Here is a 71,632-nt window from a genome sequence, read left to right as displayed (position 1 = left end):
CTCCCTGGAAAACCCTCCAACGTTCACTTATTTGATGATAAAGCTGACATACTGAGGTCTTTGGTAGCCGGGGTCAGCTAGCTAACTTCTCAGGGACGTAATCCTCAGAGATGGGGGGCTAACCGTTAGCTAGCTAACAAACTAACCAACGTCACCATTGTAACTTTAATTATGTTAAAGTTAGTCCGCTAAAAGGCTGGACCGGATAAAATGAATAGTTAGATCGATTACAACACATTTACAACCACACGGGTTTGTTTTCCGCTTTTTTTTTTAAAGTGAGTTCAGGTGTGGTTTGATATAAGAGGGATGCATTCACAGGCTGCTCGGATACTTCATTACCAGTGATAAGTTTTTCTTAACTTAGGAGCTCTGCTTTAATCCGTAAAGTATTAAAATGTGTCCTGTTTTAATTGTTGAAACAAATGAAGTAAACTCCACATAGACAGCTATACTTATAGGTGTATTTCCAAAGGAGAAAGTAGCTGAATTGTATATTTTTCTGCATTTCAGTTCACAAAACGCAGGTTTCATAAATCTAGAAATATTACTGTATTGTTAAAAAAACGTTTCAAGCCTTTTTTGGTAAGGATTAACTCTAAGCAATGCCATCTGCTGATTATTTCATGATAAACCCACTTTAACCCTGTATTTATTTTAGACACACCTGTAGCTACAACGAAATCTCAGATTAGAAACTTCAAATGAGCCAAAATGTATGACAACGCATTTTTCCATAATGCACGTGAATGCAACAGCAGAGCCACTGTATTAGTTCTGGATTCCTGTAGAGTCTACAGGATCTGTTTTTCAGATGCTTTCCACACATTCCCAGATTTTAACCTGATAAAAAAAATAATTAGAAATTGTCTTTATTTGTTCTTGAACATCTGCATTAAGTTCTGGGGTTAATCCCACTTTAATGGCTCCGCCTTTATCTGACAGAACCAGCAGCATCGTCTGCAAATTAGTCATCAGGCACCACTCTGACCATGTTCTTTGTTAACTCAGGGCTGATCGCCATGGCTGAATCGGTTGGCGTGAAGCTTCTGCCGCCAAGGAAGAAAATCACCGTGATGCTGATGGGAAACCACTCAGCTGGGAAAAGCTCCTTCATCAACTGGTAAATATTAGAAAGTCAGAACTTTCAGTGGAGATTTTTTTTCATGTTTGACCTGAACAAGTCCGTGCCACTCATCATCAAAACAACAAGAAAAACTACTCCCCTATCCCTCTCTCAATGACGACATCATTCCTGACTGACTGAAGACCCCTGACAACACTCAACCAGAACATCTGCTCTAAAATTGATCCAGTATTTTCTGCAGAAACGGGACCTTCAGGAGATTTACAGATATCATTTTTGGTTAGAATAAAAACTACCTCCTGTTCAAAAACAAGGCTGGCATTTTAAACTGATCTGGTCCTACTGATCCCAAATAATTGGGAGAAACTAAAAAAGTCTTTCTTACTCAACCCTGCTCAACCAAAGAGCAAAATAGTTGAAAATACCTTTGCAAGAGCCACAATGTAAGAGGTGAAAAGTGGCAAAAAAAAGCTTGAAGTTGCAATAAGAATAAATTAAAGTTGGCAAAAATGGTCAGAAAGTAGCAAAAATGGGTGAGAAGTGACAAAAAAACATGAGTTAAAGGTGACAAATAATGGTCAAGAAGTGGCAACAAAGTGGCAAAAAAATGCATGTATAGTGACTAAAATGGGCAAAAAGCATTCAAGATTGGCAAAAAAATAGGAAAGAAGTGGTATGGAATGGAAAAAGGAAGCTTAAATGGGCAAAATGTGACAGAAAATGGTGAAAATAGAACAAAAAGTGGCAAAAATTTGGGGAAAGGGAAACAAGTGGTATTTAGCTTAGTTGGACGAAAAGTGTCAAAAAGAAATTACAAAATGGCCAAAAAAATAGGAAAAATGTGTGTCTATTGGCAAAACATTGCTGAAATGGGTGGAAAGTGGCAAAAATGGTGAAATGGGCAAAAAGTTTCTCCTTTTTAAGGTTTTCTTGGGGAATATTATTTCAAATTAAGACATAAAAAGAGCCACAAATAGTCCCAAAAGAGCCACATGTGGCTTCACAGTATCACTGTCCCAAGCTAAAGATCAGGAATAAGGTTATTCATCTGAACACAGCGAGATCGTGACATTAAATCTGATAAAGGACTAAAGCCAGTCAGTGCAGAAATAGTATTTATGTTTTTGGTTTGGGTCTAACAAAAAAGTATTACAAAGTCTTTAGTGTAAAAAATGTGCAGGTACCCCGTTCTTTTTCCACCCCCTGATCCTTTTTTGTATTTATTTTTTCCAGGTATGTTGAAGAGCACATCCAGCGAACAGGAGTAGCCATCGAGACCCAGGGCTTCAGCTTTGTTACAAGCGGGCGCAAGAGAGAATCTCTAACAGTGAGTCTGCACAAATAAATACAAATAAACATTTGACATCAGTATATAAAATAACATGATGAACATATCTGATAAATAGTGGAGATCCCGTTTGTTGAACTGATTTTGTTCTGATTGTTTTCTCAGGGAAACGCCACCCTTCATCTGTATCCACACTTCAAACCTCTGCAAGAATTCAAAGGTGAGATTTCAGCTGGTAACACAATCCTCCCTTTTCTCCTCTGAGGAGCCACAATGGCGCTCTTTGTCTCTCTGTGATCCCAACATCTGAATGTTTTGATTTAGAAAGAAATGGCTCTTTTGCCTAGTAGAAAAATACTGAGGTGGTATATCTGTTTAGGATGCAAAAACATCACATATTTATCAGTCAGCATCACATTTTCTGCCTTTTTGGAAACCCTGGGTACAGTCAGACGCTCCTGTATCACTTCTCTTATGAAACAGAAACAAAAATGTTTGTTGCGTTTTACTAAAAGCAGCAAACGGCTTAGAAATATTATCCAGCAGTACTGAGAAAGAGGAGGCTTGTTTCCAAGCACAGCAACTATGTGTTAAAATAAATCTGCCCTGCTGTTATTTTATCATAATAAACAATCTTGCACGTTTCCAGGTGTTTCAGAGTACCTGAGCACAGAGATCTGCACGTCGAGGCAGAAGCGGTTCAGCCTGGTGACGTTTGTTGATTCTCCGGGGTTGGTGGACGGAGATATGAAGTATCCGTTTGATGTGGACGAGGTGATCCTGTGGCTTGGTGAGTTTTCCCTCAGTGGCCTCTTGTGTTCTGTAGTTATGGAGGATCTGCGAGGGGATTTAAGGCTCCTCTGTAACACTAACTATTATAAGGAACCAGACTAGACTTTTCTTTCACTCATGTAAACACGCAATCATCTTTATCTAGACCAGCTTTTCCCAGACTGAAAGATCCCACAGCTCCATTTAAACCAGGTCTTTCTGTGGCCCACCAACACCTCAAAAAAACCATTACAGGATTCTCTGAGTGTTTACCTCCATATCTTTATTTTAGTGTAGTTTTAGAGAAATGAACGCTGCTATGAAAGTGAAGTCACAGCATAATTAATGAGCCACCACCGTTTATTTTTCCTTACCTCCAGTGCCCACCAGGTGGACATGGTCCACACTTTGGGAACCACTGATTTAACCTTTACTTCAAAAGTTTTACCAGGCATTTTCTGCCACAGTATTTCTGAACAGTTATTTTACTTTTCCAGTTTTTTCCCAAATCCCCCACTTCCATAGAAAATCCACTTTAAGGCGTGGGTTTTTCTCAGTTGGTGGAGCGTGCGTCTGTGGACTAGGACTGTGGTCCTCGGCTCACTGGTGGCAGGGTTGATTCCCAGTCTCTGTGTGTTTGCTGCTTGTCTTCCCCCACAGACTCTTTTCAGATGGCCTATCAGTTAAAGGCAAAACGCCCGTTAATATCTGAAAAAAGAATACCAAATTTAGTTTCAGAAGTAAATAAATCCCAGCTTTATTTTGTAAACTTAAATTGTATGTTGTTGCTTTAAAGACGTCATGTTGAACACACATGTTGACCTCAATGACTTTGTCTGTTAAATAGAAATCCTCATGGATGATTGTACTGCCCTCCTCCAGGTGATCTCTGTGACCTGATCTTGGTTTTCTTCGACCCCATGGGTCAGGCTCTGTGTAAACGAACGCTCAACATCGTGGAGAGTCTGAACGAGAAACACGGTGACCGTCTAAAATTTTACCTGAGCAAAGCTGACGAGGCCGGAGGAGAGTGTGACAGACAGGTATGAGCAGAATCAGCCACAGATAAATCTGTTTTCCCTGAACATTCTGGATATAAACATCTCTGAAGAAGGGACAAAAGGTCTCGGCAGCTTGATAAATAAAAGCACTTTCATGCAGTGTTATTTAACCCTGCTCAGCCAAAGAGCCAAACTGATGAAAAATACCTTTGCAAGAGCCACGATCTAAGAGGTGAAAAGTGGCAAAAACAGCTTGAAGTAGCAATAAAAATTAGTTAAAGGTGGCAAAAAATGATCAAAATGCAGCAAAAAGGGGTGAAAATGTGGAGAAAAAGTGGGAAAAAAAGTCAGAAAGTAGCAAAAATGGGTGAGAAGTGTCAGAAAAATGAGTTATGGTGGCAAAATGGTCCAGTGGAAAGTGGAAAAACATGGCAAAAAAATGAAGGAAAAGTGAATTTAATGGGCAAAAAGCAGTCAAGACTGGCAAAAATGGGCAAAAAATAGGAAACAAGTGGTATGTAATGGCAAAAGGTAGCTTAAATGGGCAAAATGTGGCAAAAATGGTGAGAAAGGGAAAAAATAGGCAAAAATTTGGGAAAAAAGTGGTATTTAATGGCAAAAGGTGGAAAAAATGGGGAATTAGTGGCAAAAGAAGTTGCAAAATGGGCAAAAATAGGACAAAGGGGGTGTTTAATGGCAAAAGACAGCTTAAATGGGTGAAAAGTGCCAAGAATGGTGAAAATGGCAAAAATTTTCCCCTTTTAAAGATTATTTGGGGGAATAATATTTAAAATTAAGACATAACAGAGCCACAAATAATGAGTATTACTGCTTTAATGCAACTGTTTATGCTGCAGAGTCTCTTTGCTTGTGCACTGTTTAAGGACACACTGGTTAAAACTTTAAATCCCACTGAGAGTCAGTCATTTTGAAATTTGACAATAGCAGAATGTGCTGGGGTCTCTTTTCCTCTGACTTTCTATCTTTGTACCGTTTGTCTCAGAGAGTGATGATGCAGATTGTTCAGGAGCTCTGCAAACGACCAGGACTCAACAAATGTGGCTTTGACATGCCGACTATCTACATTCCTAACCCAAATAAGGTGACAGTTTACTTTGATATCATTCTGTTTTCTGATCTTACACTTTCTAATATTTCTGTTCTGTTAAAAATCTCTCCCCACCTTCAGCCGAGCCGCTGTGTGAACCAGATCGAGGAGGTTTGCCGTACCGTCGAGAAAACGATCAACCAGACGGTTCAGAACACGCTGAACTCTCTGGAGAAAGACTGTGAACTCATCAGTGAGGCCATCACCGACACGCTCCTAAACGACAGGTAACAAACACCTGGGCTGATGTAGACGGTCTGTGGAACGGTTCTAACATTCAGGGCTCATAAATGCTGCTTTAGTGTGCTGAGAATATGTGATTACATTTTGAACTTGTTAACTTGATTATAATCCAGAGCAGAAGTTGCCGATGAGTTGATGATTTCCTCTGAGTGTAACTTTTGTTTTTCTCCCGTAGACAGACGAGTGCCGCTAACCGGCGTGCTCGCTGTAAAACGTGCTTCCTGACTCTGCTCGGCTTCAGCGTTCCTCTCGCTCTCATGGTCTTGCTGGTGCTTGGCTCGCTGTCTAAAGAGCTGCTGGAGATGGCCGTGGGCCGTAACGGCACCGAGGTGCTCTCTATGTACCTGGTGAGCTTTCAGACGGTCGCTGCTGTGTTGACTACTGCACACATGACGCAGTAAAGTCTGATCTCAGCTGCTGTTTTAACCCACAGACTCCTGCAGTGAGAGTGTTTGACTCGTTCTCCATGGAGCAGCAGCTGTACGGCGTCGGTGGACTCGTCCTCCTCTCCTTCCTCCTGCTCATCATCGCACGATTCTCCTTCAGGTACGAGCAGAAGATCCGTTTCCTCTGAGGTCGCGCTCAGGATGTGACTTTCTTTCTTTTTTTAAAATGTGACTTCTTTTTACTCTGATTCTGCCTCAACACTCCAGCTGTGAACTTTTGTTTGTGTAATTTTGAAATAATGATAATGTAAACTACAACTCCTTTTCCTTTCATTCCTGCAGAACTCAGCCGACTCTGTCGGGTAAACAGAAGCGACAGCTGCAGGAGAAGCTGGAGTATGTTCAGGAGGTGGTCAAAACCAAAAAGGTATCCTGTTTTCATGAAACAGGCACAAAAAAATAAGTATTGGGCTTCGTGTTTAACCCTTAAAATCACGATAGGCAAGAAAGACATGGTCTAACTTCAACAATGAAGGCTGTAGGTTTGGATAAATATTTTAGATGATCATCTTTAATGACCTTGGTTGTGTTTCTGTCTTTTTTAGAAGAAGCTGTATGAAGAGTATCTGCGTCAGAGCGTCAGTGATCAGGACATGGACCTGTGAATAAAGACGTAGCACTTCACTGTAAGATCAGAAATATGCACACGGTACACTCTGGTGCTTCTGACACTGTAAACATGTTACCTGCTAGATCATGTGACCTCTGAGAACTCTAAAAACACACTTTTGTTACTGAGATCCTTCTGATGTGAGCGTTTCTAGTCGTCCTCTGTGCCTCTGCTCCACTCAAAGAAACGTAGGCGTATACCACTTATGAATATTTAAAACTTTACAAACTATTTATATTTCTTTATCAGAGAAACTGTATTTTGGTTAAACGGCGTACAGCACTGTTACATGAGTCACTTTGAACCAGTTTCACCAGCATTTTATACCCACTTTCAGCTGCTCTGTATCATGAAGTTACACTTTTGGTATTTATCCAGATCCATACGGTGAATGTCTATGTGTTAGCCAGTACGTAGAATATTCTAGTATCTGCAGAAGTCCTTTAATGAAGGAATCAAATGTTTTATCTGTGCAAACTTTTGTACTTCCTACAATGTGACCATGTTTTTATTTACAATGAACTCTAATAAAAGTGTTTAATACCTGAACTCTGGAGAAGAAAATATATGACCATGTGGAAGTGTCGATTAAGACGACATATCTCACCCAAACATCTATTCTTGAGATTTGCACGCTGAGATTTTGAGGATGACTTGTGTTTTATTGGGAAAACTGCCTCAAGCTTCTCTTGCATGCTCGTCTGGAGTCTTTCCTCCTCGCCACACCTCGTCTGACTGCAAACCAAGACTGAAGAGGATTTTTTTTTGAATATCAGATTTCTGGATCAAATCGATCTGGTGCATGTAAGAGAATAAGGCTGGATCTCTGTGTCTATTTATAAGGATAGAAACAATCACACTCCTGTAAGCTTAGATAAATGTCTCAAGGTTAAAAATGTGCTGAATCATCATTTTTAAGTTTAGGTGAGCAGCCTCCAGATCCTGTTTTTTTTAATTGAAAACAAAGGAAACTTTAACTCTTGAGTAAAGGAAGCAGGTGTTAAAAGACTTCTTTTTTTTATCAGCAGCAGCTTTGAACTTCAGTTTCCTGGTTTAAAGAAAGGCTGGGCAATTAATCAAAAATTAGATTTAATCACAATATGGACTGCTGCAATTTTCAAATCACAGAAGGTGCAATATTTCTTTAACCTGAAATTTGTAACAAAAAAACAGGTTTATTTGCAGCAGAAATGGTATGCATTTCATACCATGCAGTCATTCTAGTGGCATATTTTTGGAATAGTGTACAAAAAAAAAATTTTTCATCACTTTTGTTTGTTTTTTTCTTTTTAAATATGAGAATTGTATTAAAATGATCATTCCCTTTAGTACAACAGTTCATATCCATTTTGCAAAATGAGTCAAAATCATCACAATTAGATTTTTTTAGGTTGTCCAGCCCTAGTTTAGTCTAATCTTGTGTTGGTTATAGTATAAAATTAATTATTGTTTGTTTTTGTTGAAAAATACATGAGCTCAAGAACTTAAGATATAATTGCATATTTAATTGCAATATTGGGTTAAAAAAAAATTGGAATTAGATTATTTTCCCAATTGTCGAGTCCTGGTTTAAAGACAAAAACTGAGCTTAATATCTTTGTGATATACTGCACTAGTTAATGCATTAAAATTAATAAATAGCACTACTTTTTCTGGAGAAGAGCAGTATTTAACGGTCCCTTTACGGTTTATTTACTTTGAATATGTTAAAGTGTTACTTCTGAACATGCATTACTACCTTGCTTTTTTAAATAAATGTAAAACTTCACCTCAAAGTGACGTGCTGAAATGAGCCAGAAACTGCTGATAAAAGGTGACTGGAGATGGAAATAACACAAATGTGCAGAATACTCCTAAATGCTGCAAGTTAAAAATGAAATGCAAACCTTCCCAACGAATTCAAGCATGCTGCTAATTCAACAACACTGCTGCAGAAGGGTGAAACGACTCTGAACACAATGCAAACAGAAATGATGGCCAAGAGAATAGGCTGCTCCACATCAGGTCGAGCCTGCAGCTCCTTCCTGCTCTCATCCCTGATTTTGACTCCAACTGTCCTCCTCTATCAATAAGTAAATAAAAAGCTCCAAAATAAATGTTTAAAAAAGCAACTGCATTAGGGAACGCTCCAAATCCAGCAGTCCTCCAGGTTTTAGGGGTGCTGTGAGGAACAGGAGAGCAGGGACTGATGGTTTGTATATAAACTCGTCTCAGAATCCAGGATGAACACGTTTAGATCGACCTTGTTTTCAGATGAACATGAAACTGAAACTTTTTCATCTAATCATTGACTTTAAAATTTGAAGCATTTCTGTGTGTTTTTGTCAGTGCGTGTTGTTTCAGTTAATGTCAACTGTCCGCCAGTGTCGGCCTCTGCTGCAACCGAATAAATAAAAACAGCAAATACGTATTTATGCACTCAGGGCTTTTAAAACACCAACTGTTTTTGAATTAATCTCTACTAGAAGGAAGTAGTCTTAGTAAAAAAGGGTATTAAAAGTTTTTTGATCCCCTCCTTATCACCTTAATTGTGGATTATACTCACTTTTCATTGAATTCTTGTATATAATGACATAGATATTTATTTTTCTCTGTTTTACTGCCATAGTTCACATGGTTCTTTATATCTGACAGTAAAATAAAAGCATGCTAACCTCAGAGTTTCTGCTGAGTTTGAGGGATGACCAGGAGGAGCAGAGGACCCCAGTGATCCACATGGGTCCAGGGGTGTAAAAGGTAAGATTAATGAGAGGAATCAACACTTTTAAGTAACTAAAGCATTTCATACAATTCTGAAATTAAGTGAAAATTAACAAGCAAACTTTGGTTTGTTGTTTTAAATATTATTTTTAGAAACTACATTTTTATTTAAGGGAGAGAGTTTTTGAGTTGGGAAAATTAGTAGTTTTTACATGTTATTTGTCACTATTACAGGGATTATTGTAGAAACTTTTTGGTATTATTAGATATACACCTATTACCAGAGATGGAAAAGTACAGGACTATTTTACTCCAGTAAAAGTACATTTACTGTGGTTGAATTTAGCTTAAGTAGAAGTAAAAGCACTGGTGTATAAATCTACTAGAGTAACGCATAAAGCATCTGATTCCAACTTATTCAGAGTACTGAGGAGCTACTGAGGAGTCGTGCAGTAAAAATGGTCTTTCCTTACTGACCATAACGAGAGTAGATCTCAGCTAGAGTCACACCTTTATAATAAATACGCAGCAAAATCACAGAGTTAACTAGAATCATACAGAGTTAAATTTAGCACTTTAAATTGTCAATATTGATCCACACTTAAATGCATTTAAACAATACTTTTGAAAGAAATACCGTTAGTCAGAGGTGCAGTAACTTTGGAAAACCCGTGGCAAGGTGGGTCACCTCTAGGACGGCAATGCACACTGATGAAGAATACACACTGTTCTTTTGGATCACCTAAAACCACAGGTGGAAACGACATCTATGTGGATAACTTCAGTCATGGTGCAAATACGTCTCACAAAGCACCAAAAAAACACAAAACAAATCCACTAGAAATTTGAGCCAAAGAACCTCAGCTGTTCTGGGGCTGTGATGTGGAATCAGTCTCTCTCTTTGAGCTAGAAAAAAACAACAGTATTGTTGTCAAGTAAAAGTACACTAACTCTGGTTAAAACTCACTTCAGTAGAAGTGAAAGTACAGACTCAAAATGTAATCAGTTACTTTTCCAGAACAAGGTTTGTCATTATGACTTTTTAGAGTTAGTTTTATTCACGCTGGCACATTTGGGCTTCCATACCACAACCTCAATCTATTGAAAAAAAATCTTTATATTTGATTTAATGGTGGATTAAAATGAAATGTCGGTAAGTTCCTACTTTTGTCCACTTTTCTTGTGGTTTTCCAACAAAAACACGATAATGAAAGTGCGGCTTGAAGTCCGCACAGCAGAGAAAGGCATGTGTGAACAGGAAGGGCATTGACGTCATTTCCGCAGGCTTACACCGGGGAAAGTTGTTTCCTGAGGCTGACACTGAACTGATAATTTGTGCACTAAAGGACACACCTGGAGCTTTTATAAAACATGGATCTGATTTTACGTTTCTGGAACTTTCGATAGACGTTTCTGCGGTCGGAGGGCGTTTTAGCTGGACTGTGACAGCCTTAAGAGAAGATGAGTGAAGACTCAGGTAAAAAATAACCCTCAGAGTTCAACTTTAATCTTTTTAACAGCATGTAAACTCTAAAACTGTCAGGATTGGTCGGTATCTGACTCTTTTCTGTGTTAGACTCAGACTCTAATAAACATTAGCGGACACTTGTTGCTCTTCTTCACTGGGGCTAATGCGGCATTCACATGTCCCTCTGATGCTCGGAATTCCCGAGACATTCCAAGACTCTCCAGCTTCATTGGTTTCACGAGCTCTAAGTTATGATGCAGACGTAACAAACTGTCTAAATAAGGTCGTTTCTTACTTGTCGTTTCAGGGCTGTTTTATATCACACAGTAACAGAAGTTATATTTGTTCGACTTTCACTTTTGTTTCGTCTCTTTGGTGCCAGACTGTGATTCACTCCTGGCTGAAACTATTCTTTCCGAGTATTTCTACACGACGTGAATGCTGGGTAACTAACGGAACGGGTGTGTGTTAGCTCAGACCGGAGTTTAAGTCAACATTTATGATGACTTATTGACTGTTGTAGTTTTATTTCTCTCTCTGAAGGAATCATACTGATGTAAAAGCGGAAATAAAGCGCGCATACCGACCTGTTAGCTTCGTTCATCATAGAAATGAACGAGCTCTGCTAGCCGCTAGCTAACTGTACTTGTCCCAAACAGACTTGAACATTTTACAGTTCTGTAGTTTACTGAAGGATTTAGAGTCAACGAAGTTACTTTGGCATTTTATGTGTTTACTCAACTTCAGCATTTAAAAAGTTTTGAGTGTCAAAGATGTTAAAAGTGCGTTTTTATGACTAAAGTTTGTTTTCTTAGTAATTTTACTGACTGTTGACGCCTGTCTTTATTTATCATGATTTTCATCCTGTTTTTTCCACATTAATGAAAATTAAATTAACTTAATAATAAGTATAATATTTGATTTCTGAATTTTGACAACAAAAACTGCAAAATCCCCTTTTTCTTATTTTTCCTTATAAAGGTTTGTAAAATATTTTGAGCTCATATTGTTAACATATTCTCTCCTTTGTATGATTTGTCTGCTTTGGTTTTCAAAGAAAATTAAAACTGTAGTATCTAATAGGCCCCATTGTTTACTGTGATTAATGATATAAATTCACCTGTAGTAAATTAAACTGGACATGTTTGGAAAGGCACACACCTCTATAGAAGGCCTCACAGCTGACAATGATATCAGAGCAAAAACCAAGCCATGAGGTCAAAGGTCAGAGGAGCTGCAGAGCTCAGAGACATTTCTGCTGCTCTGAAAGTTCCCAGGAGAACAGCGGCCTCCAGAATCCTCACATGAAGAAGTCTGGACCAACCAGGACTCTTCTAGACCTGGTCTCCATCGGGGGAGAAGGACCTTAGTGAGAGAGGAGACCAAGAACCTGATGGTCAGTCTGACTGAGCTCCAGAGATCCTGGAGGAGATGGGACAAAGATCCAGAAGGAGAACCATCACTGCAGCCCTCCTCTGATCTGGGCTTTATGGAGGAGAGGAGAGATGAAGACTCTCCTCAGTGAAGAACCCTGGCTGGCAGCCATACTTAAAAAAAAAAAAATCCCTGGCAACCAAGGATCTACACATTATATAAAACGTGTTAAAATCTGTATTTTTGTCCTCATTTGTTTTAGTTTTTCATTCAATGTGAGGTTTAGTTGCATCCCTTATTTTTCACAAGCAGAAATTAAATCCAGACAGTAGTAATCCTAACATAATTTTATTTACATTTTTACTCTAATGCATAGATACTCAGCGTGTGTCTCTTTTGTGATGATTTGTGGCTCTTTTATGTCTTAATCTGAAGTATTATTCCCCCAGAAAACCTTTTATAAAGGGAACTTTGACCTCAGAAATTAGTCACATTAATCGGTTTCTTTCCCAGACTTCTACAGGAGGCTTTAATTGTCAAACTTAATTGTCCCATTTATCCTTTTTTTTTTTGCCATTTTTCACAATTTTTTTGCCACTTTTCACCCAATTAAGCTATCTTTGCCATTGAATACCACTTTTTTTCCTACTTTTTTTGCCCATTTTGCCATTTCGATATGACACTTATTCCCAATTTTTGCCCCTTTTCACCACTCTTTTGCCATGTTTCTCCCATTTAAGCTGTCTTTTACTATTAAGTACTCCATTTTTCCTATATTTTTTTGACTCATTTTGACACTTCTTTCCCATTTTTGCTCTTTTTCACAATTTTGCCCATTTAAGCTACCATTTTTTAAATTTAACACCACTTGTTTCCTATTTTTTGCCCTATTTTGCCACTCTTGACTGCTTTTTGCCCATTTTTCTCAAATGTTTTGCATGTTTTTGCCACTTTTGGACCATTTTTGCCACCTTTAACTAATTTTAATCACTATTTTTTGCTGCTTTTCTCCACTTAGACTGTGGCTCTTGCAAAGGTATTTTTCAACAGTTTGGCCCTTTGGTTGAGTAACACTGCTCACATGAATAATTGTAATTTTTCATTTCCAGCCCTTATTAACCCTCCAGCGTACTGGAAAATATAAACCGTAGTTTAAATACACAGTCAAACAGCATGAAGGCCTCGTCTTTGCTCATAGAGGTGTTTGTAAAATTAAAGCGTTTCATTATGTCAGACGTTCTAAAGGATTCATGCTCACCAAACAGCTCTGAGTTTAAACAGGAAAACAAACACAAATGCCTGAAGGCTTTAAAAAGCTGAATGTGCTGACAGGCAGGCTGCAGAGTTCTTAACACCTATCAGATAAATGTTCTTATCTTATTTTAAAGCTCTGCTCGGATCGATTACAGCAGATTCCCTCTAACGTGTCTCCTCCTTGTTTCCCATGTTTATGTGATTCTGCGTCCACTGGTTCAAAAGTTCATGGACAATAATAAAGGCAAAACATCAGAAACCTGTTTCTCCTTTCCAGAGACGAGTCTCCAGGCCCAGCTAGCCGAGTGCCGAGCTCAGGTGGAGCACTGGCAGGGTGTGGCGACGATCTGTGAGCTGAGCAAACAGGAGGAACTGGCAGAGCTGCAAAAACAATGTGATCAAGAGATCCAGTCCCTCCAGGAGGCTCTCCGAGGTACGTCCGTGTGTTTTTGTCAGAGTTTGAACAGGCTCTTATTGAACTTACTAAGGCTTTAATGTTTGGTCTTCATAGGAGAAAGAAAACTGCCTGAGTCCTAACACTGTCACTGTAGCCTTTAAGACAGGGAAGAGGAAAGACCGGCAGGTAGAGAGGAGAGACATGACCGGCAACGAGAGAGAAATGTCTTAGACTGCACAGGAATAAAGCCACAACTAAAAATGTATCTACAGTGACAATTTTAAAAGGTTTATTCTGCTTTTATCAGCGTTGACAGCTGCTCATACCACCTAAAAGCTTAACTGTACTTCAATCTTGTCTGATAAGTGCAGAGACGTCAGACTTTTTAACGCTCTAAATAAAAGCAGGAATCTGCATCATTTAGGAGTCTGGGGTTGTTTAGTATTTTTGGAGCATATTGAGTGTAAAACAGATGTTACTCTGCTCTAATATTACAGTAAATACAGCAGTAACTTAATAAAACACTGTCTGCTGGTCTGTGCAGCGTCTTAATAAGTGTAATATTTAGGAGGTGTCAATATAATTTAACTTCTACTACGTCTAGTATAAGAGTTTAAATTCTCATTGTGACCGAGGCCTATTAGTTAACTAAAAGTAATGAAAAATTAAAATGCTGAACTCATTCTCATTAACACTGAAAGAAAAAGGAGACTTTAGCAGGAAAGAGAACTGAAACTGTGGGGTGTGTTTTCTGAAGTGAATTAAATAAAATCAGAGATATAATATAGTCTGTGTCTTAGTTTTTGAAGCAAACATACATCACACGTCTTCATCTCTAGTTTTAAAATTGCAGCGTGCCATAGTGCTATTTAATCTAATATCTGGTTAACTGCCCAGCCCTAAACGGGTGTCACCACTTAATTTATCACCAATTAAACCATGACACCGGTTCAAACAGCAGGCCAAATAAATGATTAAAGGTGATGTTTGAGTTATATTTCCTGGCTGTTCTTTTCTTACTTCTGAGACATTAAAGAAATATGTAAAAAAATAAATAAATAAATTCTGGGAACTAAAAATGTTTTTATTTAAAATTATAGTTATGGTTTGAGTTATTGTAAATGACCTTTGACTGACCCACACTTTGTGAAGAACTAAACTAGTAAACACAAACACACCGAGCAGGGAGGAAGTTAGAAGTCTGAACGTGCAATAATCTCGTCTAAATACGCTTCATGATCCCGATCCTGTTCACAGAAACCGCCGCTCAGTATGAAGCTCGGATTTCTGTCCTTCAGTCTCAGCCGGTGGAGTGGAGGAGAGCGAGCGGACACATCATGGTCAGTGTTTTATTTCTTATTTTTTACATGCTACTGTGATGAGTGACGAGGCCTGTGATTGGCTGTGAGGCAGGATCTTCGTTTGGTGGCTTCTTCGTGTTTTCAGGAATATGTTTATAACTCTTGTACCAGAAAAGTCAGAGCAGAGTTCCCAGAGACAGACAAAGTGTTTTATGTTTTCTGGATGAGTTTTAAATCACAGATATTATTGTGGAGCAGTACAGTGGAGCAGTGGTTAGTGCTGTCACCTCACAGCAAAAAGGTTCCTGGTTTGAGTTTCAGTGCATTTGTGGGTTCTCTTTGAGAACTTCTGCTTCTTCCTGCAGTTCAAAGATCCTCATTAGGTTCTTTGGTGACTCTAAATTGCCCATAGATGTGTGTGCTCCCTTTCCTACATCACTCTCTTGCTCACGGCTCATATAGTGCATGCACCGCTAACAGAGCTGAACTACTGTAGCATGTAAACATGGTGTAGAGATGTGTGAGAAATGAATCAGCACTCGAGTGTCTGTGCACACTAACAACTGTACAGACCCTTAGCAGCTGCTCTCATATTGTTAGACATCATAGTGAGACATCTGTGCAACTTATAAATGTAGGCTTTTGTGCATTTATCATCTCATGTTAGGATTTTTTGCTTAATTTCTTCTTTGTGAGTTCTTTTGTCATCTCCTCTCCTGCATTCTGCATCTGCAGCTCTTTGACTTTAAGACTTAAATGTGTTTAACTTTGTGTTTTTCTGATTTTTAGTTCTCTAAATGATTGCTAATCAAATCATTCTGCTGAGAACGGATCATCTCATGTTTGTGAGGATCTAATCCTGCAGCAGCTTGACCTTTGACTCTTTAGTATGAAGTCTTTCACAAGCATTAGAGAGGCAGGATAACCCTGGTTCTGTTGGATGTTCACATTTCCGTTCCTTCTGTTAGATGAGTGGAAGAAAGAGCAGAGTGGACATAGACGCCATCAGCAATGACTCTCAGACATCAAACAGCCTGATGGAGGCCGAGGCGCCGTCTTCAGACAGGAAGCAGAACCAGCAGGCTGAACTGGAGGCAACGGACGGAGAAGCAGCACCGCTGACGTCAGACGGTTATTTTTCACTGAGGAACTGCGACTCGGCGTCTCTGTCGTCCTTCTCCATGGACACGCCCTCTCTGCCCAGAAAACCGCACGCTCAGGACGACACCGACTCACTGGTCTCCACGGGAACTCTGGTACCTGAGGCGATTTACCTGCCTCCGCCCGGACACCGCCTGGTCACACATGGGGACTGGGACGCTATTAACGCCCAGGTAGACTTTTGGTTTGGTTTTTCTGAAACATGGTGCCTTTATTTCTTACAAATCCTCCTTAACACACCTGCTTTTGACTGTACTTTTAAAATATGGAAGCACAGTTGGATGATAAATGTGGATAATGAATCATGAGAGCTAAGTTTAAACTCTTCTGAATCACCTGCAAGCTACCCACAAAGGATTCTGGGATCACTTGCAGCAGGAACCAACTACAGTCTACTATTTATCTTTGTCTTTATCGCTTTATAGCACATGATATTGAAACAGATGTAAAGTTTTGAAAACCTTAACTTCTAGCGTGATTCAGTAACCCTATAAATGAAGGATTGGTTAAATCAAGAGTGTCTGGTTTGATGCTCAGGTGTCAGAGCTGAGAGAGGAGGTGAGCCGTCTGCAGGCGGAGAAAGAAGAGCTGGAGAAAGAGCTGGACACTCAGACTAACCACACGCACAAACAGGTCAGAGACTCTCTCATATATAACAGTAGACATGACGTGTGCAGACTAACATGCTAATCTGGTTTGTTTTTATTTTCAGGTATCGATGCTTCAGTCTCAGGTTCAGTCCTCTGAGGCTCTCCTGCAGGATCTGCAGAAATCTTTCAGCCAATCACAGAGCGCCATGCAGAGTCGGCTGGTGAGAGACGATGATTGTCCAACACTTATAAAAACTTCAAACCATGGGAAATAGCCTGTTAGGGACCATGAAATCCATGCATCTTATGATCAGACGTGAAATTACAGCTGGTTTGAAAAAGAGCTAAAAACAGAAACGATTCTCTCTGCTCTGTTAGAGAAGCAGCATCTCTGATGGGTTAACATGTTAAATTGAATCTTTTTCTCAGCCTCGAACAGTACAGATATTAAAACAGCATTACTCAAAGATTGAACATTTTTATATTTGTCAAATTTGAACAGTTTTCTTTAGAAAATGTTATGATAGAATGAGGTATTTGCCACTCATAAATAAAGGTTTAACCCAAATGAATTCCCGTCCAGGCCGAGCTGTCCCTGTCCCAGAGGAGGATGTGCAGCGATCTGTCCAGGCTGAAGGGAGAGGAGGTGGAGGAGGAAGGAGCCGACAGCAGCTCAGCGTTAACCGCATCACTGCAGGTATGAGCACTGATCAGGGTTTTAATGAGAGATGGATGTTTGTTGATATCTGTTATGGCAATATTAATGCCAGTATTTACAGGTGATAAAAGCCAATATTTACAGCTGATATAGGCCAATGTATACAGCTGATATATGCCAGTATTTTACAGCCGATATAGGCCAATATTTACAGCTGATATAGCAGCTGACATCAGTAAGTATTAACAGCTTGTATAGGACAAATTTACTGCCAATATAGGCTGATAAAAGCCAATATTTATAAGCAATATGGGCCAAAACTAAGCCACAATCAGCTGATGAAAGCAAATATTTACAGGTGATATAGGCTAACATTCACAGCCAATATTGGTCAATATTTACAGGTAATAAAGGCTGAAATTTATAGGCAATATAGGACAAATTTACTGCCAGTATAGGCTGATTAGAGCCAATATTTACAGCTGATATAGGCCAATATTTAGAGCCAATGCATCACCTGTAATTATCTCTAGATATTTTCATATTCCCTAGCATCCCCAGTTTTAATCACGGTAATTCAGCTCCATGTCAACTGCAGCAAAAAACTGAAGCCCCATTGGCACATGCACAAAAATTACACATAATATTCAGGATGAGCTGTTTGTATAAACACATGTGGCATTATTTTTGATCCAGACTTTTTGACATGCCAGACATCTAGTAAATGATGGTGTGAAGTTGGGGTGAGCTGATGTGTGAACACAGAATTACCCCAGAAAATTTACCATGAGAGTGGGAGGAGATGAGGGTTTATATCATGTGATCTTTGATCCTTGTGCACCATGAAGCTGCTTCATACTCTTCACTTCCCACCAGTATGTCCTCTCCTCTCTTTAATGGATCCTATGATTATGTGAAATTATATGTTTCACTGAATAACAGTATAAACCCTGCCCTAATAGTAGTGGACTCCATCACTTCTGAGCGTCTTGTCGTGTCTCTTTTCATCATTAGGGAGTTTTAAAGAAACTCAGGAAGATCTCAGCAGCAGACTGTCTTTAGACATGTTCTACGTGTGAGATGTTTGTTTTTGGTTCTTCATTTTTGTAGAGCAGCTTCTGTTTGTTCCAGAATGACGCTGAAATTACTGCTCTCATTTTAACACTCAGGTCTGGGCGGACTTTGACCTGCTGTTTTTAGTTTAAAATGTTTATTTACAGTTTTACAGTTTAATTTATCAGCAGATGATAAGATGATATTTTTAGGTCTGAGTCTGTGGTCTGACAGCTGAGCTCTGACCTGCAGGGGGCGCACTGTGAAGAACGTCTCCGCATCGAGATCGTCCAGCTTAGGGAGGAACTGGACACCCGGGCCGAGGAGAACGGTCTGTGGATCCTTAACTCTCTTTCCTCCTCTCTTATTTCCTCATTCTTCTTCTTTTCCTTGTTCTTCGTCTTCCTCTTCTCCTCTTCACATTTCTGTTCACCCTTTCCCCAAATCAATCTTAGAATTTTTTCACTGATATTTTTCTCACTGATGATTTTCTATTTCTTTTATTCCTGATCAATCCTGGACGTTCTGTCTCCAGAAGTCTTAGAAGGTAAGTGGATGTCTCCTGATCTGTTTTCTGATAGGCCAGTTAAAGTTCTTTATCTTCTGAGGTGAAATCACCATTATTATAATAAAAATATAAAAAAGATAAAATGAGAGCAAGCTTGTGATCCGTTAAAACCACGGTCATGTTGATGTCTCCCCGTGTCTCTTTGTTCACGTTCTAGTCCAGTTATCCAGTCTGAAGACGGAGACCGAGAGGATCCAGACTCAGAAGGACCAGCTGCAGGCTGAGCTGCTCTCCTGTCACACTGAGCTGGACGCCCTGCGGGTGGCGCTGTCTCACGTTCAGGGAACTAACAAATCTCTGAGCAATGACAAGGTAAAACAGACGGCTACGTGCTCTGGAATTAGAAATTCTCATCCTGTAAGCCTGACTCATGATAATAGTTCTCCTTAAGGTCAGACTTTTTCCACTGTTGTCACTTTTAGAAGAACCCTCTTTGACCTTTAAAGTAGAAACTACTTATAAACTATGTATAAACACTACTGTTGTCTGAGAAGAAGCTCAGAGGAGACTAGATATGACGCTCAGCTCTGCCAACCCTCAGAGCTCTGATCATGAAAAAGTGTCTCCATAAGGTGTTTTTACTCATCAGTATTCAGTGGTTTTGGTTTCATGGATGAATTCCTGAATGTTTAACAGTAAAATAACACTAAAGAGCAGTCTGCAGTAGATTCAGATTCATGTGAACTTATTATGAACGCTGTTTTGTCTTCAGTTTAAATACAGCTCATGTTGTCGGTTTCAGGCGTCTCTGCAGCAGCAGGTTCTGGAGCTGCGCAGTCAGGTGATCAGTCTACGCTCGCAAGTCGACACGAGTCAGACGGTCCAGAGAGACTTCGTCCAGCTGTCACAGTCGCTACAGGTGAGAGACGACCACACCTGTACGAGTTAACTCCATCAGAAGAGTGATAGACTCATGAGCCTTTCTATGACGTGAATCTTCTCTTTTTATTTGACTGTTTTAGCGTGATATGTTTTATCAGTCTTATTTGGCTAATGATGTCTGGAAAACAACACTGTTGGTTCTGTAACGTGGGAATTTTTAGAAAAAAGATGTAATCTCATAAAGTAAATCATCACGAACATTTCTGCTGATATTTAGAGCTGATATATCAGAAATAAAGATGAGAATATGAGTGTTCCACCGTAAGCCAAAGCACTGTGTTAGTAGAGGTTGAAACTAGGGCTGGGCAATCACAAATTAGATTAAATCATAATATGACCTGTTGCAATTTTCAAATAGCAGACGGTGCTATACTTCTTTAACCTGTAATGTGTTAAACTACAAGTTTGATAGATATTTTTTTGCAGCAGAGATTATATACACAACACATTTTGCTGTTGCTAGTTTCTTTTTTTTCTTAACAAAAATCCTACTTTTCTTTTTCATATATATATTTTTTTCTTATTCAAAACAAGCATAAAGAAATGATCGTCCTCTTCAATAAAGCAAATTATATCACATTTGCTATGTGAGCCAAAATTGCAATTCAATTCTTTTTTAATTGTTTATCCCTATTCTGCTAGTTATAATAAAGAATAATTAATGGCTTGTATTTGTTGAAAAACATATTTAACAATGAACCTAAAAATAATCATGTATAAAATCACAATACTGGGGAAAAAAATAGCAATTAGATTATTTCTGTAAATTGCCCAAATTTAAACAGAACCAGTGAAGTTTGTTTTTATCCTCATTCCTTCATCTTTAAACTTTCCCTAGTTCTGAAGTCTAAGCTCAGTTTTTGGTTTTAGCTCTTGAAAAGAAGAATGAAGCATGTTTTCACAATCTCAGTTTTCAGTACTACATGTCTGTTTAAAAAAGAATGTCATATTATTTATGATGGAATCAAATCCAGTTTTGTGTCTGTTTAAACTGAAATATAATTTCACAGTAAGTGTAACAGGTCACTTTAAGTAAAGCCGGGGGTACACTGTGTGATTTCAAGCCGACCATACGACAGTCGTGGTGGAATGTCATCTCATACTGTACGATTGAATCGCTTACGACGCACGACCTGAGTGCTCACACTCTACGACTGAAGTCGGGACAGACTGTGACAGAAACCTGCGGAGTTTCCTTTTTAAAAAGTCTCAGGGTCTGAGGGTGAAGTGTTCCCCGTCATATTCTCTCTCTCTTCTCCCTCTGTCTCTCCCGCTCTCTCTCTCTCCCACACACACAACCATCATCCCCTCTGCATCAGCTGCAGGTCCACAGGTAGGAATGTTTCCTGCTCGTTTATTTCCTTTATCATAGCGGGGGTGCATTAGAAAGTGATTCCAGCTGTTGTCATGGTAATTTAGGACGTTGTCTGACCGTTTACAAAGGAAAACAATCCCCCAAAGTTGTTTATTCTGCTCGTGTTTCTCCTCTCACTGTGAAGTGTCCGTAGTTGTACGACCAAAACATCAAATAGGGGTGAGTATTGGCAAGAACCTCACGATACGATACGCATCACGATACTTGGGTCACGATACGATAGTATCACGATATATCAGGATATCATGATATTGTGATACATTGCGATATTCTACACAGTTAACTGAGAAAAATATAGAGATGATGTATATGTAAATCACAATACGTTGGTGGTGTTCCCGCTATATTTCATGGCAGCAAGACAGAGCTTGCAAACGGCATTTCCTTTCTCTAACTCGCTGTTTGTGCTCCCTGTTTTAACTTTGTAGCCAAAATGCTTCCAAACGTCTGCTTTGAATTGCGCAGGTGTTATTTTGTCAGCCATGTTCGCTCCTTTCACCTATGCACTCTGACTGCTTCTACAGGAAATGCCACAGCGACATACAGCAGAGTAGCTCTTCAGCGCCATTTACTGCAGGGGAGATGTGGAAGTCATATTTTACTAACAACTCGGCTAAAATATGAATTCTTATTTTTTACAAAAAAATCGATATTAAGAGTCGAAGTATTGATATTGTATCGGATGTCAAAGTATCACGATATATTGCTGTATCGATATTTTTTCACAGCTCTAATATCAAACATGCCAGAAATCCTTCTGACCAGTTGGGAGCAGGTCGGGCGGTCGTAGTCGGCCGTTGTACCCCCCTGCACGACAAACGACGCCCGATCCGACTGAGAGTCGCCCCGACTTCAAAGTGAGTCGTGCAAAAATTGGTGTCTGGGTCGCAGGAAAATGGCAGTGTACACCCGGCTTAAAGGAGAAAAATAAGCTGAGATCTTAAGAAAGCAACAGAAATGTCATGGTACCATGAAGTTAACCTAAATATGTAGATGTATGTTAACTTAGGGCTTCTGTACCAGTCACAGGTTTTTATTCTAATTACTCATGTATGCGTTCACACATGACCTTCATTCATGTTGTGCATGAGTCCTTTTCAGGTTTAGGTTACACGGGACGTCCTATAAAGAATGTATTTATGCTGTGGTTCTCTGAAACTGGATCAAAAACCAGTATCAGCTCCTCCTGGAGAATCTGTGAAGATGAGGGACGTTTACTGCTGATGTAGACGCTGAAGAATCATTCCATATGCACAGCCAAGCTCGTGTTATTTTTAAAACAAGAATAAATGTGTAAATATGGTATTAAGCAAAGGCCCTAAGTCAGTTTCATTTACTTAATATTGAATTATAGTCAAACTGTACAGCAGAGACATGGTTTTTACCCAGTGCATTCAGAACCTCCTGATTGTTTTTCTACTCATCGTAGTGTGGTTGAAACTGTCTGGCTGTAGCTTGATCTATCATTAATATGAAACATAAATTGTGATGTTCCCCCTCCGTTCTGCAGGTGAAGCTGGAGTTGGTGCGTCAGGCTGAGAGTCTCGATCAGGTCAGAGAAATCCTGGAAGAAGGAGTCAGTGAAGCCGGGTCAACGCCCGCAGACGCCTCGTGAGTTTGACGGAGAGTCGAACATTTGAACCAAAGAGCAGAGACAGAAACCAGTAACTTAAACTGGGACCAATAAAGAGAACATTAGCGGATGCCACAGGTGTGGAGGAGCAGGTAACACTGGACAGACAACACATGAAGAAACAGGAAGTTTAGGTTTGGTGTCAGAATAAATCTGCTCCTCAGAGACCAAAGGGGATTCTAATGAACTGAAATTAAAGTTTCACTCCTTTACTAACATCCAGAAACATGAAGATTCTGAACTAACACACGTCCATACATGCTGTCTTTTATAAAACTGACTCCACTACAGGAAACACTCCACAGTCCAAGACTTCAACTCATCAGACAACAGCGTTTTATATGCAAGCTTTCTGTTTTAGAGCAGAAAGCCTCTTCAAAATGTTTTCCAGTGCAATAATGAAAAATGAAGAGACATGTTCCTACTCTAACTTCATTCCTGAAACAGTTTGATAACCTAAATTTGTCTTTTTACATTCCCATCACTGTTGTTACTACAGACGTCACAGCTTTTAGACTTTAACATAATTTATGATTTAACGTTCAGAAAAAATCTGTGAAAATGTGAAAGTGTAACACTGTTTTCTGTTAAAACATTTAAAAAGTAAAACTTTTCTTCATCCGATGGCACTGTGGTTACGTTTTTCTACGCTATTAGAGGAACTTAAACGCAGCATGTGTGATGCTCGCTGTGAGGTTGACGAGTTGTCTGCACGCCTACGTCGCGCCGGTCATCAGCTCGGGTCACTGGATGATTGAAACGATAGCTAGCAGTAGTAAAAGGAGATGTTTTCATTCCAGGGAAGCATCAGTTTAATGTTCATATCTGCTCCAATGACGGACATCTGCCATCGGCAAATAACGTGGCATTAAAAGAGATCAGTCGCCAGTTTTTCTCTGTGGTGTTCACTAACTTACCCAGAATCCTGGTGTTTTACTGCTGAATCAAACTAATTGGTGTTTACTCTGCAGAAGGAGCCTCGGTCCCAAGTTTTCCCCCTGCCCTATGACTTCACGTGTCCTCTAGCCCCACAAAACGGAGTTACTGGGAGTAATGGTAAAATCTTCCCCCACTAATCAGGACGTCCCTTTAAATTCCCGATACGTCATCAGTAGTTGATGGCCAAACATTTCTACTTGTAGTGATTTTCCTAAAAAGCTCATGCTGAGCTGAAACTATTCTGATCCAGTCTCCAGACTAGTCAGCGAGACCTTCGGCTCTGCTCGGCAGCATAGACGCTGTTACAGGGGCAGCAGTGAGACTTCTGAAATCCCCTTTATATTTGATTCAAAGGGAAAGAAGACTAAAATGAATCATTTTACCTGTATATATTGCTGCCATTCTAGCCATCTGACTGTGTAGGCTGTCTTAGCTCAGTTATCTCATGACTAAAGTACCAAAACAAACTTCATGTGCTTCATAAAACATGCAGAAGAGAGATAAATCCATCAGGAAACACAGGGAAATTTCTGCAGCCTGTCAGTATACCTGCAATTTAGACACCGATCTCTCTCTTCATGGCAGAAGATCTCGAGTTTTTAGCTTAAAGTCTTTTTACTTTAATGCCAAACAACCAAGATGGATCCTTTCTAAACATGCCAGACCAGAAAATGTCAGCAACTTAAAACTAGTTTCCAGGAGATTTTAACAAATAAGTTTGACTGTTGTGTGAAGATTTACACATCCAGGAAGCTTTTTGTTGAGGAAATCATTGCCGATAATTAAATGACATAAATGTATTTCATATTTGACTTCAGTCCTCATTGCGACAGTCAAAATATCAGACACTTCGGTCAATAATAAAGCAATACAATCGGTTAGTCTAATAATTAATATTGAGAGGTAATTAAACTTAAAAAAAAGTTTTTGTTTTTTTTTTTGTCAGACAGGAGTGAGAAGGAAGAATACATTTCCCTAAAACTGCAGGCAAACTCACTCACGCAGTCTTATTAGCTTAAAACATTTTTTTACATGCTGCAGAAATTTTCTACTGCTGATCACTGAAAATGTGAACATTTCTGATACTTGGTGTCTGCAGCTTCTCTTCAATAGTTGGTGTGAGAGTAGCATCAGTCTGAGAACCGGTTAAACTGTTAAAATATTTGCATGTCTTTGTTTTCAGCCACGCCTCGTTAAATGATGGTTAATTATTCTGTCCTCCACTGAACACTGAACGTTCTTGAACACACCATATAAGACGCCGTCGGTCAGTTTGTTTGTAACATCTCTTTATTCTTTAAGAACAGAATCAACACATATAGCTTTAATAACTCTCACCTATATATTAACTTCAGTACATACACAGAAAAATAGTTTGCAGCTCTTTGTGGTTTATTTTCAGATGGTTTTAATGTGTTTGTTTTCACGCCACGGCGTGTTTAAAATCACGTCTGCGGCTTTTGGCAGCTTTCTGCAGCGCGAGCGCTCAGATTGCTCCTCCGAGTCTCTCCGCTCTCTCTCTGCTTCACGCGCTCTCCGCTATAACGTCACCTTTAGACTTTACCTGCGGAGGAAACACGGCAGAGTCAGCGGGAGTGAGACGGCCAATCGTTGGTTAGAATCAGGAGTTTGAGAAATAATGCAGAACGGATCTAAAGTTTGTTAGGAAGCATGCAGCTAAGAAGGTCTCAGCATGCTGTCACACGTACTGGTAAAACTTTAATTCTTAACTGGTTGAAACAAAAACAGTAAACGTTTTAGGGGCGGTTACTATGGGAAAAATTCACATATGAAAGGAGTTACTTTCTGGTTGTTATGATGCAAATGAATGCAGCAAAACTTCCAAGCAGCCCTTTTAACATTAAAGTTAGTGTAAAATGTATGAAAGCACACGTGTATGATGCCAGGACAGCATGAGATTTAATCCTCCCACAGTCAGGGGTGTCAAACTCTATCACAGCAGGGGATTTAAGTCTAACCTGAGGGCCTAAAAGGGTCAACATTTAACCATCAACGGTCAACCTCATTTTCACCAGAAATAAAATATTAAAAACAGCACTGATGATAAATCATTTGGAAATTCAAAAAAATAAAAATGATAAGTTTAAAGACTCAAAATCTGAGATAAAAATACCAATTTATTAGTTCAAAACGTCTAAACATGATATTAAAATAGAAAAATAATGTTTTCAAAGAGCAAATATATGAGGAGAAGTTTAAAAGGTCAAAATATGAGATCAAATTTAAAATCATGAGTTTGAAAGTCAAAATGTTACTTAAAATTTTAAATTGTGAGCCTGATAGTTCAAAATATTAGACTAAAAAGCCAAAATTAGGAGTTGAAAATGTCAAAATATGAGCTACAATTCAAAATAGTGACTTTAAAAGTTAAAAATATGACTTAAATTTAAAAGTGGGAGTCTAAAAGGTCAAAATATGATATAAAAAGTAAAAAATATTAATTTAAATTGTCAAAATATGAGAAAAAATTGAAATCATGAGTTTTAAAGTCAAAATATAGGATTAGGAAGCCAAAATAAGGAGTTGAAAGGGTCAAAATATGAAATGAAAAGTCAAAATCATAAGTTTGAGTCGTAATCTTGAGATGAAAAATATGAAATATAAACAAATTAATTTCTTTGCTCACATTCTTGACTTTTTATGAAATCTTTCTTGCTCTTTACTTTTTTAGATTTTTATGGCTTAACAACTAATACTGGAGGAAATCTGCAGACCTCATACTGGTGGGCCAGTTAGAATACAAACATGATATGATCTTCCGGGCCGGATATAATCGTTCTGCGGGCCGGATTTGGTCCCCAGGCCTTGAGTTTGACACCCCTGCTCTAACTGTGCAGGTGCTGTTGGGTGAAATATGCTTTTCAGGACGGAGCTACTCTAACTCTTTGCAGCATAGATTCAGATTTAATAAAAAGCAAAATTATACCCTTTACAAGTATTCAATTACAGACAGAACATCAGGTGAAATATGTCATAAATACTGTCTACGGAGCAGAGACAGAAAAGAACCACAAACCGAGCTCTGTTAGATTTTAGTAAAGCAAAGCAGGAGCCATGATTACTGTTGTTTCTTTGAGAAAATCTGACGTATAAATCTGCAAACTTAGATCATGTTTTAAGGTTCAGGTTGGAAACACAGACCGTGTTAATACTACTGAAATAAAAGATTAATAACAGAAAACACTCGGGATCCATCAGCCACAGAGATTCACCAAACATTCACAAAGAATGGCACCGATTCCTCTCTAACAGAGGGTTTTAAACTCCTACCACATAAAGAATAAAAGAGATGTACGATGCAGAGAGTTTAAACCGTGGTCATGAGTCAGGAGGATACCTTTGTTTGTTACGGGGAGTGAAGGAGGGAAACTGGTTTAGACTTGAAGGTCAGAGGGTTTAAAATCATCCAGGGAGAGAAAAATTAGAGAAATTTGATCAGAGAAAAACAAAGATTAGAGGGAGGAGGAAGGGAGAGACTTCAGACTGTGAGAGGGAAAGAAAAGACATTAAAGTGACAGTTTAAAGACATTTAATAGAGGAAAAATAAACTATTACTAATAATTAATTGATTACAAGTGTTGGTCTTAGAGAGGAAATAGGAGGAATGTTAAAATAGCAGGATGAAGGGTAAAACATTAAATATTACTGTATTAAAATAATCAGGGATCTAGTAAGACACCAAAATAATCAGATATGTATACACAAATGAGCTGATTATTGATAAATGTAGCTTATCATGGTGACTGTATTGTGTTTAAATAGATCCATCTCTGTAATGTTGTTGCAGACATAAAGGCTTACCACAGCCTGACCAATCAGACGTGGAGTTGGCTTCATCCTGTCATGTCTCACTGTGATTGATAGACGAGGCCAAATCTTAAAGACACTTTACCGCCTCCTCATCAATGGCGTGTTTGATTTCCTATCATGTGTTCTGTGACATCAGAGACGCTGGCCAATGAGAGCACGGAGCTTTACACGTACAAATGTAAACAAACCAAAGTGAGAGAGGAGTGATGAAGGTGGTGCTGTGAGATAAAACTATGAGACAGAAGAAGAGGAACTTCTCTGCCTTTATGACACGTCGTTGAGACCTCCTAATCTGGCACACTGACCTTTAAGGACCTAAACATCGTGTAGTCTGACCTCAGCGTTGGAATAATAATAATTACTTCATTAACAATAACAACCTGAGTGTGTCAGTGTCGCGTCTACTCCAAGTTAAAGTGTAATCAGAAACATACAGGTGAGGTTAAAAATGAAATAGTTCTGCAAATATCTCCCTAAAGAATAAAGGCAGCGTGTGGAGAACACGTCACATATTCGGCTTACCCTCCAGATATGTACGAGCCACAAACTTGAGCAGCTCGTCGATGAGGATGACGGGGAAGGAGAGCTTCAGCACCATCATCCACTGCTCAGTGTTCAGGTGAGTCAGCTTAAAGATCATCTGTGGACCAGAGAACATAAGGTTAATGATGATAGGAGGAAACAGACGTACTTCATTTATCACTGAGGAGAATCTTCTCTCTGTTGTTGAGATTATTACACTAAATATTAATAACAGAACATTTACATGAGAATTTCAACAGCAGTGGTTCTTTTTAGTTACAACCTGAAGAATAAATGTCTGTTTCTCTAAATTATTAACCCTGAACTATCAGTGATGGGTTTGACCTGCATTTATAGTCATCAGTTTCCACCCGTTAAGTTAAATCATCAGTACTCTAAATAATTGTTCTATATATTTTAAACCTGCTAAACCATTCCTAAAGAGAGACAGTGCCTCCTAGTGGACTATGACAGTAGTGCATGTGGCCATTCACAATAACGAAAGATCAGTTCCATGAGAGGAGTCGGTGTTTATTCTAGCACCAGTTCTTTGTTTTTCTGGAACCAAAGGCCCTGAAACAGGAAAACTAGCTCCACAGTGACAACTGTTAGCATTCTTACATTTTGGGCTGGGGTGGAATTGGAAATGTACAGATAACTGGGAAAATTGTGATTTATAAACAACAGAGCTTCAAACGGAACAACAAGACAGCAGTGGACCAGCATAGGTTGGACTTCAAGGAAGGTTTGAAAAGCCAGCAACCCTTGTAGAACGATCCACCATCTATGTTGTGCCTGAATTTGTCTCTAGTGTTGCAAGGAAGACTGAGACACATGACGACGGTTCCTGTGATGTGACTCACTGGCCAAAGCAAACCTCTCAAACCTTGTTCTCTTGGTGGGTCTTAGATCGAACCTACCGAGAACCAGCTCCAGTTCTAGCCCAGAACTAAACCCGGAACAGGCTCGGTGTTAAAGGGGAATAAGTCTTTTTGTCATTTGTTTTTGGTTGCACCTACAGTTTGGTGCACCTTTTAGAGCACAGCTTCGCTCATCAGTGTCCCTTTCCTTTTGATCGTCGCTCTGATGAGAGCAGACGGAGACTGGTCTGTGTTTGAGCTGTGGTGCAGTGGTTTAGACTTACGGGCAGCGGGTCGACGTAGATGATCATGAAGTGGAGGGACATGGAGAGAGACATGGCGGCCACCAGCCAGCCGTTACTCCAGGGAGGCATACGCACCAGAGACTGGTTCTCTGACAAGCTGAGGAGAGAGGAGGGTGTCAATGCAAAGGGAATTTATTTATCGTTTAAAGTTCTGTCATTAGAGATAAATTTGTATTTCAACATCAACAACAATCACAGGAGATCACTGAAGAACCATTATCATTTATAAGCCTGTTTTTAACTAACAAATGTGAACCCATGTGGCATTATGGGTAGTTTAACTTCTGTAATGACCCACTTTTCAGCATTCTTACTGAAAAACAGAGTAGTATGTTAAGACAGTGGCAGTCAGACCTGTTGAGAGCATTGCACATCTCGATGGTGACGAGCACAGACAGAGCCATCGTCATTGGAGGAGCGGCCTCAAACACCTCACAGTGGATCCCCGCAAAGTCCTCGTTCTCCTCGCTGCACTGCATGAAGTGAGACTGACGGGGAGAAAAACATAATTCTCTTAATTGCTGAAATCTCAACATATTTGCTATGGAAAATGTTTTATAACAAGTATGGAGGTCTATATAATCTTGGCAGTCTTCAGGCTGATTTATGCTCTGTGATAGAAACAGACACAGATACAGATGTAGCTTCAGACCGTACTCTTCACTCATTTCAAACTTACTTCATTCGGTCTCTTAAAAATTACAGATAAGGATCAAACATGACAATCCTGCCAGAGCAAGTAAAGAAGCCAGAGCAGTAAAACATGATGAAGAATATGTTGAAAATACCTTAACTTGAACTTTCTGATGATCTACTGCTGCATCTTTTATACAAACATATCTAAGATGTTAGCGCAGGACGAACAGAGCAGAAATCACAGAGTTGAGGAGGTTCATGTGAGACTTTTTAAATATTTTTAACGCTCTCCTCAACAAAACAGACACATTTAAGGATAATAGCGGTGATGATGTAACGTTTACAATGATGGATCTATTTTCGTCTTAAGTGTGGAGCAAAAATGAGTCTTTACGCTGTTTTCATGTCATGAGCACAATTGTTCCAATCCATGCCTGGGCGAAACGGTCCCCCCCTCCTCTGGTCTACCTTCCTGTTGGTAACTCTCCTCCATGCGTGGGCACACCTGCAGTATGTTCACAGTCTGATACAGCAGGTGGCAGTATGCATTAGCTGGTAGTTGTTTTTGCTGTGTGCAGACAGTGCAGCCCATCCTGCTACGATGGATGATATAATAATTTTTAAGACGCCATATATGAATCTCCTTCTTCTTCTACATCTACAGGACAGCTCAGAGGATGCACGCTGCATGGACGCAGTAGCTGATGAATACACAGCTGCAGTCACAGCTCTCACTTAACATACTTAAGTCCACATGAGACCACCTCTACAGCAGATTTGGGCCCAGCATCAGAGTAAAATAAGCTTTTACCCTAAAGATTATTATTATTTTTCACCTTTGTTGATCAGGACAACTAAAGAGAGCGGAGGAAGACCTGCACCAATGAACGGCAGGATTAGGAATCAATCCTGAGACAGTTTGTCTCAGGACAGTTTTGACCAAATGGAACCAGACTTGGTGGTCAAGTGTACTTAGATTTTAGGCCAGGCCCTGTGAAACCACCCTTAAAAGGAACATTTGTAGCAGAAAACTAACCAGCTGGTGGAAGGTGACCATTGGGCCGTCATCACTGTACAGGAACCACCAGGCTGCTGCTGCTACAGTCGCTGCACCGACGTAACCTGGAAGACGGAGGGATTATATCGTCATGTAGAGGTGACAGCGGTGCACACTAACCTCGCTCTAAGACATTTCTATGACAGCTGTTTGCGGTAAAAGCTAATCTAAGCTAACCTTAAACTGGAGGCTGTTAAAGTGATCTTTTGCTAACTTCAAATCAAAGAACAGAGTCGATATAACAAACGCTGACTTTGCACCAGTTTCTAAATCAGCTGGATGTAAACATGACTTCTTGGATCTCCTCTCACTGAATGAAGAATTTGAATTTTTTTCTGTTTCTAAAAATAAAGTAAAAACTGTTCTTGGTGTTAGGAAAGTGGAACAAAGTACAAAATAAAAATGATCTACTCCTAAATTCTTTAAAGCTATAGCATTAAGTCTGTTTTTTGTACCTCCGATGGCCAAGTATCTGAAGAAGAGCCAGCCTGAGATGAGTGGCTCTTTGGGGGAGCGTGGAGCTTTTCCCATGATGTCCAGGTCAGGGGGGTTGAAGCCCAGAGCGGTGGCGGGCAGACCGTCAGTCACCAGGTTGACCCAGAGCAGCTGGACGGGGATCAGAGCCTCGGGGAGACCGAGGGCAGCTGTGAGGAAGATGCTGAGGATGGGAGAGGAGGAGGTTAATCTTTTAGAATCATAACACTGATTCTTTTCTCTTAGTTTGAATTATGAGGGTAATAGCAGCATGTTCATGTCTGGATGCCTGCCTAAATGGTGAAACGTTCTCAACCTCTCTACTCGGCTCCAGAAATTGTCGGTTAACTGAAATAAAAATATTTTTTGCACCTCCTTCTTTTGTTTTCCTGCATATCCCTGCTCCATCTTTTTTCTGATTCCTGTTATAAATTGGCAAAAAGCAAATAAAGAATAACTGATAGAAATGTTTTAGATGATGCAGGTTAAATGTTGCACTCGAACAGCAAAACAGTCATTTTCCACAGATGGCGCTGTAACTGTAGTTTGTCTACAGCTCTCGTCTTTGGGTTGGAGGCACTCACCAGACGACCTCGCCCACGTTGGAGGAGATGAGGTAGCGGATGAACTGCTTCATGTTGTTGTAAATGGCTCGGCCCTCCTCTACAGCGGACACAATGGAAGCAAAGTTGTCGTCAGCCAGGACCATCTCAGAGGCAGACTTGGCAACGGCAGTGCCAGAGCCCATGGCGATGCCAATCTCCGCCTTCTTTAAGGCGGGGGCATCGTTCACTCCGTCACCGGTCTGAAAAAGGAGGAAAATGGAAAAGAATTGTGTTTGTTTTTAAAGTCTGCACAGTGGGTCCATTTCTGTCTGATACTGCTGCACGTTAAAAAAGAAAAATGATGCTTGTTCACCTTTTCTATTTTTATTCATAAAGTCCCAAATTTACAGGCCTGATTCTGGGTAGAGCTGAACGATTTTGGAAAATAATCTAATTGCGTTTTTTTTCCCCAAATATTGCAACTGTGATTTGATATGTGATTATTCCTTAACTTTCTTTTACCCCTTAACAAGGACTGAACGATTCTTTAAAAAATCTAATTCTGATCATTTAGACTTGTATTGAAAATTGGATAGGAATTCTTGCATTGAAGGGTTTTTGTCATTCTTATATTTAATAAGAAGAAAGTACAAAAATGAAGAGGATAGGATTTTTTGCAGACTACTCTAAAAAATGGCACCAGGATGATTGAATATGTCATTCATAACATCTTTGCTGCAAAAAAAAGGTTAAAACTGGTATTTTGACTCAAAATTCAGGACAAAGAAATATTGCACCTTCTGAGATTTGAAAATCTCAGCAGGCTATATTGCAATTTAATCTAATTTCTGATGAACTGCCCAGCCCCAATTCTGGGTTTCCCTTATTTCTTACTCTTGAGCTGACAGTAGTGTAGCTTAAACTCTGATCTTTCTCATGGCTGTGGTAGATTAAATATGAACAATGAGGGAAAAAAGGTTAAAGATGCAAAATAAAAAGCAACACAGGTGTTAATAGTCTCCTTTCTCCTGAGCAAGATAAAATAAATATTAAGTACTGATGAAAAAAAGTGTATTTTAGAGCCTTTTTAAGGAATCACATTTGTGTTTTATGTAGTGTGCGGTGATGCCGTCACATAGATGTTAGCAAACATGTTAAGGCTACATATGGTTGTAAGGAGGTAGAGAACAGTGTGCATTACTTGTGCAAAATTCTGACTCGTGTTCATCAGTGAAGGACCACAGAAACGTACCAGAGCCTGAACACACAATTCTGTACTTCTGCATATCCCTGTGAGACCTTTGACATGTTTGAGAGCCACTAATGTCCTTGACTCTCTGCTTTTACATGCAGAGGATTTTTAGAAAGCTTGTAGAGAAGGTGGTGAGAGGAAGAAACCAACAGGTCTCCTCTGTTACTTGTCTCTTCTTTGTGTGTTTTCTTATGCCTGTTTCTTCCTCTTCTTCGTTGGTCTTTTACAAGCGATCAGCAAACAGCTACGAGTATTAATGCCACCTAAATTAGTGGGTAATACCGTCATCTGTGATTTTCGTTTTTCTCCATTCAGATCACTGACGGTAGACAGAATCCATCATGTGCCTATGTGCACCAGTTCAGGACAAGTATAAATGCTTTCACACTGCTACTTCACATCCATCCAAGTCATCTAAATGGGTGATTGAGTGTTCAGAGCTGTGACTGCAGCTCCCTCTCTCACTCTTTTTTTATAATCAACAGCGGCCTTTCCTTCGTCTTCTTTGGACCTCTTAACAACACTCCATATGACACAGTGATGGTTTAATCTGATCATTTTGTTTTCATGCTTGTGGGAAGCTAAAAAAGTAGGAGTTGAAACTGAAACTGGATTAATTTTTCTTCCTCTCACCATGGCGGTAATCTCATCAAAGCCCTGCAGGAACTCAACGATCTTCGACTTGTGGGAGGGTTCCACTCTGGCGAAGCAGCACGCCTTCCTAACAGCGCTCTTCTGATCGTAAGGAGAGAGGTCATCAAACTCACGGCCAGTGAAGGCCTTTCCGGTGACATCCTCGTCCTCGCTGAAGATGCCAATACGACGGCAGATAGCCACGGCTGTGCCTTTGTTGTCACCTGAAGAGGGAGGAGATAAATCACTTTCTTGACTTCCAACACAATGATACTAAAAAAGGAGATGATACAGTGTGCACTGACCAGTGATCATGATGACTCTGATGCCTGCAGCTCTGCACAGCTCAATGGAGCTCATGACCTCCTTGCGAGGAGGGTCAAGCATGCCAACACAGCCCACGAAGGTGAGGTCAGTCTGCAGGGGGAGGAGAAAAGTCATTCAGGACTCTGAGAGAACAAGTTCATTCTGTCTGGATGTTTTATTTCCCGTCGCCCACCTCGTAGTCTGCAAACTTGGTGGAGTCCTCCAGGTTCATCTCCTCCTTCCTCAGAGGGGTGTCTCGGGTGGCCAGAGCCAGACAACGGAGGGTGTCTCTCCCAGTGCCCCACTCCTTGATGACCGACATGATGTGGTCTTTGACGGGGGTTGTGAGGGGGACACGGGTGGTGCCCACACGGACATACGCACAGCGGTCAATGACGCCTTCAGGAGCGCCCTGATGACACAGATGTTCAGGTACAACATCATCCCTTCTGTTTTGTAAATGAAGCACCAAACAGCAAACTTAAGTATGGTTAAACACAAAGATAAGAAGGAAAATATAAGGTGAACATTTAGCTTAAAGAGCAACTCACAGATAACAACCCTGTCTGATAACGGCTGTTGAATTTACTGTTCTTGTTGATATTTTATATCATACAGTCACTAAAGAGACTCATGTTCTTGGGCTGAGCAGAGGTTCTCCTGAATTTGGGCCAAACATACATGTCTCCACGACTGACTGCAGTTTATTAAATCTTACATGTTTTTGAACGTTATGCTCCTATAAACTGATTAAATGGCGTTTCCAACCACTCAGTTGCTCTTTAAAGCCCTGCAATGCTAAAGTAAATCCTCACAGAGGAGTCAGCGTGGCAGTAAACCCAGTCCTGTTTGTTTCATGCTTGTTTTCTATTCAGTATTTGTGTCACACACTGACTTTGACAAACATCTTGTTTCCCACGGGGGCTTTGGCAGACTTGGCAGGAGAGCAGTACACAGACATGGACTTTCTGTCTCTGGAGAACTCGAGGGTGAACTCCTTCTTCATCAGCTGCTTGATCACCTGAAACATGAACACAAGAAGGTGAACTGGGGGAAAGCATCACTTTTGTCATTCACTGCTTGATCTTTGTTCAGAGTAAACCTCCAATAAATGAGGGCAAGGAAACCTGATTTATTGACATGAAAACAAAATATGTCAGACTGAAGTTTCAGACAACCTAAAGAACAAATTTGACCTTGTCAGGGCTCATTTTCATACTTTATTTTAGATTTTTGCTTTTATAATACACATGTCCAACAGTAGAGAGTCAGAATCTACTGAATGACCAAAGAGCATATCTCATCTGCATCTTCTATGAACTTACCGAGCAGCAAGCGTTTGCTCTCTCCACCTTGGACAGGCCGCGGACTTCAGAGTTGAACACGTTCATCTTCTCCACCAGACAGCTCAGAGCTGTCTCAGTGGCCTCGCCCACCTTCTCATAAATACCTTTGGACTACAGAAGCAGAGCTTGCCTTATAATGGTGTCTTAGATGTAAACATAAATATAAAGAATGATCTGGATGCTCTGCAGACCTCGTTGTAGTCCAGAGAGGAGTCGTTGCAGAGAGCGCAGATGGTCGCCAGCTCAACCAGCCCGTCAAACTGTCCACACTTCACAGAGGAGCCGTTCCTTGTCCTGGAGATAATAAAAAATATAATGCATGAGTTTACTAGATGTTTTTTCATGAGTAAGATCTTATAAAAGTACCTTATTATTCTTTTAATACTCACACTTCTCCCTCAGGAGTGTACTTGGAACCTGAGATGTCAAACTGGCCGAGTGAAACGGCATCACCGTCGACTTTATCGATGATAAACATCTAAGCACAAACATAACAGAAAGGTCAGCAGGATGTACATTATTAATGAATGTGCATTTGTGCAGGTTTGACCTCGCACCTTTGTGACGCACATCTGGTTGGTGGTGAGGGTGCCGGTCTTGTCAGAGCAGATGACTGAGGTGCAGCCGAGCGTCTCCACAGAGGGCAGACTTCTGACGATGGCGTTCTTCTTGGCCATACGGCGAGTTCCCAGAGCAAGGCAGGTGGTGATGACAGCAGGAAGACCTACGATAGATTGAGAGGATGATTAAATAAATCTAATAAGAAACTGAATCTAAACTTCCAAGAAAAACACCTCCATTTAAACCATGTGATGCTAAGGTCCATGTCATCTCTGCAGCGCTTTATATCACTCAGCTCAATTACACCCAACATAACTGGTGTATTTTTCAATATGAGTAGAAAGGACAAATATTGCTCCACTAAATGAAGAACTGAATGTAAAGCTGTCAGAGAAATAATAACTAAAGCCCTGACACCTTTGGACTCTCCTACAGTTCAGTACTGAGGTACATGTGCTTTGTTTCTGTCCCTGTGCGGAGGTGACACAATCAGACAATGTGTTGTCTGTCTGAACCAGCTGCTCTTCAGGGACCTGATGCCACTGGGCATGCTGACAAAAATGGTGTCCCCCTGACAGTCCTTCACATATCAGTTGGATCATACCCAGACTCCGGTGTTCTCGGAGGTATTCCTACTGGAGGCCATTCGGACGGATCTGTGTTCAGATTCTTGGCAGAAAAAACGCTCTGACGAAGGTGTGGAGGTCCTGGATTTGGTCCAGTTTGGTGACATTATGGAGGAGTCTATCTTTGCAGATGATGTTGTTTATTTGGCATTGTCAGACTGATGTCTCTGACGGTGGCCAAGCAGCAACGGATGCTGAGAAATCACTGCAAACTGCCATTCCTCAAGTGTCCACTAGAGTCTGGTTTCAAAAGTAAATCAATCTCGGCGCGCCGGTAGTCGAGTGGTTAAGGCGCATGCCATATACGCAGGCGACCCGGGTTCGAATCCGGCCCGTGGCACTATTTCCTGCATGTCTCTCCCTGCTCTCTCCCCTGTTTCCGACTCTATCCACTGTCCTATCAAAAAAAGGCCAAAAATAAATCTTTAAAAAAAAAAAAAAAAAAGTAAATCAATCTCCATAGAGTCTCATGTAAACATGTGTGACTTTACACCAGAAATAAAAATGCTTGCAGCCTGCTGCAGGAACAGTTTTGATCTCTACAGCTTGTTTCTCTCTTTATGAAGGCAGGGTTAATTTTGGCAGCTATTTTCAATTTTAGTCTTAGTTTTAGTCTTTAAATGAAATGCATTTTAGTTTTGCTCACATTTTAGTCATTTCTATCCTTTTTAGTCTTATTCTAGTTTTAGTCGACGAAAATTCAAAATATTTTAGTCTTTTCTTTTAGTCCAAGCATTTATTCTCCAGCCTAAATCTGGGGCCAAATCATGGTAGTGTGTTCTCTGCACTCTGCCAAACCTGGGGTCCCTGCTTTCTACATCTGAGAGGCAGAATAGATACAGACGCATTGTTTTTGACAGATTTACCCACAGTGGAGAAATATCACAGATTTTGAATGTCTGACAAAAACTTAATTACATTTTAGTCTAGTTTTAGTCATCTTGACAAAACTACACTTTGTTTTTGTCAGTTTTAGTCATCACAGATCTATTTTTGTTAGTCTTAGTCTAGTTTATGTCATGGACAAAAAGGCTGTCAAACATTTTTAGTCACAGTTTTAGTCAACGAAATTAACACTGCATGAAGGCCAAACTCTTAAACAATTCAGTCGTCTACATTATGTTAATATGATACAGAATTAGGTGCATGTCCTTTCAGCATGCACACCAATAAGTGACCAGATCAGCTTAAAGGTCACATATCTGACCCCTTTAAGACAAGTTTATATCGCTCTCAGAGGTCCTCAAAACATGCCTGTGAAGTTTGTTGCTGTAAAAACACTCCAGCATTGGATTTTTACATGTCTAAAAACTCCTGTTTCAGCCCTGCTCAGAACGAGCTGTTTCTGTGTCTGTGGCTTTAAATGTTAATGAGCTCTCTGACTCCACCCCTCTCAGGAAATGGATGTGGCTTAATGGATGTAGCTCTCCTCATCCTCCTCTCACTTAGCAGCTGGGAGGAGGATCAGGAGAGGAGGGCAGAACTTTCTTCCAAGTGGGGAGGGGTAACCGAAGCCAGGGGCGGGGCTAACTCCCCAGATGACATCATGAGGGGAAATCTGAGAACAGCTTGTTTCAACACACATTTTCTGAAAGGTGGGAAAAGAGAGGGGAGAGGGAATGGACTTTTCTGACTTGGGGGGGTTGTGGACAGGCCAGGGGCAAATGTTTTTGCTAGAAAAGCCTGGAAAAGTGTATTTTTCATAATATGGGACCTTTAATTACACTGCTTGAACACAATGGGCCATCAGCAAGGTGCTAGGAGTGTCTTAGAGAAATATAATGTTTATTTCAAGCTATTTTAAGCTAATGTGGAGACAAGGATACTTGTGTTAACATGCAGGCAGAAATATTCTCATTGCCCCTAAGACTAAGCTATACAAAGTCCCACATTTCCATATCTATGACTCTAAAAAAAGAGGCACCAATGACATACTGTTAGGTGAAAACTGGTAATGACATAGATACAATTTGATGAATGCAGTGCCTCTGATACTGGGCAATACAAAGCGATATCTGATACTCTGAGTTAGGACAAAAAGTCTCAAAGAGATGTAGAATTAAGGGCCTGACCTCCTTAAGTGATGGCTGGGAGCTTCTAACTGTTTTCTAAATGTCAAATCCCCCTTTTTTTATTTTTGGGTCACTTACATATCAGAGAATAATCTGTCTTACTATTTGCTTTATTGAAGTAATAGACTGTCCAACAGCTCTGAGCTCAAGTTCCATTCAATGAGTAAAATTCTACCAAACTTCCCAGGAAAAGAGCAGAAACAAAAGTGGATTTACCAACCTTCAGGGAAAACAGACATATATATTAGTGAGTTTAGACCTTACTTTTTATCTCCCACACAGGCAGTAGAGAATATTTGTGGTTTCCTCTTAATAAAGAAGTGTTAAGTGATATTTTTTCAAGTAAAAAATATAACCCAAAGGTGGATTTTTTCATGTGTTTGAGCTGAAGTGTCGTATACTATAGATTACCTATAATATTAGTTGTGATAATCTCACTGGACCAACAAATGAAAGTTGATCCTGGGGTTTACCTTCAGGGATGGCAGCCACAGCCAGAGCTACAGCGATCTTAAAATAGTAGATGGCACCGCGGATCCAGGAGCCTCCGTGCACGGGGTCGTTGAAATGTCCGATGTTGATGATCCACACGGCCACACAGATGAGGGAGATGACCTGGAAGACAGGCAGCCACAGAGGTGTGTGAGACAACAGAGGGAGCCCTTGCATGTTAAACCATATCCTTGGTCATAAAGGCAATTTTAGGTGTCTTATTTCAACAACATTAATAAACATAGAGCCTAATAACAGCTTCCCAAACCTTGGAGAGCTGCTCTCCAAACTCGTCCAGTTTCTGCTGCAGAGGCGTTTTCTCCTGCTCGGTGGCGGCCATCTGGTCACGGATCTTTCCGATCTCAGTGGAGACTCCTGTAGCAACGGCAATACCGGTGGCTTTTCCAGCAGCGATGTTAGTACCCTGAAGAGAGTCAAAAACACAGGAGAAAAACAGATGAAGCCAGATATGTCTGTGAATAAAATCTTAGCAAATTTTTACGAAGCTGATACATATTAAGACAGAAAGCCATGGTTCTTCTGGATCATTTTCACTTTTTTGTGAAATCAGGTAGACATCCATGTGCTCCTACAGATAATCTCTAAGAACTGGAGGAAACTGTGATTTATCCAATGTTTCCAAAAGCAACATAATTAGACTAAAACTCTGGATTATGGAGAAATAACAAATCCTAATGATGTTCCCTGCAGCTTTTCTGTAGCATGTTGCTAAATGTTGAAGCTAGGTAAGGCTGATGGGCATTATGAAGGCTGCAGCAGCTAATTTGTGCTTAATGCATGTCAGCAGAGTCGAGGATTTAAGACTCGATAACGGTCCATGTATGACATAAACTGAAATATGTTGTTTAAAAGAGGAATAAGATAAAATCATTTAAGGGTAATTTATTTGTGTATGGTTTACAAAGAACAGGAACAGAACATGTGACATTTCTGTGGTGAAATATATATATATATATATATATATATTTAACTCCTTTTAAAAATTGTGTGATGACTAAAAAAAGCTTGCTGCAGAAAGAAACTCACAGAGAACAGCATGTTCTTCTTATCCTGGTTGACGGCTCGGGGGTCGGGGACGGCGTCGGTGTGTTTGATCACACTAACAGACTCACCTGTAGGAAGAGGCACCAGTTATTTCTAAGGAAGCAAAGAATTAAATACATCCATGTTTTCCCCTCCCTTGTTGTCTACAACCTACCGGTGAGAATGGACTGGTCGACACGCAGGGTGGTGGATTTGATGGAGATGATCCTGATGTCAGCTGGCACTTTGTCACCAACTAGTGTCAAAAATGTCAAAGGAACACAGAAAGAAAATGTGATTTAACAGCTTTGCATTTTTATCGTAAAATCTAGACTACTTATGTCTATCAGAGGGAAAGAGGTTCATATGATCTTCCTTTGTGATGATTTCCATTGTGTTCAATGACAAACTCTGCAATTTCCCATGTCTCAGCAGTTTTGTAGCTCTTAAGCACCATCTGTATTAGCCATTGAGTTTGCACTCCTAATACCTACAATACGGTAACAGAGCCCCTTCGCTTTCATAACAGTAAATACAAACATACAGCTGACCCCCCCGGTCACTTCTTGTCTTTGACTGAGCTGAATCAAACCAACACTTAACAGTACGCTTGAGTTTTCCTCACATGCAGGATTATGGAATAATGAGGAAGAAAAGATGATTAAAAAGTGGCATGGCCAGCTTGTATTATGTAATAGTATGTCCTGGTATTCAACATACTGCCAATTTAGGCTGAACGAGTTTGAGAAACAATCTTATTGAGATTATTTTGACTTCTATTGCAAATTCAGAATAGACTGTTGTGTGGGAATTATATATATTTTACGTCATTCTCATTTTGATGAAGAAAAACACACAAGGGTCCTTTAAATGTTTGCATGATGTGCAGACTAGAGCTGGGCAATTATTCGAAAAACAATCTAAACAAACATTTAGAGCCTCTAACAATGTAAACCTACCATGTCAATTATTTCAATATTTTCCCCTTTTCTTGGAAAAATTTGACTTTTTACAACAACATTTTCATTTCAGCTGATGTGTGCTTTGATTTCAAACATTTCAATAGATAACCATAATGCATTTGTTCATGTTAGGTTTATTTTATGTACAGGCATAAAGAATCAGAGGATATATGTAGGATATGAATCACGAACACGCGCATTTCCACCTCTAACCAAAATGTGACCACAAATATGCTCATTACGCGATATATATTTACTGCATGTTTGAGATATGATATATTCTCTCCTATTGATCGAAAGGACCTGTGCATCCTCATGCATGTCCATCCACTTGCTATGAAGTGAGGGCAAAGTTGAAAATGTCCAAATGTCACTCTTTCTTAGTCCCAGACTGCAGAACTCAGAGGTAACATTTTTGCCTGTAAACACTCCACTTACGACATGTCCGGCTGTAAACGTAGACGCAGATTCTCACCCGAGCACACATGAAGGAGCACACAGACTTTTCCTTACACATGTAGCCCACTCTCAGACATCCATATCTAGTGGCATGAATGGGTTCATTTAATTCTGATGATGTTTAGTGGATGAAATAGCGCTCTGAATGGCCTGAGTCCATGGAAGGTAAACAACGTCTGCGTTACCAAAGGGGTTAAAATAATACGCTGGCGCGATCTGCTGGATCACTGTGGAATGGTGAATTTTAGATCCCTGGTGATCGACTGACTTTAATAAAAGAGTTGTTTTAAGTTGTTTTGGTGCCCTAGACACACAGTCAAAAAATATGTTTTTAATGGAAGTCTATGTGTCCGATTTTGGACAAACAAGGACGGATGGAGCTATTTTGCATCAATCGAGTTCTTTAGACGACACAGTTTTGTTTTTTTTGTTTTTTTATATGAAGAAAATAATAACTTGGGCCAAATTTGATGCCTCAATCTATAAAAACGTGACTATCAACTCAAAAAAAATAATGATAAAAATGATGAACGTCCTCAAAATGGACATAGAAGGATCTGAGGGTAAATCATGATTTTGATTTTTGCCATTATCTTTGTCTTCTCCTGGTTATCATGATTTTTTAATATTTAGAGAAAAAAAAGTATTTAACTCCCTGGTTACAATCTTTCTGGATTTTTTTATTGAATCTGATGCAATCTAGAATGAATCCAGCCGATTTTCCAAAACTTGTGGAGAGTTGACTGAGGGTCTTTATTTAACAAGCATCAATGTTACCCTAGGCTGTGAGCTTAACTACCATATTAAAGCGAGCAGAAGTGCACACTAAATGACTGAACAGATGATACCGAAGAGCTACACAGCTGTACAGAAACGGCACACTGTGGACTTGGCAGAATTCAACAGAAGTTGATCAGGAAGAAGGTTTAAGCCTTTTGTTCCTCTGGTAGACCCTCTAAAAACAGACTGTGTGACCCAAGTTTTATGGCCACTGACATATCTAGTTCACAGAAACCTGGATAAACCTCTAGAAACCTGACTATTACACCTGCAGTGATCTGATAGAAACTTTAACAGTGTGACATCAAAGTTCAACACTCTTTGACGACACAGCGTGGTGATTGTTAATTCCCCTCCTGGTTTGAATCTTTTCCCGGATTTGATTTGTTGGATACGATTCATTAAATATTCATTAATTAAGCAGCTTTATCCTTTCTAAGCAGGATTACAGAAGCCTTCAAGCAGCTTCATATCAGTCCAACTGCATCATTACAGCAGCATGAACGGATGGATGGATGGATGGAGGGGGGTGTGGGGTTGATTGACTGGTTTTAGCACTCTGCATGGATAGTGTTGTTGTTGAAAACTGAAACCACAGTCAGAGACAGAGGGAGAGGGAGACCTTGGGGAGATCATGAAGTGAAAAGAACAGGTGTAGAGCAGACAGAGGGAGAGGAACGAGGCGATATTAAGTTTATTTATACTCAAGCTTGTTTTTTTCTTCCAGTAGCAGAGTTCCTTCGGTTCCCCTCCACCCCTTGTTTCTGTCGCTGCCTTAAAAGGGCCCGTGTTCATTCTCAAGGACGACAGGAGCTGTGAGCACGTGCAGAGAAGCTTAAGGATATTTAGGAGCCTGAGCTCAGGAGTCACACAGAGATCAGGCAGAGCAGGCAATCTGCAGACACTTGCATGGGTTCCCTAGAAAAGGCTTCTGTTTTCATGTGTTTATCTGAAGCAGGGAGCTAATTCTCATTACTGAATGCCAAACTGATGGTGGTTTTGTAGATGCATGCTTGAGAAGTCTTCAAAAAGCCACAACAGTGAGCTCTGGCTTAACTATTGTATGTGCTACATAATTAGCATCAATTTCACTTCATTGTTAGTGTGGGAGTTCACTTTCCTACAGAGTAGTCTAGTAACTGAAGAATGGATGTAATCTTCTAAAAACTAAGTCAGAAATTTTGTTACTCTTGAATTTATTTAAAATGTTTTTATTGAACCATAAATTGATAAAATATAATTTACATTTCACTCTATTTGCCTGTTTGTCCTGGCTAAACAAAAACACATACCAGAGGCTCCAGTGTAAATTGATTTCATGACCAATCTAGCCGCTCTGATAAAAGTCTGATAAAAGATGTGCTCTATTCAAATTTACTTAACTGTGAGAATCTCACTCAGAGTGCCTCTGAGAATGCTGTGAGTTTCTATGTAATTGTGGGTAGGCCAAGGGTTAGCGTTAAACTCTATCCAGGCAACACTTCCTCTAACATGTGGCGTTTACGTCTGCAGCATAAACACTGTTGTGTTTTTTGATGTTAGCATCCTGGAGCGTCATTCACCTTCTGAGTCTTCTAAGTTACAGTTCTGCTCTACTTTGCACCCTTAAATAAAACATATATTTTTAATTCAATCAAAATTAAGGGATATAAAGTTTGCTTACGTAAAATCATGATGCACATTTGTAAAAGAAAAAAAAACTGTCAGGTGTGTTGTAAGGAAGAAAACTATTTTCCAAGTTTGTCTTAAATCAAGGTTGGTTCAATTATTTCTGGAGCGTTTTAGTCGGAGAATCTAAACACTGATTGTCTTTTTCACAGCGTCATGCAGATTTGCTTCCCGAGTTTAAAAGTTTAACTGTGTAGAAAAGGCCATTGATTTGGATGTATTGAACTGAGGTCTGGAGAACAAGGCCCTACTTTCCTGCCAGCATACACCTAGACATATCATTGCTCCATAATACATATGCTCTGCCCCCTCTCTGCTCAGACCAACGCAGCCTTCAGCGGAAACAAGCATGTGTTGAAAATAGAGAACACTTGAGGAATACAGTACCATTTCATTGTTCTTACCGGACACTCTTCATTGGACCTGGAATATATTAGAACCTAGCCACAGTTTCAGTGCACGGGTAGCACCACAGCGTCCCCGTTTCTTTCAAACTGATAACGGATTATTAGCTACACTTTTATCCAGATATGTTTAGAAAAGCATGGAAACCAGAGCACTGTGCAGGCAGAAAATCCTCATTTCTACATTTCTATGTAAAATCTTTAAATAGATATTACTGCATGTCTGCTGTTTGTTTTATTTTACAAACTTCAGTGCTCACCAAACTTTTTTTAGCTTTACATCAGCTGTAATGTTAACAGAGAAAGCTTGATCTACCAATCTCTATTCACAGGAAAAATCGATGAGTATTTACTCTTCAATGGATAGAATTTAATCTTACACATTCAAGTTTGCAGATACAGTTTTAGATCGATCGATGTGATAAAAAGAACTGAATGTAACATTTTTCATATTTAATCCTACTCTTACTGAAGGCTCAAATTCATAGACTGACTTCAACTTTATTGTCCCCTGAGGGAAATTTGCTATGCAGGCAGGCAAAAACATAAAACATAAGAAACACAATCACATAAATTTAGGCGCGACACTGAAAGGGATGAGTACACAAATACCTTTAAGGACAACTGAAGGCAGAACCATCATTGCATAGTAGTGAAAATAGAATGCATCATATCTGTTTTTTTTTTAAATTTAAATTCAAATTTAGTTGTGTAATGGCTTGAGTTATGTATGAATTTTTCATCCTGGTGGATTTAGCCTCTCCTGCAAGAGGGTAGGAGCTCAAACTTGGCATGGAGAGGATGATCAGGACGCTGTATGGTGTCCTGAGCCTTAGAGTTTACCCTTTTGCAAAAGGTTGTAGACAGATCAGGTGATAATGTGACACCAATAATTTTACTGGCAACTCTAACAATGTGGTCTAACCTCTTTCTATCTCCTAATGAGAGGCTGCCAAACCAGGAGATGATGGCAAAGGTCAGGACAGATTCAACCATGGAGTGATAAAACACTGCCATTAATTTACTGCACACACCAAACCGGTTGAGTATCTGGAGGCTGAGTATGCCTTTTTAAAAAATGATACAAATAAATATTGCATGTAACATCTTATGTTGCTCATACAAAACAAAACCTATGAAAGTATTTATAAGACTAGGGTTGGGTATTATTTGCTTTCTTTTCTGATTCCAGTTCTAAACTGATACTTTCAGAAGGTGCTGATGTCTACATGATGCCAGAATCAAAACTTAGAAGCGATACATTTTTTTAAAGGTCAGCAGCTTAAGGCACAGATGGGCTAGCGGTCAGGTCGCGCCGTGTGTGTGTGTGTGTGTGTTTAGAAATCTTACCAGAAACCTCCACCACATCACCGGGGACAATCTCCCTGGCCTTGATCCTCTGCACGCTCTTCCTGTCCGCCCGGTAAACTTTGCCCATCTCAGGCTCGTACTCCTTCAGAGCCTCAATGGCGCTCTCTGCGTTACGCTCCTGTTGGGAATGAAATATATGGTGGGCTTATTTTGGTATCTGAACTGTTAAAATGTTAAACAGTGCAGCAGACATGAACATGTTTACAGCCTGATACAGCAAGCAGATTTGGTCTCTATAGCTCATTTTTCTCTTAGTGTTAACTGTGAGGCTGAATTTTTATATAAAGGCTTAAAGTGAAGCAGAATTACTTCACTATTCAATTGAAGTAAAAAGAGGCCACATATCAAAGCACAATATTAATCTTCAAAAAGGAACGAAGGCTGGCGGAGCTGGCTGCTAATGTTAGCCATGCTCCACAGAGTCTGTCAGGCTCACATCATCTCTGCTGACACAACGACCCTTTGGTAAATCTGACTGCATTACTTCCTCCTTAGACTAGTTGGTTAAATGCAATTTAAGCTGGTATTTAACTGAATGGGGAGACAGACGCCTGGGAGCATCCTTACTCTGCACCTCTATTCATGCACCCAGCCCCTCTCATCCATGGGATGTGCAGACAGCTTTCAGCTGTGTGCCTCCATGGCTCTGGATGGAGGTTTATGGGTGGGGAGACCAGGTGAGGGGTATTATTATTATAATGACTCAATGTGATGTCACAATGAGCACAGACGCAGAACAGACCATCAAATTTGGTGTTTTCACACACAGTGGGACCACGGAGAAGGACATGGAGGACTGGTTTCATACTCTAGATATCCAAATATAAAGGCAAAATACAAAAGAAGTTGTTCTTTATTAAGTCTCCTTTAATGCGCTCTCCAGCTCCACCCTCTTTTCTAAACATGATCCTGGCTACAGAAATCAAAGATGGCATCAGCTTAAGTGCTAAAAAGTCAGAGGACAAACCCCAGCGTACTTGTGTGTCTGCTGATCGACAGGTTGATGACAGAAGCCACTCAGCCTGATGCTTCGTTCAGTCCCTGGTTTCTTCCAAGGCTGCCCTCCACCGCCTCAAAGTGTAAAGCCTGACTTATGCCAGCCGCCCTCCCTCTCTCCTCACTCCCGCTCGCCCCCCATGTGTGAATCCTTGTGCATAGTTTCCAAATGACTGCTGCAGGGTCGATATGAGCCCCCCCTCAGCACACAAATACAAAAACACCCCCCCAGGCCTGTGGTAACCTGATCAGCCCTCTGTATTTTTACTGTGGATTGCAACAAAGCAGAGCAGCAGGTTGAGCCTTCAAGACAGGATGGGTGAGGGTCCGCCTCCCCCCTCCTCCCCCATTAGCTTAACTTTTCATCTTTTCACCTCCTGCTGACGTCAGGCTGCTCGTTCTGGATTCTCCTGAACTCTGAGCGGAGTGTGTGCATACTCAGTGTAAAGGACACGGGCAGTGTGTGATTTATAGTGTGTGACTGTTTCCAAGTATAAGAGGCTATTTAGGTGTGTGTAAAAGACTGCTCTCAGAGCCAGGTATGTGTCCTTGTGCTTGTATTGTTCCTCCAAGTGTTTGTTTGCTCACTGACCTGCCAGACTCCAACCACGGCATTTGCAATGAGGATGAGGAGGATGACGAAGGGCTCGACAAAGGCGGTGACCGTTTCCTCGCCTTCCTCAAACCAGGCAAGCACCTAAGAGACGTGGAGAAAAATGTACATTTAAATAAAACACCTGATGCTTCATGAGGCTTCTGATGTTTAGACAGGAACAACAAACAACATTTATTTACATTAATGCAAAAGGGAGCTCTTTAGCCCCTCCACAGGTGGAGGTCAGAGGTCTCAGAAAGGAACAGAAACGAACAAAAGATGCTTCAGTAGATTCTCTCTCACAGAAGAAACTGGAGCATACAAGTCTCTTTTTATGCCATTTGATCAGCTGCAGAGGACAAACGGTTCGACGTGCACTGCATCTTCATGAGTCAGCCCTAGTATTCACAATCGATGCATCTTTACCAATAAACCATCAAAATTGTTATTGTGATTTTTTTTCAATAGAAATGCAAATTAAGAACACACAGATAAGCAGGGCATTTTTCACACCTTTACCGTTCCTTCTCTTTGGTTTAAATCAAGGACAAATAAGTGACATTTTTGCACAATTACTTCAGGATTAGTTTAACATATGGGTTCATTAACAAGCAGACCAAAATGTGTGATGCCTGAGGTAAATGCTCTCTAACTGGTCTGAATATCTTGAGTGAAAATCCAAGAAGTAACAAAGTCTAGCTGACTCCTGCCTGGTTGCGGCCGCTCCAAAGTCAATTTCTAATTTCAAAACAGACAGCTACACGGATTGATATCAGCTCTGCTCATCGCTTTTTATATTGCACACATTCATCAATGTGGGCATGCAATACATATGGAAAACAAGACACAACCGTGGCTCACAAATAATATTTTGATTGATGAAGTGGAGTTGCTGAAGGAAAAGGCACATGTGAATTCTCCTGAATTCTGGCCTACTCATCTGCCCAAATTACTTATGAGGATCCATTTGATAAATCTGTGATCTTTAACTTATGTTCATCAATGATGAAAAGAGAGGACATCTTTCTGGCTCAAGACAGCTTATGCAATTTATGGTAGCCAGTTTAATCCAAAAAGCACAATGCTTTCTGTAATGAGTGTAAACTAACCACACCAGTCTGAGCCCTCTTGGCCAAGTCACGCTTGGAAAAAAAGATTTGTGGCCCCAACGGGTCTTCCTCTGGTTGACTAAGGGTCTGTGTCAATAGCTAGATTTTTTAGCGCTGGCAGCGCTTACTTTCATTTCAGAGCCTGCGTGGTCCTGTGTGTGGAGCGATCAGCGCCTAAGGCAGAAAAAACACACCAGGCGTCAGCTGTTTTTGTCTTTGGAACAGCTCCGCACTTCTCATGGTCACTTCTCTCTCACTTGCCAAATAAAATCAAGAATGGCCGGGAGTTCTGACAATAGCTGGATAGAAAATGATCTGACTCGTCATTTTTGAGGGCAGTTTTCAGGTCTGCAGCTGCTATCTCTACATTATCTGCATGTCTTCTGTTTGATATTTACTTGAATATGAAGCACATTCCACAGATGAAAGCAGGATTCTTTTTTTTGTGGCGTAGCAATGAGGAATGCTGATGAAAAGCACTCTGAAAATCTTGATATGACTGTTTGGTCTCCACCAGAGTTTTCAGTTTTCACAGCAGCACAAATGAAGCACACTGACTTGGCAAACACACTTTGAGTGTGTTTTACTCTTTACACTCTGGCACAGTTAAACCTCACCATTTCAATCATTGGGCAGATGCCTCCGCTCATTTTGGCACGGCCACCATCCCTTGTCAGAGGCAGATGTGCCTTCCAAAGGAAGAATTTGACTAATTTTTGTTTCTTCATACACTCCAGCTGAGCCAGCATGGGAGCATTGCACTCTTTGTGCCTATCTGATTGTGTGTGTATGTAGAACTCCCTTTGTGCCATGCTTTTTGCTGTTCTGCAGCCAAAACAGGCGCACAGTATCACACCAATGCATTATCAGTCAAAATGTCCATCGGGGTAAAGACAGTGGAACTCTGAAATGTGAAAACACCTAATAACATTTACAGAAGACGAGAAAATGTCCAAGCTTTCACTTTCCTTTTCATAAATATGTTGAATCAGTGAATTTATATTTCATCACAGTGTTTCTGTACCTGTTGTCTCTTTTTGTTCTTTAGTTATGACTGTATGTACTTTGCCACCTCTGATCTGTGAAAGTTTGAGTCTCGGCTCGGTACAGCAGGTCTTTACGTTTGCTGTGCACCTGTTGCTCTGGGTGAGAGTCTTATCTTTTACTGCTGTCCAGCATTAAACACAAACATAAAATAGTCACGACAAAGAGCTATTTACGACAACCATTAGTGGATCAAATGACATTTCACTTTGCTGTTGCTTATGTCATGCTATGGGAGAAGTCTTTCCCCTCCATGTGACTGGTTTAAACCTATAGTTGAACACGTGTGCGGGCCTGTGAGAGGGGGTCCCTGGTTGCTAACGCAGGTCTGTTTCGGAAAGGCTCCATGTTGACATTGACACAGATTAGCTGCAGGCCAGCGGAGCACGAAGCCGAGCAGAGGGGAGCCTCATCCCTCCTCCTGCAGCTCTGAACTTTTCTCTCATCATCACTGTGTTTTCCATTCACCTGCTTTTCATCTCACGACTTTTCTCACCCTTTCCCAAAAATAGCCTCTGCGCTCACTCTCTCTGGTCTGTCTTCGCCCTGCTTCTCTTCAAAGACACAATCGATCTCTAGAATGAGAGTCAGAGGCTGTCAGCAGGCCGCAGCAGTACGACATTCCTGTGTGTATGAATAGGACGAGCACGCATCTGCAGTATTTAGTGTTCTCTCTTTTAGAAACCGTATACGACTCTGAATCTATTGCTCTCGTTTGTCATTGTAACAAACAATGCCATTGTGCAACCCAATCCTCGACCCCCCATCACCACCTCCACCCTGCTGCTACTGCTAGCTGGTCCTCGTTCCTTCCATCCCTGACCTTCGTCCAAGGATACAGTTTCTCATCCTGCACCCAGACTTTCTTAAAATAAAGCTCCTGACATGCATATGTGCACACACAGACACAGCCCATCTCTGTCTGTTTTTTCTTATCGTTTTTACTCCATTTTACACACAAACGCTCCCACACTCACACACGCAGCCATCAGGCCTTCTAAGGCCATCCCGACAGCTGAGCGGGGAGGCCGGAGGGCAGAGATGGAGGATTAAGACAATGTGAGCGGCACGACTCTCCACCACAAAACTGTTTTGGAGAGAGTGAGAGGAGGGAGTGGGAGGGGAGGGGGATTCCTCCTGTAAATGAGAGTGAGGACACAGGTCCAAGTGTAATTTAATAACTGTGAGTGTAATCACAAAGACAAACAGGTGAGGAGTCAGGACAGATGCAGCTCACAGTTCTAACATCGCTGTCAGGTTCTCTGAGATGGATTTTTCCTGCTCAGAGGCAGTCGTCTCCACTGGCCCTCATCAGACAGACATGAGTTTTTGTCAAGAACAGTATCTCCAAAGGGAGGCACCTGATTAATTTGTCATTTCTAACTACAGTTCCAGCATTAGTGGAGTCAACGCTGCTGCATGTTTTAGCTGCAGGCATACGCTATACATCCAAACAATCGCTGAAACCTCACTTTTAGACACTCTTCAGAAATGTACAGAAGCTATGCAGATCTCCAGATGGGTGTACAGCGGTGGGGTTCTTTCCTTTCACTCACATACATAAGAATGAAAAGGAGCCCCGGCAGGATCCATCAGTAAATGTTCTGTTTTTGTTTCACTTCAGCTGTTCTGTTTGTATGTAGAGACTCCCTGTTTATGAGCCTGCCCTTTAATTTGCCATAATCTGAAAGACAATTTTTGTGTAAGAGGTACCAGACATTTATTATCAAAATTAAATGTTTCTTTTTTAAAAAATAAAGACATTTTGGATGAACTAGTGCTAAATAATACACCACATTAGAAGAAATAAAGCATGTGACCCTGAAAATATGATTGGCCAGATTCCCTCCTCGATGTTCAGAGAATCTTACACACAAAGCTTAAAGCTAAAACACTTGTTCCTTGTCAGAGTAACCAGACTATCAGTGTCATTTGAGGAGAAAGAGGCGATAGCCATATGTGCGCTTTAGTTGAAGGGATTAGCGTGGATGCAGCTACAGCAGCAGTTTGAGCAGAACTGGAAAACATTTCTTTATTTAAAGAAGAGCAAAAAAACACACTGAAAGCTTTTCTTGGTGGGAAACGTGTTTTTGCTCTTCTCCTGACCAGCTTCAGCAAGAGACTGATTTAGCAAGTGGCTCCACTGCTAGTGAAGAATCTTGGATTGATATGACCACAACTGTCTGTGAAGCTCCCATCATGCCCCCTATTCATATGCTTTGTTGCTTTGATTGGCCCATTGCCTTTCCCGAACATCATCTATGTAGTGCTGCCCAGATGGGTGTGAAGAATATCCCTGAACTACATCTGTCTGGTGTGTCTGGTAACCTAAATTAATCTTAACAAAGTGTAGGTGAATCTCTGCCAATCAGCACAGAGCCTTAACATTATAAAGGCAATCTCTAATCATCACAAATTTGGTTTTATTGTTTTGAATAAACTCAGTTTTTGGGACTGTTCACGCAAGCAAGTGTAAAATAGTAAATTGAACAACATTGTTTTTCTTTTCTCTGTCAGATTGCAGCACTAACCCTAACCTGCAGTGGTGGAAATAATAAACAATAATGCAGTGCATCATGTTAAAAACAAACAAGGAAACTCACAAAAGAGATGCAGGCAGCCAGCAGCAAGATTCTGACCAACAGGTCCTCGAACTGTTCCACCACCAACTCCCAGATAGTCTTTCCTGTAAAGAAAATACGACATATCACAGACAGGATGTATAAATACATTAAGCTTGTGTGACCTCCTTTTTACAACTTACATATTTAGTTTATTTTAATTCTCCATTAAACTGTCAACATGTAAAATTCATGCAGGACTGATAACCTGCAAAGGTTTGGCTAGGAAAGGCATTGGCAGCCAGTTTGCACAGCTGAGGCTGTCACATTACCGTGCATGTCTTTGAGCCGATTAACATAACAGAGAGCTGGATGTGAAACTTTAAATGCATAAATGCTATATACATATAAAAAAAATCCAACACCATTAGTAGGGTAGTGTTTCATGGATTTTTAAAATATTTTTGTTGTATTAAGGTTCAATATTTTTCATCTGGGTCATCCCAGAACATATTAAGGTCTCCAGTAGAATGGGATCAATAAAAGGCTGGAGCCACAGACGTGAGATGAACTGTGAGATATGAATGAATCAAGCATGAAGTGTTTGGACTCACCTTCCTCTGCTGGCAACTCTGTGGGCCAGAAAGAAAGAAACAGTTTTAAAATACGGTTTCTGACCTTTGCAGTCTCCCTAATTACCCTGTTACTCTATTTACCTTCCAATGTCCACATCCATTTATCAGCTGAGATGCTCTACACCAAACAGAGCCAGGCTGGTGTTAGTTTATTTAACAGCAAACATTTAAGTATAAGAGGCAAAGGTGTCATTTTCGTTTCTTTAGTTTGGGTTTTTTTGCCTTGAGTTTTCCCTGAAAAGCTAAGTCTGGGTAAAACTTGTCTTTAAAATGGTTTAGATAGTTAATACGATAAAAGTACATTTTGTGTTTTTAAAAACACTGAAGTGGTTAAATAATTGTAATCACAATTAAAAGTTTTGGTAGTTTTTCCTTTACATTGATAAAGCTTTCATTTATCCCTCAATCCTAAAACATAGAGGATGACGTTGGTAGCAACAATCACAGGATGTTAATTCAAACAGTTAGTATGTTTACATGCAGTTAGCAGTATTAAAGTAGGACTAAGTCTACATTATTTAAAGTCACACAACAAAAATAGAAAATGTGTTTGCAGATTGATTTAATCATGCATGTATGCACCTTAATTAAACAAAGTGGTCTAGGCGTACTGAGCATGCTCCACAGTCCCCACACTGGGCTTTGACGCAGAGGTCCAACAGCATAAAGGTATAGCAACATTTCATTTGTCTTTGGGTATCACTATAAGCTAGGGGGTAGGCTAAAGTAAAGTGTAGCACATTTAAGAAATGTACAGAGCTGTAAACTAACAACTGGTTAGCTTCTTGCTAACTTGTTAGCAAGGTCAACAAGGGGGTCCAGTAGAAACAGTCTTAAAGGGGACATGTCAGAACTAGCGAAGCAGAGTCAGACCTTCTTCCATTAATAAACTGGTCTAGACTCGACATACTAACTGCTAGCAAAGAGAGAGACATTGTGACAGGAACACTGAGGTTAATGAGGGCCAGCTAGCAGGAGTTTTAATCGCTGTTAGCAACCTTTAAAGAGAGGACTCTGATTTTCTCTAATTTCTAATTTTCTCTACTTCTTGATTTAATCCAAAATATTCATATGCCTGTTCTTTTGCGTTTATTGTTGAATCCTGTGGTCCCCTAAACATTATTTTACTTTTGTGTCATTTTATTCTCTAATGCACTATTAGATCATGTCCTTCACCAATCTATCTGTGCATTCAGCTACCTTTGAAGAATCAATGTAAGGATGTAAGAACGCTGTCATTGCTGCTATACATTTGTAAGACATGCACACATTTCCTCCTAAGGCTGAATTTTTAATATAACTGACATGCAAGAGAAATGCTTAAAAATTGCAATTTGCATGGACTTTGCATGTAGTTTTAGGACTAATATGGCGCTCTGCCTTTGGGATGCAAGCATCTTTGTACAAAAACGTCAGAAGAACAGCAGCAAGAAGTGATGCTAACAGAGCAGACAAGATGATTAGTTATGGTTATGCTTTTAGCCTGAAGTTATGTTTTTTCTATTTTAAAATACAATTTATTTTGCCTGAGTAAATTTATGAAACGCTCTTATATTACACTAAATATGTGATGTAACAACTTACTATGCCTTTGGGATGAAATATTAAATAAGTGTTAAATAGGATTTTTACAAATTTGCTCATTGTGAGACGATTAGTAAAGTCAGACACAGCCACAAAAGATCAGTGACACACTGGAAGGCAGACTATCCATCCATTTATCCATCCATCCATCTCTCCCTCACCGTTGAAGCCGTACTTGTCCAGGTTCTTCTTAACCTGCTCAGGTGAGAGGCCGCTGTCTTCGGTGACGCCAAAGTAGGACAGGACATCGGGCGACTCTTTGGTGTGTGCGTTCTCCATCTTGGCTGAAACGGAGAGGCTTCAGGACAGAAACACAAACATTCACATCAGTCTGGGCTGCCTCACTCTAAAAATAAAAAAAAACAAATGAATGTGTGATCACCCACCACTTTCTGGAAGTGTGGGATTGGGATTAAAAACTGGCAACCCCCTGCGTTCACACTTGCTCTCTCTCTACCCCCTCTCTCTCTCTCTCTCTCTCTCTCTCTCTCTGGGCTGGTGCTCTCCTCTCAGAGCCCTGGACTGACAGAAAGTGCAACCCGGCAAACTGTCCTGAAAAGTTTTATACACATGAAAAAGCAGCCTCATTGGTGCTTGCCCACCATGCACTCACCTCTCATTGGCTGAGGTCGACACAAATAGGTGGGCAGGGGTGGCCCTGTGGTAAAGAATAGGATGGGAGGGGGGTGCAGGGGTAGAGGGCAACAACTGCAGAGGGGTTTGCTGCCTGGCAAGCTGGAAATAAGATGTGCAAAAGAGAGAATGCATGGTCAGGACAATGGGAGGGGGGCATGAAGGCTTTGTGAATGAGAGGTAGGGGACACTGATGAGAACATGACAGGGAAACTACTCTGAATGAATGATACTCACAAGATAGATGAACTCCACAACTCCCCCCACAGATTTGACGGCAGCCTCCAAAACGACCCAGAATGCCTGCGTCTTTGTTTTGGCCCAGGATATGCACAATCCCAGGCTCCTCACTGAGCTAGCTCAGAGCCCACAGGGGCCACAGCATCATCCGCAAAGATTGGTAATCCAGAGATCAGTGATCTGGTCATCATCAGCAACACACCACAGTTCACTACACCTGTTACCTGCTCTATCCAGTCCGTACAGGTACTGGAAAGTGTAGGAGCTAAGATGCACCCCTGCCTCACCCCAAAATCAACTGGGAGGAAGTCAGAATCCCACTGGTATATTTTACCAGTAAATTCACAGAGCAGCCGCTTGTTGCTGATGCTGTCCTGCTCCTGTAGTAAAGGATCTGTCATCAGCAAGCCACCACACATGCAGATCCCCTTATGTGATAACAGAACTAACACATAAGTACGTTTATGTGAGTGCCTTAAACATAGACTTATGGGAATTGCTTGGAGTGCTCTTGTGGATTCTATTTGTAATGTCATTTCATTTTTAAAAAAACTTGCTTGCTTTTGGTCAAAACCAACATTTCCACTGATGTCAACAGCTGACAGCCATCAGGTGGCTTAACAGACTATTCCAACATACGCCTAAAGCAGTGTTACTCAACCCTGCTCAACCAAAGAGCCAAATTGTTGAAAAATGCCATCGCAAGAGCCACAATCTAAGAGGTGAAAAGTGACTAAAATGGGCAAAAAAGCTGTAAAAGGTGGTAAAAATGGTGAAAAAATAGCATTTAATGGCAAAAGGCAGCTGAAATTGGTAAAAAAAATTGCAAAGAAGTAGGATAAAAGTGGCTAAAACTGATGTAAAAGGGCAAAAATGGGATAAAAGTGGCAAAAAATAGTTGAAAAGTGGCTGAGAGAAGTGGTAAAAATGGGCTAAAAGTAGCAGAAATGGATTAAAAGTGGCAAAATAGGGGGGAAAGGGGCAAAATAGACATATATTGGAGAAAACTGGGTGAAAAGTGGCAAAAATAGGTGCAAGGTCACAAAAAATTGAGTTACAGGTTTCCAAAAAGTTGCAAAAAATGAGTGAAAATTGACTAAAGTGGGCAAAAAGGCTGTAAAAAGGTTGGAAAAGTGGCATTTAATGGCAAAAGGCAATTGAAATGGTCGAAAAATGCAAAGAAGCAGGATGAAAGTGGCTAAAACTGATGAAGAAGGGCAAAATGGGATAAAAGTGGCAAAAAATGGTCAAAAAAGTGGCTAAAAGGAGTGGTAAAAACAGGCTAAAAGCAAAACCACTAAAACCTACTGTATAAGTGTGGGAAACAAACTGTTGATGTAACTTGCAATGATAAATTTCTGAGGTCAAAGTTTAAAAGAATAATATTTTAAATTAAGACATAAAAAGCCACAAATCATCACAAAACAGTCACATGTGGCTTAAGAGCGACCCATTGAGTATCACTGACCTAAAGCATGCTTGCATCCTGAGAGTCAATAAGTAGGGGACTACAATCCTAAATAAGACCACCCAAGGGCTGGTGGTCTAGTGGTTATGTCTGAACACTTCATATACAGTGGCTGACATCCTCAAAGTAGGCAGCCCAGGTTCAAATCTGGCCTGGGGCTCATTTCCCACATCTCTTTCCTCTCCCCCCCCCCCTCTCGTTTCTGATTCTATCCATTGTCCTATCTTTCCATGAATGAAATAACCTCCAACCTCCAAAGTCTGGAAATCTGACCAGTCATTGTCATCATAACATCCTCCTTTATCGCCAGTCTTTGCTCCTATTTTAGTATAACTCTCTCCACCTGCCGTCTTGTTTCATCTCCATCTAAATGTTTGTCTCTAGTTCATGTCTTTCTGTGATGCTCAGCTGTGGACTGTTTCCTGTGCTGCCCGTGGAGCTGTTGTGTACCGGCTGCAGCAGTGAAAAGCTCAAGGTGGCTCACTGACATTTAGCTCAATCTCTCTTTGGGATCAGGTTACAGCAGCTCATCCTAAGCATCACGCTCTAATGCTAATAAAACACAGCAGTGATAATGCTGCTGTACCACACAATAACACAGACACACACACAAATGCATACACTTAATCTCAAAACTTCTTGTTGCGCACAGTTCGCTAGTTTGGACACTGATTCTCAGATATCACTCCTCCTGCTTTATTAAAATGATTTGTTTTGGTTTATCTCTTTTTTCAAGGTGCTCTCACTCACAGATGGTTGTCATGTCATGTTTCCTGTTGTGATTATTGACTTAAGGGTATTTAAGTCCAGGGATATATCACACACAGGAGAGGAGAGGACACTGTAATCCTGAACCAGGACGTCCTCTACTACATACCTACTGCTCTCCAGTCTTTTAATCTCATTTCACACTGTTCATGATTCAGATGTATACCTCCCAAGTGTTAAAGACCACTACATCTAGGTCCTCTTATAAAATCCAAAGGTAACATTTCTTTAAATATATCTGCCCTGAATCCAAGCTGTGGTCATTGATTTACATCAGTGATGTTTAACGCGTGGCTCTTTTGTGATGATTTGTGGCTCTTTTATGTCTTAATTTGAAATATTATTCCCATTTTCCCACTTCTTTTTGACACTTTTATCCTGCTTTTTCCAATTATTTGCCCCTTTTTTGCCTTTTAGGCCACTTTTTGCTCATTTAAGCTGCCTTTTGAAATTAAATGCCTCCTATTTCCCATGTTGCCACTCTTTGATGAGTTTTGCCCATTTTTTTTGCCACTGTTTTGCCACTTTCAGCCCATTTTTGCCACCTGTAACTCTTTTTTGTTTTTTACCACAACTCACTCATTTATACCCCTTTCTCCCTATTTTTGCTACTTTTCCCCCAGTGTTTGCCCCTTTTTGTCTATTTTTTGCCAGTTCTCACCCATTTAAGCTGCCTTTTGCAATTAAAAGCCACTTTTTGCAGATTTTCCCACCTTTTTCAGATTTTTGCCACTTTTTGACAATTTTTTGCCAGCTTTAACCCTTTACCTACTGCCATAGTGCCGACGCTATGTTTAATATGTCCGTAGTATTATTACCGTAACTCTGTCAAAGTTTGTCCAATCAGAAAAATTCCAACGGTGTTGGAAAGCTGAGAATTGTGGGCATGCACACATATATGGCATATTACGGTACTCCAACCATATGACGTGGGGATTGATAGCAAAAAAACAGTTTTGTATTGTTCTTCTTTTAAAATGCTGACAATTCCATATAATGTGCAATAATCATTAACCAGATGTTGAAAAGTCAAGTTCAAGTGCTCCTGGGAAAAAAGGGACCAAAACTTTGAGACTTACAGCCATAATAATTAAATATGCCCAAATTGCCATTTTAAACTCAGTAGGGAAAGGGTTAACTTATTTTTTGGTCACTTCCCACCCATTTTTGCCACATTCTGCCCTTTTTCACCACATTTCTCCCAGTGTTTGCTGCTTTTTGACCGCTTTTGCCACTTTTAACTTATTTTAATTGCCACTTTTCACCACTTAGATTGTGGCTCTTGCAAATGTATTTTTCAACATTCTGGCTCTCTTGTTGAGCAGGGCTGAGTAACACTGGTTTACATGATGTTTTGAACCAATGAGGGCACCAGTCAATGGGCCTAGACTCACATTTTTTGAATACCAAACTACTTTAATGCCAGCATTTCTCTGGTAAATATTAGATTTCAAAACATCAGAAAATAGTGTGAAATTTCTATCCTCGTTTACCATCATTCAAGTTGATGTCTTTGAATATTTTAGGGGTTTTGATAAAAATCATTCAAAGCTTCAGATTTTTTTAATTGGAAGGCAGCCAAATATTTTAGGTACTGTAGTCTTACTGTTTACTTTCTCAAGAATAGCCACACGTATGAATTCATGATACTATCTGCATAGTATTGGTATCTGTTAGCTAAAAAAGTTCATCATCATATCCACATATGTCAACATTTCTGGGGATATTTAAAAGCGTTTTATCAGCTTGAGATACCAAACTATATCAACCGTAAATATTGGCTGTATGTCAAATATTTTATGGAGTTTTAGGCAGGATCAACAGACCTTCAGACCAACAGAGTCTTTTACTTTATTCAGCTTCACTTCTTAAATTTGAGAGTGTGTTTGAAGGACTCAAGTTTAAGATCTGAACTATATTTTTATATGCAAACTGAATTTGGGAATATGGCACATCAGATATCAGCACAAGTCCAGCATTTACATCCCTTAAACAACAAACTCTGCTATTTTCTGGATGCTTTTCATGCCTGTGTCAGAGTTTGTTTCTTATACATTTTCGCCCTTAAACTCACAATAGCCGGTAATTTTTTGTGCAATTGTTGGACTTTATAAGCTTAAATATTCCATGTTTTCTACTCATACATTTACAGCTCCTTTCTACTTTTCAAATTTTTTTTAACAGCCGTAATATGCTGTCATGGCTGTCCTTCATTTTTGTCCTTCTGACAGCCAGCGTACTGCCATTATGTCCCACAGTCTCTCAAATGGTTTTGTGTTTAATGATTTGAAGCTGGGACAGGGACAGACTCGGCCATGATGTAATGACACTGTGTGTGTGTGTGTGTGTGGTTGTCAGAAAGTGTGTGTGAGGGCTTGTTGGCAGGCAGCTCAGTGTGGGCGGTGGGCTCATCATGACTGCCTGTGGCTGCTCATCACTGTGATTGATACAGGAAGTACTTTGAGGGAGGACGCTGAGGGCCAAGAGTAGCGTCAGGGAGAGCTGTGGTGGGTCCGTGTGCGTATATACTGCCTCGTATTATTAGCTGAGGCAGGGCAGCTGGGGTTTGAAGTGCCTCACTGTAACTGTACCTATAGCAGCAGTTGTGCTCCTCTGGTATAAATAGAGCTGTGGGCATGTGGGCAGGCTGTCATGACACAATGGCAGAATTTTCGGTGTTCTTTCAGGGAGGTTTAAGAATGTGACACCCTGCAGGCGAGGAGCCCTCTAGAAGCTACACTGAGGCTTGAAGGTTACATGAAGGTGCAGATGAGTGTGCAGAGTTTACATGCACCACAGAAACGCGTGTGTGCACACCTGACCATGCAAACAGATTATGAATTATACAGATGAAGAAAAAGTTCACTATCTAGAAAGTCTGATTACTTATTCATGTCTGTTTGATAAATATGACGTTAACACAGGTAGCTATTTTAGCTCTACCTTTCAGCTACAGTTTAACTGGGCATATGCAGCACAGTTGCCCAGAGGGGCTACAATTCTAAAGAAAAAGGTACAAATTCAAGACACATTCATAACCCCCCAAAATCACAACAGTAGAATTGTACAGCAAATAAAAAAGGGAATTAAAGAATAGTGATGAGAAATTAAAAAAGTTTAAAAACTGCAACTATAAGGCCAAAAATAACAAGAAGTAAAGGGGTGGCCTCATTCTATTTTAACATGATCTTGATTTTTGTTCTTTCAGTGATCAGAGAAATGATTACTAATGGACATGGAGCAGTAATGGTAGTAGGAAAAGAGAAAGTGCTGCAGACTGAGGTCACCTCCTGCAGCATGCATCTAAATACATGCACTGAAATCTTTGATTAGACTGTCTACGACATGTTTTAAATAATTATTGATCTCTGGACATCATCCCTCTGCAAAATGACTCTGATATCATAAAGTTTTCCTAGTGATTGCATTATCCTGACAGGTAAACCTAGAAAGAGGGGAAGAAAAGGTTCGTTAAAAACTTGGTAAAACACGGAAAGAGCTGAATAGTATCAGCTATAACAATTAAAACAAGATTAGATTTTCCTCTGCCATGCTGTCTGATCACCTGACAAGTTTATGACATTTGTCTCTTGATATTGTCCAAAATTTTGCAAACTTTATGCAGATTCCACATATATATAAATGTTCTAACCACCCTAAAATTTTTTAAAATCATGAAGCAGCTTTATACAAGTCAGAAAGGAAGGGACTAGAATGATTCTACTGTTCCTAGGCTTTGTAGATAGGTGATAAATTCTATTTCTTCATGATCTGTGATAGTCCAGTCACACCCTAACATTATAAAAAATGTTAGCACAATGTCACTGAGGATATCTAAACAAAAAGTCAGTGTTGTCATACCATTCACTTCAACATACTGAGTCTTAAATCCCAGGTCATAAGTGTGAATTTACGCTTAAATCTGCAGCCATCCTAACAATCCCCTGCCTGACATCTTCCCCTCTCCTCAGCAGCTCGTGATTCCTGTCCTCTCCTGCTCCCACTTCATCACTTCGCTGCCACGTGCCTTGAAAACTGTCCCTGGAAGTAAACCAAGGCTGGCCACTCTCTTAAGTGAGTGCGTCTCTGAGAACATGAAGTGAGGACACGCTCCAGCCTCTCGTGTTGCTCTGTTATGTCACTTTCAGACTGAGATTGACCCCCTTCTCTTTCACTCTGGTCCAAGGAGAAACTAGAAACTGATTAAGAGCCACTTCCTGTTTAGAAGATCTGCTCAGGCTTTCCAACCAAGCACAGCCAACTAACACAAACGCAAGAACACTTCACAAGCACACACTGTAACGTGTCTCTAATATTTGTGCTATCATTTTTTTACAGAGGTGTAGCAATCTCTCACACTTATGGCATCAATAATTGCCCCAGTACCATCGGCATATTGGATATCAGCAAAAATCCAGTATCATGCATCCCTACATTTTTCTTCGGCATCACAGTCAAGTTTGGGAGAAAAAATGTTTTAATGTAGTGCTGCTGAGTTTTAGGTGTGCTAGTGTCAGAGGAGTTCAAGTTTCTCTGGGTCTTGTTCATGAGTGAAGGTAGAATGGACCGTGAAATCTATAGGTGGACTGGGGCAGCATCAGAGGTATAGATCATCTTTTATCTAACCTGCATCTAAAGTCATGAGCTCTGTATAATGAAAGAATGAGATCACAGATTCAACAAGTGCCTGAAATGAGTTTTCTCAACAAGGGTGAGGAGCTGAGACATCTGGAGGGATCTTAGAAGAGAGCTGGTGCTCGTTCTCGTTGAAAGGAGTCATCTGAGGAGGATCAGGATATCTTGTGGTCGCCTCCCTGTGGAGGTCTTCCAGACAGATCCAAAGGAGAGGGAGACCCCATGATAGCTCCAGAATCTTTTTTTTTTTATCCTGGGAACACCTTGGGATCCCCTGGAGGGTGGGGGAACATATTGCTGGGTAGAGGGATATCAGGGTCAAATTGAATATTGTGTTGCCACTGTGGCAGTTGCTAACACAGCTGAAAAGGAGTTGATGTCCCTTGCCTCCAGATCCACAGGGTGCAGGATCTGCACCTTTATGCTCTTAAAATGTAACCTTGCAAAACAGATGGATACGCCTGTTTCCTTGTTTCTCACTGGTGAATCCATCTTGCAAAGCTCCCATCTGAACCGTTTGGGCCTAGTTAGAAAGTGACAGGACCAATCAGCGACAAGGGGCAGTGCTTTCGGGTGCGGCAGAGTCGTGATGTATGCAAGCATGATTGGCCCATTAACATGTGACAGACAGAACGTTCATCTAATCACCCTCCTATTTTTTTCAAAGGCTCCGCCCTTTCCCAAACAACATCTGTTGAAGGTTTTCCAGATTTATGTGTGAAACAAATCCATCTGGTGTGCCAGGTTACTTAAAATGCATTGCAAGAGGACGCCTATGATCAAAGACCTGCGTAGCAGAGTACTCCTAAAGGCTGCAGCAGTTACATGTGCTGTGTGCAATATAAAGGCAGTGAGGCAAAGCCCTCTGTGCGCAGCACATTGCAGGCTGAACAGTTATGGTGGTGCTGTGGTCATTTCTCAACTGTCTGGGCCCAGTCTGAGGCGCCTGAAACGTGACTTCTCTGGAGGAGGATTCTCGCATGGGAAGATACCTGGAGGGATGGGGCAGGGGCACAGACCTGGAGCAGGCCTGGACAATCGCCATGAGGAGGCTGGAGCAGTGCAGGGTCACAACTGACACAGTGAAGTGCCAAATCCACATATTCTGGCCTGACTGCAACCTGGCACCGAATAAGTGGGGGAAGATAGATCGGTGGATTATTGTAAAATGTTGTAAATATTTGAAGATTGAAGGAAATGCATTACAATTATGGATAAAAACATTTTTCAGTGTAATGCACATAAACTGTAATGTCACAGTGACAGTTCTGGTGATTGTGAATACGCCCATAAACGATGCACTTTCTCATGAGAACTCTGCAGAAAAATACTTACGCTAATGAGACAATAAGTAAATGTTCCCACTGTGTTTGTGTTGGACGGCGCATCTCTCTGGCAGGTTAGTTGCAGGAGTTTGTCATTCTCAGAGCGTCAGTGTATATTTAACCCTGTGGCTCCCATGCCGGATGGCCCCGCCATATACGGGCCGGAGAGCGGGCCGAGGCTGGGATTGACCAGGAGCAAAGAGCAGTGAAACAGCAGTGATGACAGGATGATGGATGACTGTTGAGCAAAATGTAAGGAGACCACTATGAAGGATTGGAGAGAGAGAGAGAGAAAGGTTCAGTGGCAACAAGTGTTTATCACTCTCTGGTATCATCTCTGATCAGGGACAGGTTTTTCTTTCTGATATTAACTCTATTTAATCAATGTTCAAGCAGCTGATAGCATTATTCCATAACCAGTGTACTTTGTATGATAAATAAGAAGTCATATTAATAAATCCAGGAATAAATAACAATCCAGAGTTTTCCAAACAGTGATCATACTTAACAGTCAGCTGTATTCATGGCTGCCCAAGTATAAATACCAACCTTTTTTTACTGGGATGCACGCTATTAAATTTGTGCCAATATTTTCCCATACTCATTTTAGCAGTTACCAATACTGATATATACACACCTTTATTATTGTAAAAACACCAAGTGTCTACAGTGCAAAGAGAGGCTGAGTCAAGCTCACTCAAGCAGTGGAGTGGAGTGTCTTCCTTACTTTAAACTAGTATGGTAGAGGAAAATCACATCTGTGTTCAACCAGATTTGAAATTAGTCCCCCCAGATTTCCATATCAGAACAACTCTACTGTGGGGGATTAAAAAATGCTCCTGCTGCAGGTTCATAACGTACATACATGTATCAGCCAGATATACCACAAATGCCACTTCCAACCCCAGCCTGGTATCCATGTTTGTTTAAAGCAGTGATCAGCTAAACAAGTGGAGCAGCAGCAGCCATGTGAGAGTATAGAAATGTGACCTTGTAGACACAAGTGTCAATATTTCTGAGTATGTCACACTGTGTTCAAGTGTGAGTGTGAGACGGACAGACAGTCAGACAGACAGTGTGTGGTATGTCCCAGGCAGGTGTGTGTGTGTGTGTGTGCGAGCATCCAGCGTGAGAGTTTTCTGAATGTGTGTGTGTGTTTGTGACAGGTGTTTAGCTGGAATGGTGCTAAGCTTTAAGTGCTGTCCAAACCCAAGCCCTATTCCTGGGCTTTGAGCAACACACACATCCTACACACACTAAAATACACTCTCAAACAGCGTCACAGTAATCATCGATAAGAGGGAGTGTTAATTGTCCCTACAGAAATGTTAAGTATTTTTTATAAAGAGCTGAAAATATCTGTAGTTTAATTTTTGGGGGGTAAAATATAAATCACATACAGCGTTTCCAACACAGCCTATACTCAGAAAGATGTTGGGGGCTTTTTTAATCAATATAATTATCATTTTTAGTGCACATGAGAGAAGGAGAGAAAAAGGAGTCTGCTGATACATCTCTAACATACAGTCACTGATTGAGATCTGATATCTCATGTTAAAGTCACAATATCTAGCATTTCTGCGCCAAAATATCTATATCAAATTCAAAAGTGACCATTTCTTGGTAATGCTTTAAAATTCAGGTCCTACGGTATCTCAAATATTTCCAAAAGTTTTCAAAGACAGAGAAATTCTTCATTTTTTTATGGTACTGGGATGTATCTTGTCATGTTTTGGGTTCAATCACCCAAAGTCTCCTCCAGAACATGAACCCCTCATACTCAGCATTTCCAGTAATTAAGGCCAGCACAGCTCAGTGTCACCCAGCTCGCTGACCTCCTCCTCAATACTTCAGCTTGTTCTGAATACAGGACTGTTCAATAAAACATAAGGTGTATTTGTTAAACAGTAGACCGACATTTTGGTTTAACTCATACAGTTCTGATAATGAAGAAGAAATGCACTTTAATGTCCACTCCTGCATTCACGCTGGAAAAAGTCCCAGAATGTGGATGTGCGCTGGAAGCGGAGCTAGAGCACATGTGCATGTTAAGACTGCTTCTAGCATGGACGTGGAAGTACACTTGTATATTATAAATCAGAGCGACTCAACCCTGCTCAACCAAAGAGCCAAATTGTTGAAAAATACCTCTGAAAGCGCCAAAATCTAAGCGGTGAAGCAAAAACAGCTTGAAGTACAATAACAATAAGTTAAAGGTAGAAAAAATGGTCAAAAAGCAAAAAAATTGGTGAAAAGGGGTGAGAATGGGGAGGAAAAGTTGAAAAGGGGTCAGAACAGGGTGTATGCAGGATACCTTACCGCCACTGTAACCATTCACATCAGTGATATAGCTCGCTCTGGCGCTCTCAGAGACAATTTACAAACGCACCCACAATAGCCTAGTTTTTTATGTACCTGTTCAGCTTTGTTTTTAATAAAAATGAATAAATTCACACACTTTTACGATGTTTTTGGAACTCAAACTCTTGGACAGCTAATTCAGAAAAAAATACTTTCAAAATTTAAGACTTTATAAAGTTGTGATAAGACTTTTTAATACTTTTTAAGGGTCTTAATTTTCCCAAAATTGATTCATCACCTTTTAATAATTTTCAAGACCCCGCGGATACCCTGCAGAAAGTAGCAAAAATGGGTGAGAAGTGACAAAAAAATGACTTATAGGTGACATAAAATGGTCCAAATGTGGCAATAAACCGAGTGAAAACTGACTAAAACAGGCAAAAAGCAGTGAAGAGTTGCAAAAATGGACAAAAAATAGGAAAAAAGTTGTTTTTCGGAGCAGAAGCTAGCTGAAATGGATGAAAAGTGGTGAAAAAGGGCAAAGATGGGAAATAGTGGCAAAAAAAAGTGACAAAATGGTCAAAAAAGAGGAAGCAAGTGGTATTTAATGGCAATAGGTAGCTTAAATGGGTGAAAAACGGCAAGAAATGGTGAAAAAGGCAAAAAACGGGATAAAAGTGGCAACAAGAAGTGGCTAAAATGGTCAAAAACTAAAAAAAGGGGTATTTAATTACAAAAGGCAGCTTAAATGGCTTAAAATTTGGAGGAAAAAAGGTGAAAAGGGGCAAAAATGGGATAAAAGTGGCAAAAAAGTGGTACAAAGTTGCAAAAATTTGTCCAAATTGGTAAAAAAGTAGGAAAAAGGTGGTATTTAATGGCAAAAGGTAGCTTAAATGGGTGAAAAGTGGTGAAAAAGGTGAAAAAAAGGGCAAAAAGTTTCCCATTTCTAAGGTTTTCTGGGGAATAATATTTAAAATTAAGAAATAAAAGAGCCATATGTGGCTCCAGAGCCACACGTTGAGTATCACTGCTCTAAATAAATACACAAAAAAATTACTCCCATGGCCAAATCATCACAATAAACACTGAAACATTTGGCACATGGCAAAACCTATGGACAGAATGTGTGTAACATCTAGTGGCACATAATCATTTGATCACTATCAACTTGTTTTCATGACTGGGAAGCCAAAATTGTGAAGAAATTGAAATTCAAGCATTCGCCCACTAGCACTCTTGATCAGCTTTTCTCATCTATGTTGGAAAGATGGTTTTTACAGCCATGAAAAGTTGTCAGGAAAAAGTTGTATCCCTGTGTTTCCTGCTAATTCCTCTCTTCGTTGACCAAGCCTGCAGTCCTGCTTCAGGCCAAAGTAGCACAAGAGGGAAGAGATTCAGACTTTTCCACAGGGGTGCCCATCTAGGGCCTGACTTAGGCGGGAGTGGCATGAATTTTTGTGCACAAGCTGTCCCAAATATCATATCTACTTTTAAAAAAATCAGTATCTGAAGTACATTATGGTGGGCTACATTTTTAATATAATGAAGTAAATGTAAATTCATTATTTTTTCTGTCAGGACTTTTACTTTATACTGTAGCCTTGTTTTCTCATGTGTCTATACCTAAACTTGGAAAAGAAGTTTTGTGCTACAGCTGACTCTTAAAAGTTACCAAAGAGCTCATGAACAAAACATATGTCTCAGGATGTATGGCTACGTAGTTAACAACCAAAGAGGCTTGTATCCCCCTTGTGTCACAGTGTGCGTACATGCTGTCAGGTTGTAACTGTCAGGGGAGATAGCCGAGAGCGGAGGTACTGCATGGCGACCCCTGGGCTTATAAATCACCCACAGTATGCATGGAGCTCGATTACCGCTCCAGAGCTGGAACCAAAAGAGCCTGGTGCTGAAAGAGGAGCCAAGTAAATAATATAACACTGAGACCATCACTCCTGCCCAGAACAATTCTCCGTGGGAGCCTGAGATGGGCACTAGAGCAAAAAATAAAAACCTGAATGGTACCCACAGCCTTTCTGGTGAAATAAAACACTTTGTGTGGAGATAATACAGTTACCTGCTGGAATAAATCATTGTTTTTTCTGTCATAGAAGTTGTTTCTCATTGTCTAATCTGTTTTTTTCTGATGAAACCTTTAAGATTTAGGAGCAGAGAGGTCTTTATCTGGTGGATTTACATAAAAACAGGTTGTTATTTGTCTGGAAAATGAATGTAATTGACGGTGTAAAGGGTCATGGCTACAAAGGACCACTAAAATAGTTAGCTGAACAGGAGGTCCCATTTCTCCAGAGCCAGTTGACAACACTTCCTATTAATAGGGAGGATTGTCCTTGGGTATTTTTATAAAAGGAGATGGGGGGTGTGTGTGAGAGAGTGTGTGCATTAGCAAAGTAAGTCAGAAGGGGATGAAGCTTTCTCGGAGAAGACAGACAGAAAGAAGCTCAGGTTACATCAAGACTTTCTCTCACCGCTCTCTTAATGCGTCAGACTTTACTTTGACAGCAGCTCATATAACTTTAATACATCTTGTCCTCTGTCTTTCTCCGTACACATACTGTCACTTATTCCACGAATCTCTGTTTTCTTCTCCAGTCTTTAACACACACACTAATACACACACAAACCCTTGCTCTATTTTTAGCCTGCTGTTGTATTTGAAGGTAGAGTTCTGTCGACCCCTTGTCTCACCCCAGATCCAGGCCTTACAAGGACCCCCTGGCAGACATGGTTGCTAAGCAGCCAGCCATGTTTGCATCTAAGCTGTGAAGGTCCAGCACACGCGCACCACACCTGCCCTTCATCATCCTAATTATCACACTCACCATCTTCAATCCTCCGTCATATCATCATGTCTTTATCACAGCTCAAAGTGTGCTAATGCACGTGAAACGAACTCATGTCTGGCTGAAGTGTAAACGTATTTAAAGTACAGACATCTTTTCTTAAATCAGGGATGGGTAACTGAATGACAGCGGCAGAACTCATTTAACCTGTTTTCTAGAGTTAACAGTAAAAAAGTCCAGGCTATGGTTGTTACATTAAAGAACTGTATGTTTGCTTATGATTCAAATAAAACCAGATATCATAACCTTCTCAGTACTAGGGCAAAAAGGAGTCTTTGTCGTATATTTGATACATACTTTTATGATACCTCTATCTAATCAATATGAGCAATAAATTACTCAAAAAAACTTCTGAATACAATCTGATAAATGATAAAAATGCCCTCAAGTGGATTATCAGTTCCCAAAAACACCTAATGAATGAAATTAGATACTAAAAATATAAATATTAAATTTCATGGAAATTTGGATCTATTAAAATTTCAGTAGAAAGTTAAATGAACATTTCAGTTCCAAAAAAAAGAATTTTCTGGCTATTATTTGTGTTTTCAGGCATCAAGGGCTTAAGAAAAAAATTAAAGTCATATATTCTGCTATCAGAGTTTTAAAATATAGGGTAAAATTGTCTCATCTTGTGAGATAAGAGTCCACACCCCTATCTGTCATACTACTAAAAATGCACAATTCCTGTCCTTCTCAAAACCAAAGTCCACAGCTTATAAACAAATTCAACCCTTTACAGTTTATGTCCATAAAGACATGAACTATTCTGACCATAATGTTCCTGCCCAACCTGCTGTAGATGTTTATTTCTGCATAAAATTTGACATTTAATCATAAGGCGTGTACACCTGAAGTTGCGGCTTTGGTTATTCAGGATGCATGCAATGCAGCTTTACTGCTGTACACATGTGTTTTATATGTATCTAACCAGGACTCTCTTCAGCTGTTTTAACGCATGCTGTTCTGAAATCCTCAACAACATTTCAGGAGCTCTGCCCCTGAAAATGTTCCAAGCTTCTTGTTCACACTTAACAGCAGCTTGTATGAATCAGATATCAATAATGAGACCCATCAGTCACAAACTTTGACCTCTTTGATTCTGAGTGTGCCCTTGAAACAGAGTCACATGTTCAGTTTGTGGGGGAATCTTCCCCTCTCTGTTTTAATATATATATATAATATATGAATGCAAAAGCAATTTCTACTACAACCATTTTTAAAATGAACAATAATGGTTAAAAAATAAATAAATTGTCATATCAGATTGTTGTCTAATTTTCAAATATTGCCCATGATTTAAAAAAACTGAAGAATGAAATAAATCAAATGACCTTATTAAACCGGAAGGATTTATATATAACTGTAGGAGTGTTAAAGTTGGCGGGAAAGTATGTCTACAGAGAGATGGGACAGTAACAGTGACTGCACCATGTCACCTCTCCCCGCTGTGACAGCGCTATTAAATGTTATGAAATAAGACATGGACATGTTCCAGACCCTCTTGTAAAACTGTGATTAAATTCCCCGCTATAGCTAAAAGGCAGTAACACCACCAGGATGAATGTGATGAAGCAGAGGCCTCCTCTCTTTCATGGAAACAGCGCCATCTTACTCAGCTACCTAGCATGCAGCTGCTAGCGAGCTGTAGCTTGAAAGTCTGCTAACCCGACTAACAGCATAAACAGAGGCAGCTTGCTTTTAGTAGATAAAGTTCACTTACAGAATAAATCAGCTCCATTTCGACGGTCCTCTTCTTCTTCTTCTTCCTCCATTATTCAACAGCGTTAGCAATCAGCATGCTTTCAGCCGGAATTACTCCTCTGTGTGGACAAAACAGTAAAGAGAGAAGTGCTGCAAACGACATGAGCTTCTACTTTCGTTTCTTTAGCGATTAAAAATGTCTGCTCGTTCTTAACGATAGCTCACATTTCCAGGATCTCATAATTTACCTTCGCTAGCTGCAGCTCAGGAGAAAGTTCTAGATTTATTTACGTATGACGTAGCACGCAAATAAGCGTCAAATGACACAACCAACCAATCAAATAGCTGAAGGAGCAGCCAAGTTTAAAGGTCCATCATTTCAGTAGAGCATTATGAAAAAAATAAATTTAGATCAGCTGATTGCTGAAACAAAAAATATGGTCTTTGAAAAATATTGACAGAAATGGAAATGTATACAACCTTATATATATATATATATATATATATATATATATATATATATATATATATATATATATATACCCCACATTAAAAAAAAAACAAAAAATACAAAAAATAAAATTTAGTAAATGAAATTCAGGTAATTAAAAACATCTTAAATCAAAAGCATGAGATAAAAAGCGAAAATTATGAGATATTGGGTCCATATAATAAAGTGTATCCCACAATTATAACTTACCTTCTCATAATTTTAAAACTTTAACTCATTATTATGACTTACCTCCTCAGCTTTTGGGCTTTTATCTCAAAATTTCGATTTTTTTATCTTACACTTACGGCATACTTTGTCTCATAATTATTTTTTCCTCATACTTATGCCCTACTATCCCATAATTATGACTAACTATACCAACATTTGGACTTTTTTCTCATGATTAGGATTTATTAAAGCTCATAATTTTGACTTATATACAACAAGCTACCTACTATATCTCATAAATAGGACTTTACTCACAGTTATGACTAAGTTTCCCATATTTTTGACTTTTTATCTCATAGTTATGATTTTTTTGATCCCACAACTTTTTTTTTAAATTAC

At 40.1% G+C, this 71,632-nt stretch overlaps 3 protein-coding genes across 9 annotated transcripts in view; 2 read left to right on the top strand and 1 right to left on the bottom strand.

Annotated features, from left to right (window-relative positions):
- Positions 1–7,103, top strand: part of si:ch211-11k18.4 — a 7,421-nt gene extending 318 nt beyond the window's left edge. The window contains exons 2-12 of the mRNA XM_041817019.1: positions 1,012–1,123; positions 2,321–2,414; positions 2,541–2,595; positions 3,025–3,165; positions 4,029–4,189; positions 5,151–5,249; positions 5,337–5,482; positions 5,674–5,845; positions 5,932–6,044; positions 6,227–6,311; positions 6,490–7,103. Of these exons, the coding sequence (XP_041672953.1) occupies positions 1,012–1,123; positions 2,321–2,414; positions 2,541–2,595; positions 3,025–3,165; positions 4,029–4,189; positions 5,151–5,249; positions 5,337–5,482; positions 5,674–5,845; positions 5,932–6,044; positions 6,227–6,311; positions 6,490–6,549 (1,238 nt within the window). The 3' untranslated portion in view covers positions 6,550–7,103. The remainder of the gene's footprint in view (positions 1–1,011; positions 1,124–2,320; positions 2,415–2,540; positions 2,596–3,024; positions 3,166–4,028; positions 4,190–5,150; positions 5,250–5,336; positions 5,483–5,673; positions 5,846–5,931; positions 6,045–6,226; positions 6,312–6,489) is intronic.
- A 3,435-nt stretch (positions 7,104–10,538) lies between these two features.
- Positions 10,539–23,592, top strand: rabep2 (rabaptin, RAB GTPase binding effector protein 2). Its single transcript, XM_041816664.1, has 12 exons — positions 10,539–10,731; positions 13,628–13,783; positions 15,005–15,087; positions 16,017–16,382; positions 16,747–16,842; positions 16,922–17,020; positions 17,383–17,496; positions 18,763–18,841; positions 19,046–19,057; positions 19,236–19,390; positions 19,821–19,937; positions 22,846–23,592. The coding sequence occupies exons 1-12, from the start codon at positions 10,716–10,718 to the stop codon at positions 22,948–22,950; spliced, it is 1,398 nt and encodes a 465-aa protein (XP_041672598.1). The 5' UTR covers positions 10,539–10,715; the 3' UTR covers positions 22,951–23,592.
- A 1,583-nt stretch (positions 23,593–25,175) lies between these two features.
- Positions 25,176–70,874, bottom strand: atp2a1 (ATPase sarcoplasmic/endoplasmic reticulum Ca2+ transporting 1). Of its 7 annotated transcripts, none has more exons than XM_041817602.1 (28): positions 70,821–70,874; positions 70,592–70,691; positions 55,251–55,372; positions 54,799–54,935; positions 53,033–53,050; positions 52,461–52,543; positions 47,702–47,806; positions 46,093–46,231; positions 40,645–40,725; positions 40,473–40,558; positions 39,694–39,849; positions 39,407–39,548; positions 36,232–36,398; positions 36,064–36,152; positions 35,866–35,968; positions 35,654–35,785; positions 35,224–35,349; positions 34,522–34,740; positions 34,328–34,439; positions 34,023–34,246; positions 32,177–32,397; positions 31,574–31,776; positions 31,098–31,183; positions 29,780–29,913; positions 29,405–29,522; positions 28,261–28,378; positions 27,266–27,307; positions 25,176–25,471 (listed from the first exon to the last, which is right to left on the bottom strand). In XM_041817602.1, the coding sequence occupies exons 2-27, from the start codon at positions 70,607–70,609 to the stop codon at positions 27,303–27,305; spliced, it is 3,144 nt and encodes a 1,047-aa protein (XP_041673536.1). In that variant the 5' UTR covers positions 70,610–70,691; positions 70,821–70,874; the 3' UTR covers positions 25,176–25,471; positions 27,266–27,302. The 7 variants fall into 7 exon arrangements, with proteins under 7 accessions (XP_041673536.1, XP_041673539.1, XP_041673534.1 ...); XM_041817605.1 differs by lacking the exons at positions 27,266–27,307; positions 70,592–70,691; positions 70,821–70,874 and adding exons at positions 55,024–55,159; positions 55,508–55,690; positions 55,798–56,199; XM_041817600.1 differs by lacking the exon at positions 27,266–27,307.
- Positions 70,875–71,632: the final 758 nt, after the last annotated feature.

This window comes from Cheilinus undulatus, linkage group 21, assembly GCF_018320785.1.
Source record: "Cheilinus undulatus linkage group 21, ASM1832078v1, whole genome shotgun sequence".
NCBI classification, from domain to species: domain Eukaryota; kingdom Metazoa; phylum Chordata; class Actinopteri; order Labriformes; family Labridae; genus Cheilinus; species Cheilinus undulatus.
The sequence above is the reverse complement of the archived record's forward strand: the minus strand, read 5'-3'. Positions and strand labels throughout refer to the sequence as shown.

Excerpts from the sequence above, each read along its gene's own strand:
- rabep2 (XM_041816664.1), top strand. Across the intron at positions 17,021-17,382 it reads GCGCCATGCAGAGTCGGCTG|GCCGAGCTGTCCCTGTCCCA; the intron begins GTGAGAGACGAT and ends ATTCCCGTCCAG. Across the intron at positions 17,497-18,762 it reads CGTTAACCGCATCACTGCAG|GGGGCGCACTGTGAAGAACG; the intron begins GTATGAGCACTG and ends TCTGACCTGCAG.
- atp2a1 (XM_041817600.1), bottom strand. Across the intron at positions 39,850-40,472 it reads AGAAGAACATGCTGTTCTCT|GGTACTAACATCGCTGCTGG; the intron begins GTGAGTTTCTTT and ends GACTCTCTTCAG. Across the intron at positions 31,777-32,176 it reads AACGTGGGCGAGGTCGTCTG|CATCTTCCTCACAGCTGCCC; the intron begins GTGAGTGCCTCC and ends TCCCATCCTCAG.